Genomic DNA, 72,089 nt, shown 5'->3' with positions numbered 1-72,089 from the left:
ACAATTGATGTAACGATTAAGGAAATACATCAAACAATCCAGAAATAACTATGATAATATAATATCAAGTTATCACAAAATAGGAATGACTTATTATTTATTTAAGCTTGCTATATCATATGTCTCACACAAACTGAATCTTATACATGATGATATTTTATTATATCGTCAAATAAGCATTCTCTGTATCCAGTTCATCCTACACATTTAATCTTAATTGCTAAAACATTTTAAACGATTAAAACCATTTATTTGTTTAAAACATTCAAATAGCAAGCATCATTATGATTGAGTCTATTTAAATTTATTTAAACCCAAACCTAATTCCTATTTAATGTTCAGGAATCCTAGGCATGTTTCTACGTTCCATCATTCCATAAATATGAAAAATACATAATGTAAACATATAAAAATTCACACCGAAAATCAAATCAAAATCATGCATTTATCAATTCATAACACAAGAACAGATATGAACCAATTTCATAAAACCTATGTTCTAATCCAATTAAACATGCATAATTATTTAATTTTATGTATTTAATAAATTCAGGAATTTCCTAGGCATGCATAGAAACACGAATCAAAGGGAAAGAGATAGAAGAAGAACTTGTCTTAAACTTTCGGATCGAAAGTTAAACTTCTTCTTCCTTGATCTTCTCTCTACAGGGTTTTTTTTTCCTCATTCCCTCTCTAACTCTCTCTCTCTCTAAAATATATCACGTGAATATTTCTATCCCTCTTCTACAACCTATAACTATATATTTATAGGCTAAATAAAATAACCCTAACCCTTTTTCCCAATCCAAGTCAACTTAAAAAAAATAAATATTAAAATATTTAAAAGGTAAGTAAAATATGTTACGTATATAATTTATGTATATGTTTATTAAATAAATAAATTATACACATTCCTTTATTTATTAATGGATTATCCAATAATACTTAAGTTACCATAATATTATAAAGTAACTTAAAACATAACATGTATCAAATCTATGAATATTTTTATTATTAAAATATAAAACATATATATCATATTAAATATTATTACCCAAGTTACCATAAAAGTAATTAATAAATTATTTTTCCTTTTATATATATTAAAAAGGTAAGTAAAATATGTTACGTATATAATTTATGTATATGTTTATTAAATAAATAAATTATACACATTTCATTATTTATTAATGGATTATCTAAAAATATTTAAATTACCATAATATTATAAAATAACTTAAAACATAACACGTATCAAATCTATGTATATTTTTATTATTTAAATATAAAACATATACATCAGATTAAATATTACTACCCAAGTTACCATAAAAGTAATTAATATATTACTTTCCTTTTTATATATGTATATAATATATATCTATATATATACATACACAACTATCCATTGGTAATAATCCATACACATCCAACCTCCTATCCAAGTAGTTCATGGGACCCAATTGGTTGGCCCATTACTACTAACCATAACTATAAAAGAAAAATAAAATAAAATAATAAAAGAAAAGAAAATATTTAATTTACAATTAATCAAAATACTATTTAAGCACATAATCTAATTAAACAATTAACATATAGACAAATACAAATAATACATAGACACATAATCAAATAATCAAGTAATACCTAATTTAATTAAACACACAAGCAATTAGTCAAATAATCAATTAAATAATTAAAAATACAATTAAAACAAACAAATAAATACTGAGACTATCATTTTAAAATTAGAGGTATTACAAACTTGCATAATGATATTCATTGTAGGAGGTAACTATTGTCCTTTATAAAAATAAAGATGATCGAAAACAATATATACACTTTTATAATAAAAATAATAATAATGCTACAAAAACAAATTAAGTTACTCCCTCCATCCTAAAATACGTGTCCACATTTCTATTTTTATCATCCTTCATTTGAAAAATCAATGTACGATTTTTTGTAATATTACCAATTTGACCTTCTTACATTAAACCTATACAAAGTAGAACATCACATCTTTGTGGATTCATTAAGGATAATAGAATAAAAAAATAAAATAAAAAATCATTCTTTTAAAAAGTTAGATTTACAAAAAGGGATATTTATTTTGGGACAGAGTGAGTATCTAACAATAAAGCCTGGAAAGATTATGTTTAATGCTTCAACAAAATTTTAAATATTTTTTATTCTTATTAATAATTGTGTCTTGTAAAGGATGATATATACTTTATTTGTGCCCAAATTTTTGGAGAGTCGGTGTATGTGATACCCCTGAATTTCTGAATGTGGGTTGGCTAGGCTCACGCCCGAATACTCGAGAATATCAAAAACAAATTAGTAATAAATGAACACAGAATACAAAAGGATAAATAATAATAAATAAAATGTTGAAAAGAAACTAAAATGATAATCCAATAATTAATCATCAGAATAAATTTTCATTGATTAATAAATCCTTCTGATACAACTAATTCTCTAAAATAATATAACTCGGGAATCCATACTATGTGGACCCCTAGAAAATCCAAACTAAATAAGTAACTGAAATAATGTCTACATCTGAAAATTGAAATATAAACGAATCTCCTAATTAGAAGCGGAAGAATGAAATAGACTGATCCGTGCTCAGCACGAACAACCTCTACTCCTGACGAACACCTGAAAATAATGGTCGGTCAGGCCCACAAACAAGTTCTACTCTACTACAGTCCAAGCAGAGATCTGATACACGTATACATCCTAATCAATCCAGCAATAACTAGTAGTCCGTATATACATATAGATACACACTATAGAAATCTCACTAGACTATAAGATTGTCTCAACCTAAATAGTAGGCAACATGCAAATCGCACATATAATGGGCATGAGTACCTAGACCTACCAGGGTACAGAACTACACTATATCTAGCTACACATCCCTGACGATATACGCACCCTAACTATAATCCAAAGACTCAAGCTCATATCTTGGCACCACAATCATATATATAAAGATTTGTATAAGTATAAAACAAATGTCAACCATCTGATACGGCCTGACACGAATAAGGAGAACTTAACTTTATGGTTAATCAATTCCTTTATAAATGCCCCCGTCCCATATTGGTGCATTAAACCATAAAATCCATAAATAAATAGGTAGGACTTAACTTCTTTGGTTAATTCATCCCTAAAATGCCACCGTCCCATACCAGTGCATTAAACCATACAATCCAATCAATGATGCAATAGATAAAATAGTACGTCAATTAACCCAGAAATAATATGATACACATCATACAGATATCCTTTGCATTTATTTAGGCAAATAAAATAGTTTAAATAGCATGTAGCTAACTTACCTTCTAAGTAATTAATCTACATCTCAGATAAACATTATAAAGGTTCATAAACATTGTTTAAAAATCATTTAAACATTAATTTTAATTGTTAAAGTAATTAAATTAATCCATCCATCCAATTTAAACAACTTCATTTGCATTTATTTAAGCAAATACAACAATTTAAATAACATGTAGTTAACTTACATTCCAAGTAATTAACCTATATCTCAGATTAATTATATAAAGGTTCATAGCCATTATTTAAAACTATTTCGACATTAATTTAAATAGTTAAAACAATTAAATTCATTCATTCATCTAATTAAACAACTTATAGGTTATTTAATTCCCAATTATTCACATCCTTAGCGCATATAGGTATATTATGCATCCTGGGATTTCCCAAGTTCATTTAATCATTTAGTAATTGATTAAAAATAGTTTTAAACAAATCTGGATGCTTAAAATGAAAAATCCAAGGTCGCAGCCCAACTGAGCAGGCTCGGTTACAACTGAGCAGGCTCGGTTATAACCGAGTCGGCTTGATTACCAATCGAGTCGGCTTAATTACCAATCGAGTCGGCTCAGTTCCAACTGAGCCGACTCGGTTGATGCTGAAGGTCGTCTTTTTCGTTGGTTCAGCCTCTGTAAACCCTAAAACTTTATTGTTAAGGCCTCTAAGCTTCAACCTAAGTCCCATAAGTTCATATTAATATATTTTAGATGTTTTCACATGTAAAAATCAAACTTAAACACCTAATTATGCATAAAAAATTCAAAAACATAAAAATCAAGAACATGTAAATTAACACATTAAACCCTCTATTCTAAACCGATTCAAGCATGCATAATTATTCAATTATGTTGTTTAAGTTTCCTGGAATCTCCTAGGCTTGTATAGAAACACAGATCAAAGGGAGAGAGTAAGAGAAAAACTTGCCTTCAAGGATATTGAATTGAAACCCTCAAACCTTCTTCTTCTCTACTTTTTCCGGCGACCTCTTAACTGCCTTCTCAGTCCTCTGTACTCTTGGTTCAACATTCGAGCAAGCTTCCTAACCTCTTCTTGGTTCGGTCATGGACTCCTTGGCCGCACCTTTTCTTTCTCTCTTCTCCTCTCTCCGTTTCTCTCTCAACTCTCTGTTATTCCTCTATTTCTATATTTTCTAATATCACGTAAATACTAGTCTCCTCTACAAAATATATGATGCATATATATAGTAATCTAATATAACCCTAATCCAAATCAAACCCTAAGTCTGCCTTAAGGAAAAATGTCAGGAAAAAGAAAAAGAAAAATAATTATATATATATATATATATATATATATATATATATAAGCCTGTTATAAAATTCACGTGAATAAATATATATATATATATACTATATAACCTTCTAACTATATATATAATATATATATGAGTATAGTTAAATTAATATTAATTATTTATAATACTAATAAATATAAAATCCTTATATACATATATACTCATATATATATGTACATCCATCCATGGGTAAATATTTGTACCCATCCAACTCCTATCTAAGTAGTCCATGCGACCCATTGGATTGGTTCATTACTACTATCTATATTCAACTCTTTTAAAATAAAATATAATATAAAATAATTAAATCATTTAATCCTAACAAATAATTACAATTAAATCACATATCAATTAAGCAAGTAAAACACTCAATTAATTAACTACACAAGCACCTAATTAAATCGAATAAATCACATAAGCAATTAAGACAATAAACATATAATCATGTAGCCACATAAACACTTAGCCACGTAAACACATAATCACATAATTAAATAAAATGTAATAAAATAAATAATTATATTTCCTTTTTATCCTTTTGAAAACTAGGGGTATTACAGTGTAACAACCCCCACTGTACCTGACACAATATTATTCCAAGTAGGTCACCCACACTTAACTACAGAGTTTTGATGGGTTCATGTAATACCCCTAATTTTAAAATGATAGTCTCGGTATTTTTGATTAATCATTTTATTGCATTTTTATTTGTTGTTTTGATTATTTGCCTAATTGTTTAATTGCGTTATTTGTTTTAATTTAATTGTATGCTTGTTTTCATGTTTTTGTGGAATTGCATTATATGTTTAATTTGATTTATTTGTTAATTGAATCTGTATGCTTATGTGGACTTTTAAATTAATTGTTTAAATTATATACATATATATGAAGTTGGGCTTGGATAGGAGATTAATGGGTACAGTTGATACCCATGGATGGTTATACATATATGGATGGATATATATGTATATAAGGTTCGCTTAATTATTCGTTTCTATTAATAATTAAATTATTGTTGTTATTCGTTATTATGTCGTACAGTTTTAGGGTTTTATATGTATTGAGGAGGTCACTTTGTGCCAACTGAAGGATATATATTTATTTTAATTATATTCTTTCTTTTCCTTCTCTCAGTATAATTAGATTTAGGTTTTATTATTGCCTATGTATATGTCATTATAAGTCTGCCTAGGGTTAAGAAAACCCTATTCATGTATACAGAGAGTTCACGCATACAGAGATGTTTGAGAGAAAAATAGAGAGAGGAAAGTTAGGGTTTAGCTAAGACTAAGGCTGAACAAAAGAGAAAACGAAGGGGGTTTGTTCGTGGGTTGAACCAAGAGGTAACAGAGGAGTAGAACAGTGAAGGCTTGCTGGAAAAGCTAGGAAGACGACGCCAAGATTTTATTATGAAATCTCAAAGGCAAGTTCTATTTCTTGCTCCTTCCCTTTGACTTGCATGCATGATAATTAAATGATTAAACTATATTGCGTGTTGTTAAATTGAAATTTATTTATTGCATCAATTATTTCAATATGTATGTTAATTGTTTTGTTAATGCATACTGTAGTTTTTATGAGTTTTTGGGTTGGTTTTGGACATGGATTAGATCCTAGTAACTGTAACAGAGAAGTTCAGAAGAGTTGGAACTTACCGGAAACGAGGTAGAAGGGGTAAAACAGGTTCAGGGCTCTCAGAGAAGGAAGGAGCCGGCTCCCTGGGTTAGGGAGTTGGCTCCCTCATATCTAGAGCCTACTCCAAGGTGTATGGAGTAGGCTCCATGAGTGGTTAAGCCTGCTCTTAATTTTTGAGAGCAGGCTCTCTTGTTTTGATGCATACTAGAGGATGTTTGGGTATTGTTTGGATGTTTTAGGGGTTCCCGAACTGTTTTGGGTTAATAATAAGAATTCTAAATATTGTTTCATGATGTATTAAAACCCCTTATTGCATAAATTATATCTATTTGCTAATGGTTTGAACAGTGTGAAAGTTTAAACAATTTCGCATACTGTTAACGGATATAAAGGATTTAATTGCTTCATTTTATTTTGGCAATATAACGGATTGTGACATATTTTTTAAAATCTTGTTTTGGATGTATAATATGGTTATATACATATCAAATTTTGATTATATTTATTCTGGATTTTAATTGATGAACGATTTAATTGTGTTCTGTCAATTACATAGATTATATGGATTGTATGCACTAGTATGGGACGGTGGCATACTAGGGATGGATTAGTTCAAAATACTAAGTCTTACCTACTTTGGAATAAGGGAATGGATTAACAATAATGTTACATCCTACTTATATATCGTGTCAAAGTAACGAACAGTTGAGCGGCACTACTTTGGTTGTGGATGGATTTTAAATATATATTAATAGTATCGCGATATGAGCTTGAGTCTCAGGATCAATGGTTAGAGAGGGTATATGCATAGCTGGCTATGATGGTATAGGTGTACCCTGTTAGGTCTAGTACTCATGCCCACCTCAGATGCATTTTGTATATTGTCTTCTGTTCAGGTTTAGACCCTCTTTGTAGTCCAGTGAGAGTCCCTTAGTGTGGATATATATATATATAGACTAGGTAGCTATTGTTGAGATATTTAGGGTGTATCTGTGTATCGAGTCTCTGTTTGGATTGTAGTTAGAATAGAACTTGTTCGCGGGCCTGACCCACTATTATTTTTCAGGTATCGGACGGTTCCAGTCTTAGAACTTGTTCGTGCTGAGCAGAGACGGTCATTTATTCTTCTAATTACGTAGGGCCGCTATTTATGTTTAGTTTTGGGTTTCTTTTTTAGTTCAGTTATTTTCAATTGGGATTTTTTTTTTAATTAAGGGTCCACTCGATGGATTCCCGAGTTGTTCTATTATTGGAGGATTTTATGAATTATGTTGGAGGAGTATTTAATTAGCATTATTAAGGATTATTATTTAGAGTTCTTTTCAGCCTTTATTATTTATTTCTTAATTCTTTTTGTATTCTGTGTTCATTTAAATATTAATTGTTTGGTATCCCTCGTATCTGTGCTCAGACTTGATCACTCGTGGCTCTAGAATCGAGGGGTATCATAGTTCACAACCATAACAGCTTTAAAACTTGTTGTGCCATAAAAGGGTGTTGAACTTATATATAGCACTTCACATTCACCTTCTCCTAGCGATGTGGGATCATGACACCCGTAGCCTGCCAGTGTGGTAGCTTACCCAATGTCTCGCACCTGCCCACACATACCCACCCCCATGGGGCTCAACGTTCTCATTGGCCACACCTGCCCACAAAGGTGGTTACAATCACCCCCTCATGTGGCCCAACATCTTCACTAGCCACACTTTTGGTTAGGTTCCAACTCTGATACCATTTGTAACAACCCCTACCCTACCCGACATAATATTGTCCACTTTGGCTCCCGCGGACCAGACCAACACAATATTGTCTGTTTTTTACTCCTCCAAACATCATAGAAAGGTGCTGAACATCCTACATATAGCACTTCACCTTCACCGGCGATGGGGGAATCATGACACCCATAGCCTACCAATGTGGTAGCTTGCCCAATGTCTTGCATCTGCCCACATCACACCCTCTCACAGAGTTCCTCAAAGTCAGAGGGGGTCATGAATGAGAAATTTTTAGATGATCCCGAAACATTATTAGTTCCATTGATCGTAAACAAAAAGTTAAATAAAACTTAATACAATTATTTACTCGGAACCATGTAATAACTTCTCGTCATAGATGATCAGAGGGAGTTGATAGATACTGAGTTTAATACCGAGATTGTGACCTTAAAACCATTTCATTTTCATGGATGATAATTATAGAAGGTCAACCTTCTAAAAACATATGCACGAGTGCTTCGAAATAATATTTTCTCTCTAGACTATACTACGTAAATGTATATAGATTTTTTATTTTTTATGTAAATTATTTTATAAATTTGCTAATCAATAACATGTTTTTATTTTTAAGAAAGATGTTGGATAGTCAATTTTTGAAGGAAAAAATGTAAAAAGCAAAAAGATGTTGTGTAGAAGGAATAAGTATTGGGTGCAACATGCATACCACTTTATTAATATGCCCACTGACGGACCCATAAAATTGTTTTTGAGGAGGGGTGCCATTGAATAATACAAAAAAATAAGAAAAATATTTTTAAAATAAAATAAAAATATAAGAATTGAATTTTTTGTTGCTTGTCCGACATACATTGGCCATGTTTAACATGTGTTGATTTGAGACCCAAATTCTATGACCTTTTTGTCATGTTCGAACTTCCTGGATAACTATGGATGTGGGGCAGTAGAGATTGAAGAAACAAGAGATTGAGCTGATTTTGGACTAAAAATACAAGAATATATAGTGGGTGTTTTCAAAAATTGGGTGGGAATATGATAGTGTGTGAGAGATAATTGATTATGAATGTCGGGGCGATAGAGACCGAAAAAGAGAGACAATTATCTATTGGATCCAAAAAAAAATCAATGGGGAATTTGAGTGGGGTATTTTTACAAATTAATTGGAGGCATTTTTAAAATTTTAACAAAAGATATAAGTAAACATATATATATATATATATATATATATATATATATATATATATATATAAGATTTTTTTTTGGGAGAATCCGCCCCCATTAGGCTTAACTAGGTCCATGCATGGATATGCCCAATAAATAAAAATGCAATATTTACTAAAGTTTGTCCCATTCACTTGTAAAAAATGCACTTTTAGTGTGAATGGTTTATTATATATGTCATCATTCAGTGTACGAATAGGCTCGGTGTTACAAAAGGAAACTTGTCTTGCATCAGATTCGGATAGAAAAATGTATAGGTATAAAAGGGTGGGTATGCAATACTACCCGATAGCTTAAGCTTTTTAGTAAATGGGCAAGAGCCCACTCATTTCAGTTGGTATTAGAACCAGACCAAGTCCTTGATCCGGTGCTACACGGTTTAGCCACCCAGGTAGGCAGGATGGCCCGAGGTGCAACGAGGGTGTTGCGAGTTCGAATGGGGGATAATGTTACAAGGATAGACTTGTCCCATATTGGATCCGGATAGAAAAATATATGTATATAAATGGTTGGGTATGCAATACTACCCAATAACTTAAGTTTTTGGGTAAATAGACAAGCGCACACCTCCTCGTTTCACTAGGATTTTACTCTTTCAGGTTTCTCTCTAAATGTAAGATTGAATAGGTAATATAAATTAAATTAAATTAAAGCTTAACAAACACAAAAACTAATTACATACCTTTCACATTTTATGGGGACTTGGCAAGAAATAAACTTACACACCTACTTGTTCCTATATGACTTGAACCCTCGGTCTTGTAATTTGAAAATTGAAGTGTTACGAAGACTGTGTAGCCCAACGTTACCTCCTCTACTTTTTAAAGTGCAAGTTCAATGATTCAAGTTTGAGTCAAGATATAATAACAATGAAAAAAAAAGGAATATAAATTAATAAATCCTTGCCTACTTATTTGTGCATTGTTTATGATGTCATTTCAAGTAAGAAACTATGGTATGTTCCTTTCTTCTTCTTTTTTTTCTTTTTTCTTTTTTATTATCTCAACCCATATTAAGTAAGGATTAACCTAGTACACACTCTTGTCATTATGGTAGATGTTCGTTGTACTTTCACATGCACAAAGAAATTTTCCAACACACCATCATCATAAGAAAATATTCAGAAGTTACAGCAATCACCAACCTTTCTTTTTATTTATCTTTTAATTTGTTAAACTTCAATACCTTTATAAAGAAGGGAAAAAATGGTTACCACAAATCTGAGACTTAGATTTATTTATTATTTTAAAAATTTTAAAACTCTCGCGGCATAGTTTTATTATTTATTGATTTACATTATACCATTAGCAAAACAATCATCAATTTTTATAAGATTGATAACCACTTAGGTGCTAACAGGTTTGATTACTTGAACATTGAGATTTAAATGTCTACACATTTATATCAAATTGGACCAATTCTATAAAATTATATCAGGCCAAACACATCATGCAATGCGTATAAACAATTCTATAATATTAACAATGAAATCCTAACTTGTAAAAGACTTACTTGTCAAAGTCTCCAAATACAGTTTACTTGTCAAAGTCTCCAATTCTATAAGTTTCGCGTCTCTCGCCACCACTTGGTTTATATTTTATATTTTTAACATTTTCAAAAGCACTAGCTAAAAAAAACGAAGAAGAAATCAGCACCACTCCGTCACTAAATGCATGTGAGTAAAGAGAGGGAATATATATATATATATATATACTTACAGAAGTTGTCGACCACCACCATTTTGTTTTGAATGAAGCTACTTGTGCTGAGCCGGCAAAATCGACTTGGCACTAGTAGCATAAATTTTGTTTCGGCGCAATGCTATGTTTTGATTTGAAAAGATGAAAAAGTGGAAAAGAAAGACTTCAGAAATAAATATTAAAATAATCAGGTGATCATCTTTGACAATTATTGTGGATACTAAAATTCAAAGTTTTAGAAGAAAAAAAAAAAACAAGAGACCAAAAAACAAAAAACAGAAGGACAATTAATTATAAATAGTATAATTTAGATTTTTAAGGGAGAAAAAAAGTACACCTAGGAAGCACAAACATTTATGCGAAGAAACTGTACTGAACATCCGTACTTCACTAAATTTTTTAAAACACGTGTCCTACAGTGTAAAAGATCATAGAGTATTCCATCAAATCCCTTACACTTCATAATAATAATAAAAAATATTAATTATTGTGAATAATTATATAATCTACATTTTACGGTCACTTTCTAGGCATTTGGCTAATAACTCCGGGACATGTCCAACGCACAAGTCTTAATAGAGATGTTTGATTTTGGAAATAATATAAATATATTTTAAAGTACTTAATTTTTTTCTTTACAAAAATTTAAAATTATGGCTCTGTTTATTTGAATGTAAAATATTTTTTTAGAGAATATTTATTTTATTTTCTGGTGTTTGATTATTGTAAAATATTTACGAAGAAAAAAAATATTAAAATTTAACGAAAATAACTTACTTATTAATTTTCGACAAATTATCTTATACGTTCCCCTCAACCTCGACCTACACAATTGTCAATACCGAAAAAACAAAAAAAAAAAAATTTATTTTACTTGAAAAAAAAAAAAAATCTATTTCTAATAAAATATTTTACATCAAAACATACGAGCCTATGTAAATTGTCATGGGTGAAGTATACAGTGATATCTTTTTATATGGAACCAAATATATCATTAGGGCAAAAGTGTTCTAAACACCCATCAACTATTAACTTGTTGCAAAATGTACACTTCAATTATTAATTGTTACAATTAAGTCCTCTAACTTTCAAAAGTGCTCACATGAGGTTGACGATTTTAAGATTTGACTATTAAATAAGACTTGTTGAACCACACATGACATCGAAAAACTTTTCTAATGACCTAAATATCCTCCATAAGAAGAACAATAATAGTTTGTCACTCTCAAATAAGAAATAAATTCAAATTTATTTCTTATTTATAAAGAGTATTTAGGTTCTTAATAAGTTTTTTGATGTCACGGGTTGTTGTGCACGTCTTATTTAACGGTCAAACCTGAAAATCGCTAGCCTCGGGGATGCAATGTGAGCAATTTTGGAAGTTAGAGGGGTTTAATTGCAACAATTGATAAGATGCATTTTGCAACAATTTAATGGTTGAGAGCTGTTTAGTGCACTTTTGCCTAATTTTAATGACAAAATAGTGGGAAGTAGCATATATGATAGAACAATCAATCTAAGGAAGGAAAATGCTATACTTCACGAATTTTTTATTTTTGATTTTATCTTGAATTAAGTGATTGCTTATTTGTCAATTTATTTGGATGTTTTTGTGTGTTTTAAAAGTAAATTTTTTAATACAGAAAAAGACTTTAATATAGAAAATAAAGTAAAATAACAAAACTTATGATTATGGAATTCAAACTTTTGTGTAACTTAATAACTTCAATTCGTTTGGGAGGCTCTTTCAATTAAATATTCAAATAATTGAAGAAAAATGATAGGTCTTTCGACCTCAATTGTCGATTCTTCTTCGGAATACAACGTGGTTGGGAATGAGTCGAACAGAAAAAGATGTTTGTGGAATTTTTTATTTTTATTTTTATTTTTTTAAAGTTTCAACGTAATCCAACCACATTGTATTTAGAGGAAGAGTCGACAATTGAGGTCAAAAAACCTATCATTTCTCATAATTAAAAGTTACAATTTTTTACCATGGATGAGTAACCTCCTTCTTGTGAATAAAAACTTCCTTCTATTAAATCGTTAAATAATTAAAACTAGAAATTATAATTTTTTACCATGAATGAATTACCTATTTCTGTTGAATAATAATCCTAATTTATATAATTCAATTGAAGTTTTTTATAATTGTATTTTGATTTGGTATTTTTTCTGGTTAAGGTTAAATTTGAAAGAGATAACCAGTACTAATTGAAATATATAGAGAGTACAAAAGAGGATATATATATATACACATAGTAGTATTCAATTACTCCCTAGTGAACAGGGAGTAGTATGCTCACTTTTAATTGTAATTGTTGGATTTAAATCCAACCGCTATAATTAAAAGTGAGCATACTACTCCATGCTCACCAGGGAGAAATTAAACACTACTGTATATATATATATACTTATATATAAAATAAAAAATATTAGTAGAAAAAAGCAAATTAGAAATAGAGAGAGAAACCTAGTGCAATTGTTTATTCTTTCCTTTTTCTTCAATTGACAATTTGTTTAGTTTGATAAAATTAGAAACTCAAATGCATAAAAGAATAAAGTGTAATATGTATTGAAATAGAGGATATTAATGTCTTTTTAATTATCGCCACATCAAATTTAAGATTAAATCTCGAATTTTAATTCGAGATGTGTAACACTACTCTATATTTATATATAATCATGTCTGCTCATGATGAAGAATTAAGTTGCATGGGTTCAAGAATAAGATTAAAAAAAAAAAGTAAAGATAATTTTTTATAACAAAAACGGTAAATATAAGAACTTAATTTAATTATCTTCAAGTTATATTTGAGAGTACCAAATCGTTTCTTAGAATTAGAATTAGGTAACATCAATAAATATTTATATTAAGCAAGATTTCAAACAAATTGAAGTGAAAAACTATTGAAATTTAGGTACTACAATTATACAAAATAAAACAAATTCAAATGTACGTTTGTATTTTAATGTATCTTTCATTCCATATGACAGTGATACAGTGAAAACTCTATTGAATTTTTCAATAAGTCAAATTGGTTTGAAATAAATAGAATTAATTAATGAAACTTATTTTTGTATTAACTATTTTCAGTTAAGATCTCTAAATAGAAAATAATCTAATCATGTATCTATACATTCTATACTGCTTAAAACTACACATATTCGGGAAAATGAATTCTCCCCCCTCCTTCCCCTCTCCTTCTTTCCCTCTGAAAAGTTTCCTCCCTCCACTATCTCACTCTTGTTTCCCCTGAGAGATGGCGGCCCGTGAAAACATGATCCCTTTTCTCTTCTTTCTTTTTATTTTCCACGGCCATTATATCCAAACCAAACACACTATAAATGAATCTGGACATAAACACATCTAGATTCAATTTCTCACAGACTACCCGAGCTGACCGACCTAGTTTGAGGCCACGAGCGAAGTTCTTTGTCCCCCCATGATCTTCCAACCCAACACGTAGAGGATAATTTTTGTAGTGCCGAAAGATGGACCCGTAGTTTTAGTTTGCTTGGGGCCCACCAGAATAAAAAGTCTTAATGGACCCATTCTGCCATTCACGGTTAGGAGTTGTGGAGTTGGAGTTGGGACACGAAAACATAAATTCCTTGGATTTTCTAAAATTTGATTTTCCTTGTGTTTTGCAGATTGTGACAAAAGTAAAAGCCATCACAGTCCACGTGCTTTTCTCTCTTTATGGAAAAGGTTTCATAAATTTTATGGTTCCAAGCATAGCATTGTACGGAGTAGTAAATTTTATGATAAATTTTTTTTTTTTATAAATAGATGTGTTAGCGTTTTTTATATTATTTATTTTGCTAATTGTGATTGTTTGAAATTATGTAATTTTGAATTATATAATTATTTTTTAAAATTTTATAATTATAATAAAGTCTTTAGAGTTTGAAAAACAAAGGGGTGTTTTTCCGTTTGAAAATGTTTTGCAGGTGTTCGTACTCCCTCCAATATAGTTTTTGACCCAATATAAAAAGAGAGTCGATGGGTCAAATTTAGTTAACCTGATCTTAAATTGAAAATAATTCAGCTAAATAAGTTTTTCAAATTGATAAGCATCACAAGTGATATAAAATTAAATAGATAAATATCACAAGTAAAATAGATAGTCACATCATTCAACAAATTACCACCCGCTTGAAAATGAGTAAGCTAAGTTTATAACTTAGTACTTTAGTAATACTTCTTCCCTTTTTGTTAAAAAAAAAAATTTGAATGAATTTAAATTTTCAATGAGTGTGTGGGAATGTAAATGTGTGTGTGTATATATATATATATATATATATGGTTAAAATTAAAAAATTCTAACTTGGTTATTATATCGACAATTGTCATGAGTAAATAAATAAATAAAAAAATTCTAACTTGGTAATTATATCAACAATTGTTACAAGTAAATAATCACAAGCAGCATGTGAGTTTTCATGCAGTTTGTGACCTAAGTTACAAACAACAAGAACAAGAGTAGGAGTGAGAACGAATATCGAAAGCATTGGCGCAAAAGCGACAAATTAAAAAAATTGTAACTTGGTAATTATATATCGACAATTGTTACAAGTAAATAATCACAGGTGGCATATGAACGGGAGTGAGAGTAGGAGGGGAACGAATTCGAAAACACTAGTGCAAAAACGACAAATTTAAGTTACATAGACTTAGAACTGAAGTGAGAGTGTTCGGAACGTGATAACAGAAGTATGCTCGGAATATAAAAGCGGTACATGTTGAGAATGATTGTGTGACTTAGTCTGACACGTTAAAATTACCTCTCTAATTTTGAGTCAATAAATGAAAAGTAGAAAAGTGAAACAAAAGGCTTTACTAAATATTGCCCATTTATGCATTTTCTGTAAAGATTATTAATAGAAAATTGTACTAATTTATCTTACCTTATCAATAAATTTGATAATTTGTGCACTCATCTGATCTTTATGTTTAGGCTTCAATTTTGTGTGTACATAAAGCACGTAGTATGATGAATCCTACCAACCAACTCATGTGCCAATTTGAACATATTAAACGAACTAGCATAAGTTAACCAAGAACAGAGCATAATATTTCCTGTAATCAATTTGGGCCTACTCGATTTACAAAACAATGTGTCTTTTTCTTTCTTTGGCCACCTAATTAATTTGTTTTATGTAATGTGAAATTTACTTCATGATAATTGATGGAGTAATAGTTTAATGAGCTGTGATTCTCAAATTAATTATGCAAGTATGACTAATTTGTGTAATTTATTGTAAATAAATTTTAATACGAAATTTTCTTATTATTATTGTAATTATTTATCAAACATCACCAAAAAAAAAAAAAAAAAAAAAAAAAAATGCCACGACAATTATCATAAGTTGACTTTCATTTTATCATTACCATGCGTATTAGTTAGATATCACAACATAAGATTTACATTTGTGAGAAGAACACCATAAAAGGGCCAAAAGGGCCTAAAATATTTCTGATACATTGAATCTGGACAGGTTTCTTCCATGGAAGTATATAACACAGATTGTTTGCGTGTGCGTGTGTGTATATATATATCATTATTTTATATTCGAAAAAGAAGAGGACCATCCAACGAAAAGGAAAGGTGTTGACAATCAGACCTTTTTCCTCTTCTAGTTTATGATTGAACTTTTTTTAAAAAATTCTCACACAACTCATTGCTTTTGTTTATTCTTTTTTGTTTCATTTTCCACAGTGTGTATGGCCTAAAGTTTGGATCGTGAAAAGAGGGACTTTTTCCTCGTAGTTACCTTCCACTATCAATGGCATTCATGCATTGCGTATGAAGGAGGTGAGATTTGGATTCTGCTTTTTGTTTTTTGTTTTTTTCTTTATTCTATGAAAAAGTTGTTCAAATTGTGAGACACCCACTTATGGAAAAGTTGAATAAATTTCTTGGTGTGGATTTTTCTTGTGAATTCTCAATGTCATGGTACCCTGTCAGTGGTGATTAGATGGAGCAACTGTTTGAATTTTTTTTTTTTTTGGGTACATTTTGATTATTTTACTTCTTTTAGAGTTTAGTTTTTTGGGACTATGTATGTATGTGAAGACAAATACTATACATTATCATAGCGTATACTGATTATGTATTAGTGTTTTTTTTATTGATGAAGTCAACTTGGCTTTTAGGGTTTCTGAAAAACTCACACAGCCCTTGTATATATATATATATATATATATATCGGACTCCAACTCTCGATTTTCTACTTGCAGAGAAAATATTGTCATTTTTGTGTGAAGTTTTTTAGATGCAAATTTATCGACCTCGTGTGCACACTAAATCGTGCATGGGATTTAGAATCGGAAGAAATTTAGTTTGAAGTTTAAATTGAATTTCATCGATGCCAAATCTAGGGCTTCCATTTTATGCTTTCAAACATAACATTAAAACATTTTCTTGTTTTGTGGTCTCTGTAGAATTCAGGTAAAATCGAACCATTACCAATAGTAGAGGTCATTAACAAGACACTAAACATGATTTGGAGTTTCATACACAATCTCCCCGGAAAAACGTGTGTTATGTGGACTCTCCTCTTTCTCCCAATGCATAATGACATGTTAAAGATATTTGAATGGGATATGTGTGACATACACCTGCACCAATGTATGTTCATGAGTCCATAACTCCATATAATATAGCTCAAAACTGAAAATGCTCTTTCTGATGGCCACTTTTGATGGACAAAGTTTCTTTCCACTATTACTTTGTCGATTCAGAACACTTGATCGATAGCACCATTACTAGTTCTAGATTCTCAATCTTGAACATTTTATAATTAGTTATAATAAGGAACACACAACAAAAGAAGTTGAATAGGAAATAGGTTGTTTGGCGGCTTATTTTATAACTCATGCACATACATGTCACCTGTCCTATGAAGTCAACACCGCCTCAAACTCTGTTTTGGTCTTGTGCACAACAATGTTGAAAAGGTAGCTTACACCAATGAATGGTTATTGAATAATCCATGTTTCATTTAGTCATAATTTTTAATCTATGCAATTGTTTGTCAACCGTGTATATGACATCAAAGATATCCAGGTTCATTAGTGAGTGCTGTTGTTAATCATCTCTTCCTGCTTGGACAGTTTGACCTGTAACTTGTCTGGGAATGTATAAAAGCAAGAGCTTCCCAATCTCCTTCAATGTTCAAGACGCCTTTGCGCACTTGAAGCATTAGTCAATTAACCCTCCTTTCACTTCATTCCCTTCACGTTGTAGAGGTTAGATTGTTTTTCATTGACTATGGTTTTCATTATAGTATATTGTTACTTTTGAATTCCAATTATAATCAGCTTTTCGTGATGAATATGATTTTCCTCGGCCACAAGGGCAAAAAAGAAAAAAGAAAAAGAAAAAAAAGAACTACAATCCTTCAAGGATTATGGAGCATTAATGCTTCAAATTTAGGGGGTTTGATTTTTTTTTTTTTTTTTTAAAAGAAACTAACAATGTTTGTATTAATTTCTTAATGTAGGATTATAATCTTTTGCTCTATTACAAAATTACACTTGAAATGAGCATTGTGTTCTTTTCTGATCACAACAATTTCCATTTTTCACATTACAGGTGAATTACTAGTCCTTTTTACAATGGGTGATCCCACTGATAAGGGCCTGCAAATGAAAGAGATGGACATTAGAAGCTTGTCATCCTCTCAACATCGAACACAAAGTTTTCCTGGAATTCACAAGGTGGGAGTCCCCCCTAAGCAAAGCCTCTTGAAGGAGTTCACGGCCACTGTGAAGGAAACATTCTTCGCTGATGATCCTCTACGTGCCTTCAAGGATCAATCACGGTCTCGAAAATTCACCCTAGGCATGCAGACCATTTTCCCCATTCTTGAATGGGGGCGAGGTTATAATTTAACAAAATTTAGAGGGGATCTCATTGCAGGACTCACCATTGCAAGTCTCTGCATTCCTCAGGTAGGTTTCTCTAAGAAATACTTGAATATGTACAAGAAAACACATTAACTTTTCAGTTTTCACATTTAAACATTTCTAACAATTCATTAACTTGTAAAACAGGATATCGGGTATGCAAAGCTTGCGAATTTGGCTCCCCAGTATGGGTTGTGTAAGTTCTCATACTAATCAACAAGTACCGGATTGCCTTATAACACCTCTTTTAGATTTATTAATTACTTTTTTTTTTTTTTTTTTTTTTTTGGCTGAGAATTTTTCTTTTTTTTTCTACAGACTCCAGCTTTGTTCCACCATTGATTTATGCCTTCATGGGTAGTTCACGCGATATAGCCATAGGGCCGGTGGCTGTGGTGTCTCTCTTGTTGGGGACTTTGCTTGAGAATGAGATTGATCCCACTACAAATGCAGCTGAATATCGGCGACTTGCATTTACAGCTACTTTCTTTGCCGGGATCACCCAGGCCACCCTTGGGTTTTTTAGGTAATAAAGGACATGCCTCTACTTTGATCCTCAAAATGTCAGACAGAAGTTATATCATCAACTATTGTTCCTCTTATGTTTTACATTTTTCACCTATCATATTCTGATGGTGGTTTGGGTTTTTGATACCAGATTGGGTTTCTTAATTGACTTCCTATCCCATGCTGCCATTGTTGGATTCATGGGTGGAGCTGCCATTACAATCGCTCTCCAACAGCTCAAAGGTTTTCTTGGAATCACGAATTTCACAAAGAAAACTGATATTGTTTCTGTAATGAAATCAGTGTGGGGTTCTGTGCATCATGGAGTAAGCTCTCTCTCTCTCTCTCACACACGATTAGGGCTACAATATCTTGGTAGACACGTCTACATGCCCATGCCCTTTTCTACCAATGTGTTCAGTTATGTGTTACTAAAGTCAAATATATGTACAATATTTTGCAGTGGAACTGGCAGACTATAGTAATTGGAGTGGTCTTTTTGGCATTTCTTCTATTTGCGAAATTCATTGTAAGACCCTATTTATATTAAATTTCTGTAGAATTGCAAAACATATCTGGATTCCAACTCTCACATGATTTAATAATAAACAGGGAAAGAAGAACAAGAAATTTTTTTGGGTACCTGCAATTGCTCCATTGATCTCTGTTATACTGTCCACCTTTTTTGTATATATCACTCGTGCAGACAAGCAAGGTGTTCAAATTGTAAGTACTAAAATCTTATGACTTACCTTTTCCTATATTCTGAACTCCTGAACTAATATTTTTACTGATGATCACAGGTGAAGCATATAGAGAAAGGAATTAATCCTTCATCAGTGAATGAAATATATTTCTCTGGAAAATATGTTATAAAAGGTTTTAAGATTGGTGTCGTGGCTGGTATGATAGCATTAACGGTGAGTCGGATTTGCACTCCATCTGATGTTATGAAGAGATTTTTGTTTGTTATCTCCTGTATTTAAATCACTTTTTCTTTTCTTTTTTCCCCCTCCTTTTTTGTGGAATGGTAAAATTTTATCAGGAAGCTGTGGCAATTGGAAGAACATTTGCTTCCATGAAGGATTATCAGCTGGACGGAAACAAAGAAATGGTGGCACTAGGAACAATGAATATTGTTGGCTCGATGACATCTTGCTATGTGGCAACAGGTAGGAAGGAAGCATAGAGATATATCAATGTCTACTTCTATAAATTAATAAATTTGAAATTATAAGAAATAATATTTAATCAAACCAATGGGTATTTATCATTTAAACCTTTTTCTGGTAGTCACAAATGAATGGGAGCATGCGTAAGAAATTTCAAACAAAAATTATAATATGTCCTTACGATTATTGATAATATCTGCTCATCACTTGCAGGTTCCTTCTCTCGCTCGGCAGTTAATTACATGGCTGGCTGCCAAACTGCAGTTTCTAACATTGTGATGTCCTTTATTGTATTCCTAACCTTATTATTCATCACACCCCTATTTAAGTATACCCCAAATGCCATTCTTGCTGCCATCATTATATCTGCAGTCCTTGGCCTAATCGACTACGAGGCAACAATTTTGATATGGAAGATAGATAAATTTGATTTTGTTGCCTGCATGGGAGCCTTTCTTGGTGTGATTTTTGTCTCTGTTGAGATAGGTCTCTTGATTGCGGTAAGAATTGGTGTATTTACTGATCTTCATAAATTACTTTTGTCGACTGAAAGCGATTAGCCTAATTGAATTGGATGTGCTTCCCCTGTTTGTTATGATAGGTTGCAATATCCTTTGCTAAAATCCTCCTACAAGTTACAAGGCCAAGGACAGCTCTTCTTGGGAGGATTCCCAGGACAACTGTTTACAGGAACATCCTACAATATCCAGAAGCATCTAAGGTTCCGGGCATTTTGATTGTGAGAGTTGATTCTGCAATCTACTTTTCTAACTCCAACTATATCAAGGAGAGGTAAGGATGTTTTTCTAACTTTTCTTTTTTGCTTTGATTTTCGTACAATTTGTGAAATGATATCTATTGAAAATAGTCTTGCCTCCACCTAGAAAGCTCACTCTTTTGAGAATTGTGGTGGAGATACTAGCTAGGGTCTTTTTGAGTTGGTTAAAGTTCAACTGGCTTTAGTCTAAAAATTAACTATACTGCAGGATATTGAGATGGTTGACTGACGAAGAAGAGCAATTAAAAGCTGCATACAAACCTAATATTCAATTTTTGATTGTTGAGATGTCACGTAAGTACTGTTTACCCAGTTCGCAAACGCCATATTCCTATTTTCAAGCATGCTTTTACTATGCTTGCCTGTACTTAGAAGCATATGCTAATTGCTTTTTGTGTTCCTTCCAGCCGTTACTGATATTGACACCAGTGGCATCCATGCCTTGGAAGAGTTACACAGGAGTCTCCAAAAGAGAGATATTAAGGTTCCTAAATTACTGACCTCTATTTCTTATGTTATCAATTTTTTTATTTTTTATTTAATAAATATGTACATGACAGGACCATATACAGAATTAGAAACGATTTAGAAAAGTTACCTTACAAAAGTCTTTGCGTTGTTGTGCAGCTTGTTCTGGCAAATCCAGGGCCAGTGGTGATTGACAAGCTACACGCATCTGATTTTACCAATGTGATTGGTGAGGACAAGATCTTCCTCACTGTGGCAGACGCCGTGCTAACCTGTTCACCGAAATCGACAGAAGAGGTTTGAGATGCGAAATGGAAAAACAAGTAGCCACTGAGAGAGTGAGGCATATAGTGTTAGTGTGACAGAGAACATATATATAATGTAGGAAAAAAGGAGGGCTTTGGTGTAGTTGAGTAGTAACTGGTGGGATTGTCATAAAGGCTGTCAAGTGGAGTGCGGAGTGCTAATCCACAAGAAAAGGCGCGCACAAGTTCTGATAAGGTTCTTCCTCAAACTAAACTATGGCACTTTTTAGTTTCGATACAACACGAATGTAACCTCACTGTGTAGTCTGTGGTGACTCGGGAAAATTCCTACTCATATGTGTGTATCTTTCAGTAGTCTCATACCCTTGAAGGGGTTTTTGTTTTCCTTGTTCTTGCTTTATACATTTTCCTGTTCACCAGATAAAGGTTTTCCAGAAAGTGTCTGTTCATTAGGTTGAATAGACTGTAATGACTGATAAAACAATATTAATATAAAGCGTTACTGTTTTGTCTCCTTTATTTACTTGTATTTGTTATGTGAATTATTGAAGTTAGTGAAATAAAATGAATTTGGCATCAGAAATCTGTTGTTATCTCTTGTTTAATTTCAGCTTTCCTAGATCAAGACATAATCTCCTCCTACATTATAAACAGCTGAAAACAAAATGGACAAGTCCTGAAAATAATAATAATAATAATCTACTTTAGACTAATTATAAAATTGATCTTGTTAGATAAGATGACTACTCATTTAAAAGATGAAAGTGGCTGAGTCAGCATCAACTTTGCATAGATTGATCAATAAATTAATGATGTGTTTCCCACTATGGGGATGTGTACTGACGGGGTGCAAAATTGTATAATAGAATTGATTGATAGAGAAGGACCAAGGTCTGTATATCGCTCAACCCATCATTGTACTCAAAGCCACTATTACTTGATTTGAAGCTAGCATCAGGTTCTTGACTGTATTGGGATTTGATCAATTTTTCATACATTAGGATGATGAATTTAGAAATATCCATAGAATAAATTACTAATTGCCACAGAGTTCGTGTTGCGTAGTTCAATTGAGAGTGTTGATGGTTAAGGCCAAGAACATGGCAGTAGTATAAAACTGCAATCTTGTTTCATTGCAGCTCTTCTGCTATTGTGGGAGGACATAGGTGTGTATATATATACGTGTATAGAGGGAGAGAGGAGGAGACGAATGACGTTAGATTTGATTCATACTATCGTCAATTTTATGTGTTGGATTGGGTTGGACGATCATTATCAGAGCCGCTTTTTGGATGGATCCATAAGTTGATGATCTGTGGCAAGACATTTCCAAGATTCAAATAACTAATGGGGAGGATAGGGTGAAATGGAAACCTGGCGCTGTGAATTTTTAATCATTCTGGAAGGTTTGCAGAAGGAAAGTCCGGAAATGACTGGTCGGGGCTGGTTTGGATCGAATAGGGGTAGGCCTGCTGCTTGTTTCACTAGTTGCCTTCGGTTGCAGAATAAACTCCCTTTTCTCTGTAATCTTCAAGCTAGGGTTTTTATTTGTGACCCCTGTTTGTCATAACTGTGTGAGAGATTCTAACAAAATGGACCATCTAAAGGGGTTAATCAACAGCAAAGGCCAATCAAAGTGTTGTTCACAGTAGGCGTATGGCGTATTTGGTGGAACTGAATTCAAGTTATGCGTGATGGAACTCCTTGGCCGGCTTCTCAAACTGCTAGATCAGTTTGGTTTTCAGCTTTAGGATATGCCGGTTCACTTCAGGCAAGTCCAATGGAAGATTTGCTTACTCATGTTTTTTTTTTTTTGGGGTGTTCTATTCCTTTCCCTTTAATTTTTCATTTCCTCCTTTTGTTTTCTGGCTTTTGGAAATGGTTGTTTCATGACAATAAATGGTACTGCTCATTGCAACTAAATTATGTGAAGGCAGAACTCAAAAGCAGACTAGGATTACAATATACCTGTAACGCGCCTGTTTGGATCAAAGATGAGCATTTTTTCCAGCAAATCCACCCAGCTTCTCTGCCTTCATGACCTCCATGTCACCATGCTCATCTCCGAGTACTACCACAGTCGCCTCCAACGCCACAGCAAATTCCAATCTCGCTCCCTTCTCCATCCTGCATTTTGCTTCAAGACCATACCGGATGGCCTTCCCGAAGACCATCCGCGTTTTGGTGAACGAGTTGTGGAACTTACGCCTCTGAACATAATAGAACAGAGGGTTGTGGTCTAAACTTCTAACAAGCAAATTGAGACAAAGGGGTGTGGGCTCCATTACTGTTGTCTTGGCTTCTTTGAAGTTGGGACGACAATGTGTTTTTCTTTGCGTTATCACATTAAACATTGTCAAAATTGTGACAAGTAGGTCCATCAATGGAGGAGAATCCCATACCGGAATTAAAAACTAAAACCGGGCTTGTCGACATGGGAAGACAACTGTGAGAGAGGGGGTGTGAGGTTCATGTGTCGCAATGTTGGCAAAAAATATAAATATTCTAAAAACTAAAACTAGTATCAAATGCAAATGCTGCCACTCCATTAGACGGCAAAGGAGTAAGAACAAGAAGCATTGGATTTCAAAGGCGGATTTATCAAACAGAACCAAAAGCTGGACTTTATATTAATAAGCCAAAACAAAGAGAGATGCAGATTTCTGATGCAAAATGTGTTTGAAAATCAAAAGAGAATTGACAAAAGAAGAATTGAAGGAGATAAAGAAGAGGAAGAAAGAGAAGGAAAGGGAGAAGGAGAGGAAGGAAGAAGAGAGGAAGGCGAAAGAGAAAGAGAAAAGGAAAAGAGAAGAAAATGAGAGGAAGGAAAAGGAAGAGAGGATAAGGAAAGAAGAGAAAGAAAAAGAGAAGAAGAAACAAGCACAAGAGAAAGAGAAGAAAAAACAGGAAGAACGGAAACGGAAGGGAAAAGAGAAAGAGAAAGAGAAGATCAAGAAGAAAAACAAATAATCAAGAAATTTGATATTCATATGCTCTTTCCATTTATTTTTCAATTTTTTTCCGGTCCAAATAATGCTATAGCTTATATGTTAAATGTGTTCCTTTTGTAATATCAATAGCATCATGTATGGTACTATTATGCCATCTTCCCTCTATTGTTTTTGGAAAGAAAATTAAGTTTTGTTCTGGAGTTTCGAATGTGACACATTGAATTTAAAATTAAAGAAAATTTGATTCATTATATAAATTTTGAGTTGGATCTTTCATAATCATCTTACTCATTAATTAAAAATTGTATTAATTGAAATCGAGTATGAAATAATTCTCAATCAAACAGCAATACTTAACTAACTGTAGCTAACCAGATGAACATAGTAGGTTTCGTAGATTTTTTTTTTTTAAGTACACAGTGAATAAAAAATGGAATATAAAATGTGAGTAAGAATACTCGATTTAAAATACTTGAGTAATACGAGAGTGGTCGGTTTGGTTTCTAACAAAAACAATCTCTAACGTAACGTAACACAATTATTTAGAAGACCACCAAAATACGGAGTATTAAAATATGTAGCTTGACTATTAGAATGTCGTAGTTATAAGAGTTATGGGCTGACAGAGAATCTCATACTTATATATGTCATAAAATGATATCCATTGGAATTTTTTTGATATACTGTTTCAACTTTGGGCCGTTTTAGAGCTTGAGATAGGTTGTATACCAGCCCACCTAACTCTTGGGCTTGGACTGTCGATTTGGGGTTTTAATGCCCTAAACCTCCAGTTGAAAGGCTGAAGAACTAGGTTTAGGGCACACTGTTTATCATTCAAACACTCTCAGAGAACCAGAGAGAGAGAGAGAGAGTGTGAGACAGAGAGAAAATCGAATCACTGCAAATCTATGAAGCTCCACACTTTACAGGCAAGTACTCATCTCTACACTCTTTGCTTTGATTGATAGCACATTATATGTCTGTGTGTATCTTCAAGAAATGACCATATACATCTGCAGAAGTCTCATCTCACTCTCTCTCAAGAATTTTTCACATCTCAACAAAACCCCAATCTCTCTTTTCTCTCTTCTCTTCTTCTCTTCCTCTCCAAAAAGCCCCAATGCTGTGGCTGATTACTTGATTGAGAGACACAAATTTTCTCCTGAAATTGCTTCGAGAGTCTCTTCCTCTACAAATTTTCCCCTGAAATTGCTTCTGAAAACGCCTGAAAAGACCGATTCGATTCTCTCATTTCTCCAGGAAAGTGGTTTTTCGGATACCCATCTCGAGCTTGTCATCAAACGCATGCCTCAAGTTCTCTCTGCAAATCTTGAGCGCACCATCAAACCCAAATTCAAGTTTTTTCAAGACTTGGGTTTTTCTTCTAGCGACGTTGTGGAAGTTGTTTCGTCTCACCCATGGATTTTAACTACTAGCGTTGATAATCGGCTTCGCCCGTCAGTTTTAGCATTGAAGAATGTTTTGGGTTCGAATATGGACGTGCCTAGGGTTTTAAAGAGATCTGGGTTGTTTTTGAGGTATGATTTGGCGAAAACTATGATACCCAATATTGAATTTTTGAAGAGTTGTGGTATTAGTTCATCGCAAATATCCCAACATGTCTGTTATTACCCAAGATATTTCTTGCATAAACCTACGAGTATTAGAGAATATGTCAAAAGGGTTAATGAGATGGGCATTGACGGGAAGTCTAAGATGTTTCTTCATGCAATTCGGGCTATTAGTTCGATGACTAGAGAGAATTGGGAGTTGAAATTAAAGGTCTTTAAGAGTTTGGGGTTTTCGGAAGATGACATTTTGTCAGTTTTTAGGAGACAACCTCTGGTTTTTGCTAAATCAGAGAGGAAAATTAAGGCGATAACTCAGCTTTTCCTTAGCACGGGCAAATGTGATATCTCATTTGTTGTTAATAACCCAGAATTACTTGGTTGCAGTGTTGAGAATAGGCTTAAGCCACGGTTAAGAGTTCTGGAGGTATTGGAAAGCAGGAATTTACTTCTTAAAAAGCCGAGTTTGGCAAATGTATGCAAGATCACTGATAAGAAGTTCTTTGAGAAATATGTACTACCATATTCAAATGAAGTTGGCCAATTATTTGTGGTTAACAAGCCCTCGATGAAAGCAGAAATATGTGCTTAAGATCATCACATCTTTTGGGACTAAATGATTTAATATTTGGCGGCATAGCATGGCAGGTAAGTAGGTACTATTTTCTACCATCCACTTGGTGTACTACTGAGAAAAAGATAGATTAATTTTCCAGCTGGCTGTATAATTTCAAATGTGTTGAAATATATCCTTAATTTAACTTTCTTCTTTTTTCTTTTTTCAAATTTTCAATTGAGGTATCATGTTGAATAATCCTGATAGGTATTGCAATGATAATGGCCGTGCTATCTTATTCTTCACATATAATTTTGTCATTGTGTAGAATTGTATGCTATTATAAGTTTTGTTTATCATGTACATTGGTACTAACAGTAGTCATGTATGTCTGTAAGGATCTACCATTATAACCATGATTTGGGAAATAAGGTGCTTCTTCTTATTAGTTCAGCAGTAGGATAAATCCGACAAAAGGGAGACTAGAGAACCTCCTCACACAGCAAATGTTACAAAACCCCTTTTTAAGTGAATATTTTGATGTGAAAAATTGGTTGAAATTGAATTTCAAGGTGGTGCCGTGGTGGTGGTAATAAAAAGAATGGGTTAAGTGCAAAAAAAACCTTGTACTATCGATATAGTGCAAAAAAGTCCCTGTGTGGTATAGAACACCCCTCTACTTTTAATTTGGTGCAAATACCCCGTCTACATAAAAGACTATAATACCCTCTTGCCAGTAAAATGAAATAATATTAAAAAAATAAAGTAAGGTAAAATTACCATTTTAGACTAGGACACATGTCTTTTAACCCTGATGGTTAGGTGGCCCAATAGAAAGTAAAAAAAACATGTGTGCAAAAATTTATGTAATATTAAAAAAATAAAAAAAATGGGGAAGACCCATTGTTAAATGAGTGAACCCAATTGATCAAAAAAAAAAAAAAAAAAAAGCATAATTGGAAGAAAAAGGGCAAATTAGGGTTTTTAAATTTCTTTTATGTCAATTTTGATCAAAAATTGGTCAGAGGGGTTTATTTGCATTTTTTTAAAATTTTATGGACCGAAATGCACATTTTCCAAAGGAGGGACTATTTGTGCACAAAACCTAGGGGTTTTTTGCACTTGACCCTAAAAAGAATTGCAAGTTGAACCTAATTTCACAAATAAAGTGTGCAAAATTTTAGCTAATCTTTCATTCAACCAAATATATCAAAACAGAACAAATATAACTTTAAGAAATGAAGCATATGTAATGACACAGCCAAGCATTTAAGTTGCCTAATTTCACGGATTCTAAGTTGTTAATTGGCTTGTCTCGGACCACAAGGGCCTAGTATGCATTTGCAGAACATGAAAGTGACACATGTTTAGAAGAATTATGTGAGTTAGGCAGAACATGAAAGTGACACATCTTTAGAAGAATTTATGTGAGTTAGGGCGTGACCCAAAAGCCTAAACTAGTGAGTAGTGTTGCATACCCATCATTATATATCTCATTCAGTACGAGGCCCTCTTAACACATATCCACAACCATGTTTGTAATTATATATCTATTTACATAACCTTTTCATTATAAATTCCCTTCTATGATACGTGGATTGTCACAGCAAACCTAATCAGAGTATAATAATAAATAAACACAAATAAATTTAGTTGGCATATATTTTTACCGTTCTTGGTAGAAGTAGTGATCTTTTAGTTGGCATAATTGATTCATTTCTATTGCATCCCTTAGCATCAAATGGAGCAAGAACAATCAATGGATGTTATTGGACTAACCCCAGTTATAAGTATTTGGTTTCATAATACTTGCAAGGTTGAGATTTCTTTCTTCTTTCCATTTCGCGTAATACTTGCATTTATTTGCACCATTATAAGTTATTGTAGAACATAGTTTGCATTTATTTGCACCATTGATGCAACCATCTACTCTGAAAGATGTAGTGTGTTTCAATTTTAATTCCTTTAACAATATGTCTACTTGAGCCTACCTTATTTTTTTCAAGAACAATACTTTTATGTAGAAGCAAATTTTCATACTTGTAATGTTGAAAATTGTGTTTCTTTGATCTTTTTCGATGCTTTGTTATGAGTGAAAATTGATGTTAAAATTGCTTAGAACGGAAGGTGTGCCTAATCGAAATGTTGGCAAGGCAATGTACATTGAATGCAACTATGGCATATGCCTGCATTGATCGAGATCTTTGGGAATGATTCTGTACTACAGTTTGGTGGAGGAACTTTACGACGTCCTACAGCACCGAGCTTGCCCTAGTCTTCCCCACCTGAGGTTGTGTCTCGAATTTGGTTTCTTATACGCTGCTTCCTGTCTAAATCTACTATTTTTCTACTACTTTCTTCATTATTAGTAACAGTTAACAGTTCTGCTACTTGATGATCAAGAATTGTATTCTTATTTATTGAGGAGCTCTAGAGAGGGAGGGGCTACCATGAAAAAGAAAACTCTCCCTCCTCCCGTGGATGTAAAAACAAAACCTTAATCAAATTCGACTCATAGCTTATTATATAAAGATACAGAGCAATGAAGCAACCACCGCACTAAAGGAACTAGAAAGGAAATTGATATGGTATATGCTCCAGAGCCAGCAGTAGGGGATTGTGCGGGAACTTGAGACCTGGTGGTGTTGGAGAACTGGCTGTTGGCACCCGTTCTCTTACAATTTTACGATGACAGTTTTTTGTGTTCTGAAATTAATTTACATTAAAATGAGTCGATAAACATGTAAAATATATTAATGTTGGAAAACACACACAAAAAAATTCGGTCTTGGTGCTTTATAAAAAGTACGTTTATATAAAAAAAAAATTAAAAGAAAATATTCAACACAATTTAGTCATAAAAATCAAAATTCATCTTGGCATTTTGAGCTGGAAAATTATCAATTAAAATTTTCCAATCAAGTTTCTCTAACACATCTTTTTTAATAGATGCTATTATAGTCAATTCATTCAGTCTCTTGTCATATCGGAAATATTTGATTAACTTCAACTTTGAAAAGTTTCTCTCAACAGATGCAATTGTAACTGGGATAGTCACCACTGCAATCCAAGCCTTTTGGAAAATAATAACCAAGACTTTTTATAAAATTTAATGTTTCAATTGCCTTTTTTGTTCTTGTAAAATTCTCTTAAAACTTGTAATTCTGAAAATAATTCTATCAAAATCAGAAACCATATCATGTTTTAGGAGATCTTCAAAGTTATTTTGGAGAATGTGACCCTTGATTGCACCCTTGAATTAAAAATTTGGTTGTTTGGACTTAACTTAACAGAGTCTGTCATGCATGCATATGAGCCCAAAAATAATATAATAAACAAATTTGAGTTTAAATATAAAAAATGAAATGGTCATAAATAAATTATTGTTACCATACGAATTATTGTATTATATATTTAAATTGATATTATAAGTATTTATGTTTATTGCCATAATTTTTTTTAAAAAAATATTTATTGCAATAAATTTACATGATATGTAAGCGTGTTATGGAAATTATGACCGGAAATGGACATGTGTTTTTAATTGATGTATGAGTGTACATAACATGTACTTTTCAATGTCATTAAGTTAAGAGGGAGCTTCTTATTGGATTGAATTGAACGACAGCATACCATACAGTTTCGCATCCCTTTATTACTTTTGTGTGGCACCTACTAGGCATAAGCTGTTTGTGCCCAACTCTGGACACAAATATATGTATATTTTTTACAAGTTATTAAAGGTAGAAAATAATTTTAAAAAATTTATAAAATAGAAAACTGGAATATAAAATGTGAGTAAGAATACTCAATTTAAAATACATGAGTAATAGAGAGTGGTTGGTTTGGTTTAGTTTGACAAACAATTTAATTAGATCAAACAATGACCAAGAGCGTATTTAGGGGTAGGCTTTGGTGGGCTTGAGTAACTCACTCCATTGACAATTTTCTGAATCCGCCTTTACAACGGCATTAGTAAATAATAAGCTTTTAATATATCCTAGAGTCCGAGTTTGAACTAAATGTAGCCTATCACAAAACAATTAATATTGCCAAACATGAAAAATGAAAAATCTAACAAAAACAATCTCTAACATAACGTAACACAATTATTTAGAAGAAAAACAAAATATTAAAATATGTAGCTTGACTATTAAAATGTTCATGCAATAAGTTTGTTAGCCATCTCTAATGCAAAATGTCATTTTTGCATGTCAAATTTATATTTTGAGAGGGGTTATAGTGTCAAAATGTTATATTTTAGCAATTCTACTCCAATGATACATTTCATCCAAAATGCTATGTTTTGACACAACAATCATTATTTTTCAATTACCATTTCCAACTACAATTTTCAACAACTATTTTTTTTTTTTTTTTTTTTTGAGTGTTTGTATTTTATTTAGCTTATTTGTCTTATTAAAAATAAATAAATAAAAACACAGACATATATATATACACACAACAGACATATACATATATATATATACATACAACACTGACATATATATACACACAATTACAACACCAAATTGACAGTCCATGCAAGAGAGAAGAGAGAAGGAAAAGAGCAATAGCAGATTTGGCAATAGCTATATGTGTTATATTTGACATAATATTTTGTAAAGTTTTATTTTGACAATTATTTGACATGCTATTGAAGAGTCTATTTTAAACTTACATGTTATATTTTGAAAATAGTTACTCTTAAGCGTAGTTAATAGAGTCATGGGCTGACACAAGATCTCATACTTATATATGCCATAAAAATTAAATGAGATCCATTGGTATTGGAAATTTTTTGCTGTACTGTTCCAGCTTTGTGCCGTTTTAGAGCTTGAGATAGGTTGTGTACCAGCCCACCTAATTCTTGGGCTTGGACCGTCGATTTGGGGTTTTAATGCCCTAAACCTCTAGTTGAAAAGAGGAAGAACTAGGTTTATGGCACACTGTTCATCATTCAAACACTCTCAGAGAACCAGATAAAGAGAGAGCGTGTGTGATAGAGGGAGATAATCGAATCACTGCAAATCTACGAAGCTCCACACTTTACAGGCAAGTACTCATCTCTACACTCTTCGCTTTGATTGATAGCACATTATATGTCTGTGTGTATCTTCAAGAAATGACTATATACATCTGCAAAAGTCTCATCTCACTCTCTCTCAAGAATTCTTCACATCTCAACAAAACCCCAATCTCTCTTTTCTCTCTCCTCTTCTTCTCTTCCTCTCCAAAAACCCCCATTGCGGTGGCCGATTACTTGCTTGCTAGACACAAATTTTCTCCTGAAACTGCTTCGAAAGTGTCTTCCGTCGTTAAGTATCTGAAAAGCCCTGAAAAGACCGATTGGATTCTTTCATTTCTCGAGGAATTTGGTTTTTCGGATACCCATCTCGAGCAAGTCATCAAACGGATGCCTAAAGTTCTCTACGCAAATCTCGAGCGCACCATCAAACCCAAATTCAAGTTTTTTCAAGACATGGGTTTTTCTTCTAGTGACATTGTGGAAATTGTTTCGTCTCACCCATGGATTTTAACCACTAGCGTTGATAATCGGCTTGGCCCGTCAATTCTAGCATTGAAGAATGTTTTGGGTTCGAATATGGACGTGCCTAGGGTTTTAAAGAGATCTGGGTTGTTTTTGAGGTATGATTTGGCGAAAACTATGATACCCAATATTGAATTTTTGAAGAGTTGTGGTATTAGTTCATCGCAAATATCCCAACATGTCTGTTATTGCCCAAGATATTTCTTGCATAAACCTACGAGTATTAGAGAATATGTCAAAAGGGTTAATGAGATGGGCATTGACGGGAAGTCTAAGATGTTTCTTCATGCAATTCGGGCTATTAGTTCGATGACTAGAGAGAATTGGGAGTTGAAATTGGAGGTCTTTAAGAGTTTGGGGTTTTCGGAAGATGACATTTTGTCAGTTTTTAGGAGACAGCCTCTGGTTTTTGCTAAATCAGAGAGGAAAATTAAGGCGATAACCCATCTTTTCCTTAGCATGGGCAAATGTGACATCTCATTTGTTGTTAATAACGCAGAATTACTTGGTTACAGTGTTGAGAATAGGCTTAAGCCACGGTTAAGAGTTCTGGAGGTATTGGAAAGCAGGAATTTGCTTCTTAAAAAGCCGAGTTTGGCAACTGTATGCAGGATGACTGATAAGAAGTTCTTTGAGAAATATTTACTCCCTCATTCAGATGAAGTTGGCGAATTATTTGTGGTTAACAAGGCTTCGTCGAAAGCAAAAGACTTGGGGGCATAGCATGGCTGGTAAGTAGGTACTCTTTTGCACCAGATATTCACTTCTTCTTCCTTTTTTCTTGTATCCATATGGTGTACTACTCTGAAAAACATGGATTAATTTTCCAGCTGGTTGTCTCATTTCAAATGAGTTTAATTGAACATTTCTTTTTGTTTCAAGCTTTATAATTTTGTGCGTCAATGCTAGCAGTATCACGAATGAAGGTGTCTGCCCTCTGCAGGTGCTTCTTGCAATAGCGTGACTTAATCTGCACTGTTATATAGGCATGTAGATATAGGAGCTCCTAGCAAGGCCATCTTGTGAAAATTGGATTAAAATTTTTCAGTTCAACAAGTAATAGAAAGAGCTACAAAACCTTTCTTAGTGTAATACCTGATATGAGAAATCGGTCGAAATTAAATTTCAAGTTGAACAGACCAAATTTTACAAGCAAACTTGTACAAAGTTTTGGCTATTCTATTCATGAAATCTAATGGAGCAATAACAATCAATGGATGTTATCGGGCTAATCCACCAATCAAATCAAATCCGACGGCTCAAAGGATATCACAATTCTTCTACATTTGCTCCAATTGCATTCCCTCCCAAGAACTTTTCTAAACAACCCTGTGCTCCAGAAAATAAGGTTTAGGTTAAGAACTCTGCAAAATATATATCTACTTCATCGGAGTCGGTGGTAATAAACTTGTTTTGAACCAATTAATGCAACAGTGTTTTTTTTTAATTTTTAAATAAACAATGATAATATGACAAGAGGCTAAGATGAATGCTTCTATTCAATCACTTTTATTTTGCATTATTTAGTTGGTCTATCCTGTTTAATGGACGTGAAAAAACAAAATTTCACTTCTGTGGTGGAGAAATCATGTTCAAATTTCCCAAATCCAAGAAAATAAATTAACGTTATTGCCAACAATATAGAAAGCAACTCCCTATTAAATTTAGGGTCGTGATAGAGGGATCGATCATTTCAGCCGATTGCTTTGGCAAAATTTATATGGCAATCCACCTGGCGCAAAAAAAAAAAAAAAAAAAAAAAAAAAAAAAAAAAAAAAAACCTGTCTTGCTTCTTCTCTCCTCAGTTGAGGACCTGACATCGATTTTACCGTCTCTGCAAGATTGCAAACCATTTACCCATCTCTACAGCAAACCCAAACCTTCATCATCACCAAGGGCAACCCACAACCTCCCATCACCACACCACAATCACCTTCTGGACCAAGCCAATTTTCCTCATACAAACCACAACCAACCAAACAAAACCCAAAACCATCACCACAATCAACCCAAAACCTTATCCGAAGAACTGCAAATCCATCACCACCGATTTTTGTTTTCAATTTTTTTTATTTTTACCCATCACTGTTTGAAAAAAAAATTCGTTTTCTCTAGTTTTCAATTTTCTTTATATATATATATAAGTATAGTATTGATGCAAGAGTTCTGAAAAGAACTAAAAAAAAACAGAAAAAAAAAAAAAAAAAAACCATCAAACTACGGTGAACAACCGCCGAAATCCTCTTTGGTCGCCATAATCCGAAGTCGCAGTTCACAGCCATGATATTAGAAATGATATCACCGTTGTGCTTATCCTTGCTCGTCGGCCGCCATCATCTGAAGCTGCAAACTCACGGCCGAGCCATCTACAGCCAAGCACTCCACCGGCCGAGTTCTCCACATCCGAACCCGTCTTCATCCTCGCCATCTATCTCACTGTCATCCCACCCTTCGCCGTCCATCTCTGCATCGCCCTGCTTGACGGTCCGTCACCGCCGCTGCACCACCGTTCCGTGCTCTTTGCACCATCATTACTTACCGGTCCATTCCGTCTTCGTCCTCGCCAACCCAACCGATATGGAAAAAATGGGTTTGTTAGAAAGAGAAAGAAGAGAGAAGAGAGAGGAGAGAGAAATTAAGGGACGTACAATAGGACAATCACGTGAACAGCCACATCTTTCTGCCTAACAAATCTGCCAAAATCATCCATCCAAATATCATTTTCCTTAAATTTATATCCGAAGTAACAAAAAGAACTACTTAACAAGGGAGATGAAAGTAAAAGTAACAAAAAGAACTACTCAACAAGGGAGATGAAAGTAGATAGCCAACCTAGTGTCAATGCCAGATAACAAGTTTGTTGGCAAAAGAAAAGAAAAAAATCTTAATGTCACGTTTGACAGCACCAAAACGGCACCTTAAATTTAGAATTGAAAAAAATATAATACAAATTTTTAACTAATCTTAAATTAATATGCCATAAGATAATTAATAATATGCTAAAAAAATAATTAATTCAATATGTAACTCGATATTAATTAAACATACAAATTAAAATAATAAAATAATAATAATAAATAAAGAACTGGACCGAGGTTAGTATTGAATACTATATTCTTAAGACAATTTACGTCCCATATGGTGCTGACGGACTCTGTGACCTTTATCTCCTAGGATGCAACGGTTTGCATCCATCAATAACAGCACTACAAACTCGTGGATGCGGCGAACCTCCTTTGTGAATACTCTTTTGACTCAAAAATACATTATACTATATAAATATTAAATTTGGTGCAATCCGAACCAAATGGTTCGGACCAATCTTAATATGGCTCAATGAAATTGGATTATGGCCTAAATGGCTCGGACCACTTGACCTATGGTTTGAATCCACTTGGGTTGTGTTCAAGTCTAGAGAGGGAAAGAGAAGAAAATGAATTGAATAATTGAATTGTGGCATTCCAATGGGGCATTTACAGAAGTAGAAGCGCCTTTTCGAATTGGGTGTGTCTCTTTATGTACGCAACCATTTATATGCTTTTCTTTATCACTGGACACAATGTTATTCACCAAACATACTCACTGTAATAGGTTGCAATGGTTCACATTAAATAGGCTATGTCTATTGATTTTTCGTTGCAGCTTTTTGTTCCACAATCAATCAGTGATCATGCATGTTCAGTTGAAGGCATCACTTGATGACTAATGAAACAATTTTCATTCACAAATTCTAACATTAAGTTGATCAAATTTGCTGAGATGATCAAATTATGCCAAACAATACATGGTTTTTTTTTTTTTTTTTAAGTTTAGAAGACAAAACAAAATATGTAACTGACTGTTAAAATAGGTGTGCCTTGGCCTATTTTTTAATAGAGAGAGCTTGGTTAGGGGCTGAGATATATATATATATATAATTTGACTCAAATAACATGAAATCCGCTGTAGCACAATGAAAATTTCAAAGGCATGTGAAATTCCGGGTTCGAATCCCGGCAGCGGAACTAAAATTTTGCTATCCTAATTGTACTCTGCGCAAGCAAATCGTGAAGAAAATGAATTGAATAATTGAATTGTGGCATTCCAATGGGGCATTTACAGAAGTAGAAGCGCCTTTTCGAATTGGGTGTGTCTCTTTATGTACGCAACCATTTATATGCTTTTCTTTATCACTGGACACAATGTTATTCACCAAACATACTCACTGTAATAGGTTGCAATGGTTCACATTAAATAGGCTATGTCTATTGATTTTTCGTTGCAGCTTTTTGTTCCACAATCAATCAGTGATCATGCATGTTCAGTTGAAGGCATCACTTGATGACTAATGAAACAATTTTCATTCACAAATTCTAACATTAAGTTGATCAAATTTGCTGAGTTGATCAAATTATGCCAAACAATACATGGTTTTTTTTTTTTTTTTTTTTTTTTTTTTTTTTTTTTTTTAAGTTTAGAAGACAAAACAAAATATGTAACTGACTGTTAAAATAGGTGTGCCTTGGCCTATTTTTTAATAGAGAGAGCTTGGTTAGGGGCTGAGATATATATATATATAATTTGACTCAAATAACATGAAATCCGCCGTAGCACAATGAAAATTTCAAAGGCATGTGAAATTCCGGGTTCGAATCCCGGCAGCGGAACTAAAATTTTGCTATCCTAATTGTACTCTGCGCAAGCAAATCGTGATGGGGCCTTATTTTTTTTTTCTGGACTTTACTGATCTAAAATTGGATTGAGTTAAATGATCAGACACATCTTCAAGATTGTCTTTGTTACTTACAAATTAAACTAATAGAACAAAAAAAAAAAAAAAAAAAAAAAAAAAAAAAAAGCCTAAATCTGCCTTATTTATTTATTTTTGGACTTTACTGATCTAAAATTGGATTGAGTAAATGATCAGACACATCTTCAAGATTGTCTTTATTACTTACAAATTAAACTAAAAAAAAAAAAAAAAAGCCTAAATCTTCCTTAAGTTTGGTTAACTTTGTCCAAGCATAAAAGTCAACGAATAAAAAAAATATAATACTAAAACTACCCTTCTTTATTAATTGGCTGTTTAAAAAGTTCAAAGTCAACTATTTAAAAAAAAATAATGCCAAAACTACCAATTACAATGTTTGGACTCCACACTAATATATTGTTTTTTCTACAAGTTATTAAAAGTCTGCTTGATTTGTCAGAAAATAATTTTTAAAAATTCATAAAATAGAAAATTGTTTTTAGAAAAATACAATTATTTACTTATTAAAAAAAATACAATTATTTAAAATGGATCTTTTATAACTAAGCTTTTATAAAACAATTTTCACTTTTAATTTTTTTTTGTCTTGGGTCTCAAATTATATTGAGTACAAAATAGAATGTTTTGGGAGATGCATCGTATCATAGTATACAAAATATGTATATATATAACCATACAACATATATAAAAACTCATGCTACACATTTACTTTGAGAATGCAAAACTTATAAAATGCAAAACTCATTTTTTTATTTTTTATTTTTTATTTTTTTTATTTTTATTTTTATTTTTTTTTCCCTAGGCAATATATTACATTGAGCTGTAACAACATAAAATATTTTTCTAGTTAAATCTTTGATTTAATGATTTTCCGTAATACTACATTTTTAATGTAGTAAAAAAAATATGTATAAAATAGGATCAGATTCCTTAATTTTAGAGGAACCACTAAATCAATTATAACTAGTAGAGTAATGATAGTTACACCGAAGTCATGCATCGATTTGTTGGGCAGAATGATGTGTCAGTCCAACTCGCAGAGAATGTGATTTTTTACTAATTTACTTATTCACTTTTATTGTTCACCATCCCATCCTTAATTTCAAAAACATCTTTGCTGCCCCCAATTTCTCAGACGAAGTTTCCTCATCATCATCATCTTCTGTTTTTTCTTTTTTTTTTCTTTTTTTTTTTTTTTTCCTCCTCTTCGACGTGAATTGCAACAACTCCAAATGTTTTGGCAATCTACAACAAACTTTTGACGATTTGTAACTTTTTGACGATTTGAAATTATTGAGTACATCTGGTAAATCAAATATATATGTATATATATTTATATATATATGTATATATATTTATATAGATGGAATTGTTTGATCAATACTAGTCGTTTGAATCAATCTCTATTCAATGGATTGACATTGGTGTTGAACTCTTAAATTTTTTTTTTTTTGCAGCAACATATACATATACAGGGAGATTGATATATATATATATATACTTGATTTATCAGAGGTATTCTGCAAATCATCAAAAGCTTGTTATAGGTCGTCAAAACATTTGGAATTGTTGTAGATCGTGTCGAATAAGAGGAAAAAAAAATGCGATATAGTTGGACTGTCACATCATTCTGCCTAACAATTCAGTGTATGGCTTCAGTGTAACTATCATTACTCTAACTAGTTACTTTAGTTGGCGTTAATTCCAAAATAGTCGTGTCTCCCAAATGGCTTTTGGGCTTGAAAAGCAAAAGCTATTTTTCAAAAGCCAAGTCATAATTTTTATTTTTCTAAAAAAGGGCAAGGTTGACAAGATATGCGATATAGCACACTAAAATTTCGGGTTTGACGGCTCGATCCCTAAGCAAAAATTTTTTAGCCCTATATTTTCAACTTAGTAGGGTTAGGACCAGCCGACCTAATTCTTGGGCTATTATGACTTTAGGTTGAATTCAGTTACACTTCTTGTGGTTTGTCCAATATTTAAGGAGACCCCTCATATTTGCAAAAATTCAGTCAGACCACTTACTTTTTCTGACACACATCAATCTCCCCCCTCGGTCAACGGTCAAAGCTGGTCAGAAACACTTTTTGCCGACATCAGCAAAAAATTACGTTTTAATAACCATATTGCCCCTAAATGGTTCTGTTTGGCTACAAACATTAATGGTTATGTTTGGCTTAGCATATAAACCAATTTTAATGACCAGATTACTCATAAAGTCCATATTAATGCCCAGATTGCCCCTGAAATCTCCAATGGTCATGGTTGGAACCTCTATAAATAGGAAATAGCTGTAGTTTAGTAGAATATCTTCCTCTCTTCCTCTCTTATATTTATATGCAAACTGATGTCTCAATCAAGCATAAATAATTGTAAAGGTAGAGGCAGGTGCAGAAGTTATATACAGTATACGAATAAGATTTGTCGTTGTGGGAATTTTGCTATAGTGAAGGTTACAGAGAATGAAAAAAATCACAACAAAGGAAAGTTGTATTATACTTGTGATCGAAAATCAAACATGTAATTTTTGGGAATGGTGTAATCCTATAGATAGTTCTGTTGCTGGTGTTAGTGCTACTGAGGAGTATTCACCTGTAAAAAAACTTCTGCTTGAGGTTGTTTCTGAACTGAAGTTGCAGAGACAAGCTACAGATTCTAGGTTATAAGTTGTTGAAACAGCTATTTTGTATTTGAAGATAGTTGTATTTGTTGGCTTCTTGTTATCAGTTTTGTTATTTATTTCAAATAAAGTGATGCAAGGAATATTGACCTATATTGAGTACATTTACCACAGAAAGCATCATTAATCTATTATCATTGTAAGGAATATTAACCTATATTGTTTAATATTTTCAAGGCATTTGTGTTTTCACCCTTAAAATAAATTTTAATTCGGCCACGTAGGTGTAATACCCTTAATTCTCAAAAGGATATAATTGGAATTTAATTATTTATTTTATGTGCATTTTAATTGATTATTTGTTTTATATGCATTTAAATGTGATTATTTGGCTATGTGTTTAGTTGTAATTATTTATTTATTTTAAATTACTTGTTTAATTGTTTTTAATTTGATTATTTAATTATTGGTGATTTAATTGATGTGTAATATTTAGTAGTTTATATAATGTATTTGTTAGATTCTGTGTATGCTTAGGTGGATTACATTGGTTGGTAATTTGTATGTGTCATATGTAGTAGGGTTTTATGTTTATGTAATTATGGTTGCTGACTTATAGTTAGGTTGGAATTATGGTTAGGTTTTATAGAAGCCTATATATACATGAGTTATGCGTTGGCCCAGGGTTTTAGAACCCTATTCACGTACTATGAGGCAGAGAGAAATAGAGAGGCAAGAAAATTTATACAGGGAGTTGCTCGTGGGTTGAACCAAGAAATAACACAGGAAGAGAACAGTGGTCAGAGAAGGAGAACAGTCTTGGGGTTGCCAGAACTCATAGACGGTGGTTTAGGTTTTAAACCGAAACCTAAAAGCAAGTTTCATTCTATCTCTTTCCTGTAAAATTTTGTTATGTGCATTCTATATGGTCTCCAGGAATTAATTCAACTTTAAAATGGAAATTTGATGCAAGTTATCAGACTGTAACTGTTTGTATGTTTAATTAACTGATATCGGTTTTCTTGCATAAACTATTTTGTTTTCGATTAAGCTTTTTGTCAATTAATTCATACTGGAATGTGAGGAGTTTCTAGGACTATAAGAACTTAAATTGAACCCTAGGAATGTTAAAAAGATTTGGGACAAGGATGTTGAACTTCGCTGGAAGTGCAGAAGACAAATGGACGAAACAGAGACAAAGCAGAGAGAGGCTCTCAGGGAGAGAGCTGGCTCCCTAATGTAGGGAGCCGGCTCCCATGATGAGAGAGCCAGCTCTCCATGAGGGAGAGCTGGCTCTAGAAGCCTAAGAGCCGGCTCCCATGATGGGGGAGCTAGCTCCCTTGCCAAAATACCCCTACGGGGTGTTTTCTAATGTTTTTCAGATTCCAGGGGCTTAGGGGTAATTTCTGGAAAATGTTGTGGGGTTTTAAATGTTTAAAATTAACTTGTTAAAGCCTTAAAATAGTTAGTATATGCCAGTGTGCTAATATTAAGGGACTCATGAATTTTTAAAGATTAATATGCATGCTGTCTAGGAAGGAGGATGATTTAATTTGTTAGCTTGTTTTAGCAACTTAAACGGACTAATATGAAAGTTATTGTTAGGATTTTATATCAATGATATATATAACATATTTCAATTCCAGGAGTGTTGGTTATGCTGTGGTTATAGACATCATGTAATTTTAACTAGTAAGTTGCATGCTGTCAGGAGTTGTAGAAGTTTTAGTTGCTAGTTTTGTGTTAGCAAACTAAATGGACTAGTATGAAAATACTATTGGGAATTCTTATAATGTACTCTGCCTAGACTTCTATGTTCCAAAATTGATCACAATCTTCCAGCTCGAGATCCAATTTCCAAAAATCAAGCTTCTATCTCACAAATCAATCTTAATCCTCTGAAAGAATGATCAATTTGCTTGCAAAGAACGCGACGATCAACTGGATTCTTCCTTCATTTCCCACAGACGGCGCCATTAAAAATGCAAGAAATAAACTCTCTTAATTTAGAAAAACAAATCCTTACACTTTAGAATATCTCAACCCATTTTCCCTCTTTTTTCACTCTATTTATAGACCTTTACAATTGTTCTAGAAGCTTCCTATTTAGCTCTTCACGCTGGCCGGTCTTTTGGGCTCATCCTAGATATGGGCTCATTTCTTTCGCTCTGGGGTTGGGCTTTTTGATCGCTCTTAATGGATGCTGGGCCTGATCATCAATCATTCGATCGGGTCAAGTGTTCTCCCTGGATCCAATCTTCAGTAATCCGGGTTATGTCCGGCCCAGGTCATTTTTGGTATCCTCCAAGGTTCTAACCTTTCATTCCGATGATCAGAATTGAAATTCCAACCAACTTTTTTTGGGTAACAAATTATGGAATTCTAAACATTCCACGTAACACGTGGGTACATTCAATATTGATATACGTGTTTAAATATAATTTATTAAATTATATTTTATTCTGAACAAATAATTAGACGAAGATGAATACATAAGTTTATAAAGGGTGTCACTCTATAAATATACAGATTGTTGAATCTAGTTTTGTTGAATCCCGAAGATAATGCTACCAATTAATATTCTGATTGTACCTAAGAGATGTTTCAACTGTCTTTAAGAAGCGATTACGCGCCTCTAAATTTTGATTCAAAATTATAATTACTTTTATAATTATATTTTTTATAATATTATTATTTATCAAAGGTGGGAGTGAGAGTGATGAAGGCGGGTGGGGGTGATTGAATAAACGGTGAGAATATATAATTGCCTCCGTCCATTATATGATGGTTGATTGGAGGGTGATTGATGAGTAAAATATTTGATAGAGAGAAACTTAGAAAGAGAGAAGTTGGATGAGAAAGATATTTAGAGAGAGTAACGTGGGTGAGAGAAAATTTAAGAGAGAGAAATGGAGTTAAAACAATATAGAATAATAGTATTTATTATATGATGGGTGGAATATGGATATTTATATTTTTATTTTTAACTCAATTTAAATATGATTCACCCAAAATTATTAAAATATAAACGAATATGAATGAGTTAATGGGTTGTAAATCATTTTCTCACCCCTAGTTGATGATATGAAAACAATTTATCTTATTAGATTTAAAGTTAAATATTAATAAAGAGATTAGATTAGCAAGCTCCATTGGCATCATATCCCACTGGCATTAGAAAGTGAAACTTATCTAATTATTAAAGTTATATATAAAAAAAATAGATAAAAAACTCAACTAGTCAATTTAATTTGAATTGGCCATTGATCAGACGAGTTTGTTCTATAGATGCCAAGGGAATTAAAGGTCAGTGATTAATTGCTCATATGCTGATGTAAATATTAGTTATATGAATTATCATCAAATTTATTGCATTGGGTCATAGTCTCATAGAGATCTGCTGTAGCACATTGGAAATTCCGGGTTCAAATTCCGGGATAACTGCTTTTAATTTTTGCTGTAATTTTTCAACTTTGGGCCGATGTAGAGCCCACCTAATTCTTGGGCTACAACATTTTCATACCAATGTCGATTCGGGTTTGAGGTGAACAACCTTAGATGGGTTAGGGCACACAGTGTTCATCATTCAAACACTTTCAGAGAACCGGAGGCGGAGAGAGACTGATAGAGAGAGAAAATCGAATCAATGAAGATCCCCACTTTTCCGGCAAGTACTGATCTCTACTCTTTGTTGTGATTGAAAGCATATTATGATACATCACTGTGTTTCTTCAAGAAATGAGGACTGTATATATCTGCAAAAGTCTCATCTCTCTTTCTCTCAAGAATTCTTCACATCTCAACAAAACCCCAATCTCTCTTTTCTCCCTCAACTTCTTCTCTTCCTCTCCAAAAAGCCCCATTGCAGTGGCGGATTACTTGATTGATAGACACATATTTTCTCCTGAAACTGCTTCGAAAGTCTCTTCCGTCGTAAAGTATCTGAAAAGGCCTGAAGAGACCGATTCAATTCTTTCATTTCTTCAGGAAAGTGGTTTTGCGGATACCCATCTCGAGCGTGTCATCAAATCCGCGCCTCAACTTCTCGCTGCAAATCTTGAGCTTTCCATCAAACCCAAATTCAAGTTTTTTCAAGACTTGGGTATTTCTTCTAGCGATATTGTGCAAATTGTTTCGTCTGACCCTCGGATTCTAACTCGTAGCGTTGATAGTCAGCTTGGCCCATCGATTTTAGCATTGAAGAGTGTTTTGGTTTCGAATGTGGATATGTCTACGTTTTTAAAGAGATCTGGGCGTATTCTGAGGCTTGATTGGGCGAAAACTATGATTCCCAATATTGAATTTTTGAAGAGCTGTGGCATTAGTTCGTCGCAAATAAGTCGATGTGTCTATAATTGCCCAACATTTTTCTTTTGTAAACCAACGAGAATTAGAGAAAATGTGAAGAGGGTTGATGAGATGGGCTTTGACAGGAATTCTAAGATGTTTCTTGAAGCGATTCGGATTATTAGTTCGATAACTATAGAGAATTGGGAGTTGAAATTGGTGCTTTTTAAGAGTTTGGGGTTTTCGGAAGATGACATTTTGTCAGTTTTTAGGAGAGCGCCTCAGTTATTTGGTCTGTCAGAGAGGAAAATTAAGGAGACAACACAGCTTTTGGTTAGCACGGGTAAATGTGATATCTCATATGTTGTTAATAACCCAGATTTACTTGGTTACAGTATTGAGAATAGACTTAAGCCACGGTTAAGAGTTCTGGATGTTTTGGAAAGCAGGAATTTACTTCTTAAAAAGCTGAGTTTGGGGTATGTATGCAGGATGACTGATAAGAAGTTCTTTGAGAAATATGTACTCCCTCATTCAAATGAGGTTGGCAAATTATTTGTGGCTACAAGGCCTCGTTGAAAGCAGAAATATGTGCATAAAATCATGACATCATTTGTGACTTAATTATTTATTACCTAGAGACTGAATCTTTTTCCCGATAAGCAAATAACTTGGTGGCATAGCATGGCAGGTAAGTAGGTACTTTTTTGCACTAGATTTTCACAAAATTTTCTTGTATCCATATGGTGTATTACTCAAAAAAACATGGATTAATTTTCCAGGTTGCTGTCTCATTTCAAATGTGTTGAAATATATCCTTAATTCAACAATTCTTTTTTCTTTTTTCAAATTTTCAATTGAGGCATCATGTTGAATAATCCTGATAGGTAATATATCTTGCTCAAGCTTTCTCATTTTGTGTGAGGCAATGATTATTAAGTATCTGCACGTATAGCCTTGATCTTATTCTTGACTTATAATTTTCTCATTATTCAGAATTGTATGCTATTATAAGTTTTGTTTCTCATTTATATTGGTGCTTACAGTACTTATGTGTGTCGGTACTGATCTACCAATATAACTATGATTTAGGGAATTAATGTTCTTCTTCCAATGCTAGCAGTATCCCGAACGAAGTTGTCTGCATTCTGCAGGTGCTTCTTGCAATAGTGAATTTTGACTTGGATTCACTGACTACTAAATTGTTCTTCTATAGCATATTTGATGTGGCTTCTTTTTCCATTTCCTTTCCTACAAATTTCACATCTTTAGGAACTTTTGAGATGATTCTGGTTTAGTTTGTGGAACTCTGTTACCACCTTAAGACTGGATTGACAAGATTTTGGTACAAATGTGATTATTATAGAACAATCAATGAATGTTATCGGACTTTGCACAAATCAAATCAGACGGCTCAAATGATAGCACAATTCTACTCCATTTACTCCAATTGCATTCCCTCCTAAGAGCAACTCCAATGGGCTACCAAATGGGTTGCCAATTTCAAAATATAGCAGTTGGGTTAAAATTGGACTCTCCAATGGGCAGTCAAAATATACCTTTGCCATTTCTTGTGCCAAATAGAACACAACATATAGCAATAGCTATTGCTATCTATGCCCAGAATACCGAGAAGAAAAGGGCGACAGAAACCTGCGACGGAGAACATCCACGGCGTTTCCGGTTTAGACGTCTCTCTCCGTCAATCCTCTCTGACCGGGTAAATTCTCTCTTCTCAGATTTGTATTTTCTCTTCCCCTCTCATCCTCATATATGTATATATATATCTCTTCTCAGATCGAATCCGAATTTTGTGGATAAATTCTCTCTTCTTCAGATCTGTATTTCACTATTTTTCATTACTATTTTTTTTTTTTCCTTTTCCTGTCTATATATTGATGTTTACGTTTACAGTTTCGAAAAACAATTGCAAATAGGTGCAATCGTAAAATTATATATGCAAATAGGACACTACCCCGATATTCTCTTGCTATTCGTAAAATTCCTCTCACTTAGCTCTAATTACTATGTTAAGGTTACTTGGGATGAAGTTAGTACCTACCCTGGAAACAAAATTAAAAGGTTTATATATCTATATTCTGTAATTTAGGAGGCCGTGAAGGTTTGTAAAGAAACAAACTTAAGATTGTATTATTTTTCTTTTCTTCTTGTTGATTGATTTTGGCCCCTGCAGTTTACAAAATGAAGCGTACTGTGCTGGAAATTTCAGATTTCTGATTGAAATCAGATTTCATCAAGTTTTGGCCTTGATCAAGCGTGTTAGGTCTACCTCTATGGTTGTAGCCATCCAACTCTTAGGTAGGCTACCTCATCCCGCTTCGTCTTATAGCACCTCTTCATTCAATTAGCTTCTTGAAATGGAAATGTATATATTTTTCAGGGTTGCAAACCTCCACCTGAAAAAAGAAATTTTCATTGATACTTGAACAAAAAAGAGCGGAATGGAAACATAGGATTAATGTAGTCGACCCCAAGTAGTTGGGAAAAAGGCTTGATTGTTGTTGTATTATTACTTAAACATAGGATTACTGATCCATTCCCTGTTTTATTTACTATGTCTCGCAGACACACACTCATGAGAATTGCTTTTGTATAATTTTAAATGACATCTTTTGTTTGACACATTTATATTTAAGGTCATAGTTTCATGTTATTCTATTCTAGATGAAGGTTTAATAGTGTTTTCATTTTGGAATATCTTTTGAAATTTGTATGTGATAGAAGGATATATAAATGTTAGTAGATGTTTATACAATGGCAGAGTTGGATGAGAATATGCATGACGTTGAGAGCTTCAGCATTGTTCCCTTGTCCATTTAATTCCAGAAGTTAACAGGTGTTTTGTCCAGCTGATATGTGTTGTTGGAAGAGCAGACTTGGCTTTTAAATATTTTATTATTATTATTTTTTTATGAACTATTAAGTGAAAATTTATATCCCATGTGCAGGTCTCATCCTCATTATTATTATTTTTTTATAAACTATTAAGTAAAAATAGTATTTTGGATAAAATGCACCATTGGAGCATAATTGTTAAAATATAACATTTTGGCACTGTAGCAACTCTTAGAATATAGTTTTGACATGCAACAATAACTTTTTGCATTGGAGATGGTCTAAGAACTTTGCAAACCAAACCCTATTACGTAGAAAATAGGTTTCGGCTAAGAACTATGCAGTCTATGTAGAATATATATCTACCTCATTTGAGTTAAAAAAAAAAAATTCCCCCAATAAACAATGATAAGATGGCATCATTTGAGGCTCACATGAATGTCTCTATTTGATCACTTTTATTTTATATTATTTAGTCGGCCTATTTAATGAACGTGATAAAACATTGCTCTTGATACAGCCTTGTAAGCAAAATTTCACTTTCGTAGTGGAGACACCGTGTCCAAATTACCCTAATCTAGTAAAATTAACTCATATCATTACCACAAAATTAAAAGCAACTCCCTATTAATTTTGTGAGAGCAGTTCTAAAAATCAGAAAATATACCTATCAAAAAATAAAAATCAAAATAAAAAACTGTGCAAAAACTTATGTAGAACTCAAATATTCTCATTCCATGTGGACGAGCGCTTGCATGTTGCTTGCTCAGGGTAACCTCTTGCAGCGAATAGACTCACAAAGGAAAAAAATTTGCTTACACTTTTTCAACTTTGGGCCGTTGTATAGGTTGCAGGATCCAGCCCTATGGGCCTTACTGTTACGAGTTCATTGGGCTTTACTACTTGCACCGAATTCCTTTTTTATTTGCGATGGCCATAAATGATTAATATTTTAGTGAACAAAAAAGAAAAGAAAAGAAAAGAAAAGAAAAAAAAAAAAAAAAAAAAAAAAAAAAACAGATTACATTCATTCAATTGAAGTTCATGAGTAATGATTAATGAGAATGTGTGTATGGAGTCTTTATGGAGGCATATGTGTGTGGGTATCACTTAGAATATGTTTGAAGTTAGAAAGAGAGTAATTAAGGTCTTTTACATATTGAACCGGTTGCTTTTCAAATTGAACCGGTTACATTTTTTAACCTAAATAAGAGCATTTTCATGCAAAATGCTATTTTTTCATGCCAAAGCTATATTTTGAGAGGAGTTATAGTGCCAAAATACTATAGTTTAATAATTATGCTTCAATGGTGCATTTCATCCAAAATACTATTTGGAGTGTATTATTTTCATCCACTTGCTATATTTTGAAAAACGACACTGTATGAGAAAAGAGAGACCTCTCAAAAAAAATTGAGAGTTGCTATATGGCAATACTTTTGACAATCTCAATATATGAGAGATCCAGTGTATTATTTTCATTCACCTGTTATATTTTCACTACCTTGTACCATCACCATCGCCATGTCCTTCCACCACCTTCCATCACCACCACCGTTACCGCTACCGCCTTCCACCACCACCACCTCCACTGCCTTCCACCACCACCACCTTCACTGCCTTCCACCACCACCACAGTCACCTTCATTGGCTTCCACCACAGCCATTTCCTTTCACCATCTTCCACCACCACCACCGCCACAGCTATCGCCTTCCACCACCACCACTTCCACTGCCTTCCACCTCAACCACAGTCACTTCCATTGGCTTCCACCACCGCCACCTACACCATCTCTTTCCACCACCACCAACACTTTTGTCACCACCTTCCACCATTGCCACCGCCGCCGCCTTTCACCACCACCACCTACACTACTACCGCTTTCCACCTCCACTACCACCATTTATTTTTTAAAAATTATAGAAGAATGTCATTTTGTTAATTTAATTTATTTTTTATTAACAGGGATGTTTTGGAGAATTCAATTTAAAATTTGTTCCATTTTAAATTTAAAATTGGTCCAACCAAACACTAGAATGGTTTTTATCATTCTATTCCAACACATTTCATATTAATGAAGAATGTTTATTCTAACCAACGGGCGGCCTAGCGGTATTAGCCTCATACGTCCTAAAGGGAGGTTAGAGGTTCAAGTCACGAAAGAAACATGTGTGTGTGTGAGTACCAAATAGTTGCATTCCCATTAAGGCTTTTTGGGAAACTAATTTAAGAATGAGCCATAAAAAAATTTTTGTGAAAAAAACAAAATTTAAATAAAAGAAGGTTGTATTGATATTCATCTGCAGATGTCTCGATAGATCAATGGGTTAGTGCTTTCGGTAGACTTTGAATAACTCGACTTCGACTCACTGCATTTACTAATTTAACTTCTAACCCTTCTTGTCTTATAATAAATAAATAAAAATTGATATTCATTTCAATATAAATTAGAATGTATATACATGTTTATATTTATAAGACTACTTGTCTCCAAAGGCTTTGACGAATAACATTTATGGATTTAAGTGTGTACGGTTATTGTTTATTTATTTATTTTATATCGATACAATCATACGAAACTCACACAAGTGTGTATGGTTATTGTTTATTTATTTATTTTACATTGATATGATCATATGAAACTCACACACAGTCACTCCTGAACCGCAGAGGAATTAGTTTTGCTGATCTTTTTAAACTTTGAGCCGTTGTAGAGATTGAGAGATGATGATTGGCCTGGGTTTTACTTCTTACACCCGGACCCAGTCAGCTAAAGGCCCAATAATTTTTTTTTTTTTTTTTTGAAATGAGCCTAACTTACAGAGCTCGAACTACGTTTAGGGCACGCTGTTCATCATTCAAACACTCCTCGAGAATCACAGAGAGAGAGATCACTGCAAATCTACGAAGCTCCCCACTTTGCAGGCAAGTACTCATCTTTACACTCTTTGCTTTGATTGATAGAATTCTTCACATCTCAACAAAACCCTAATCTCTCTTTTCTCTCTTCTCTTCTTTTCTTCCTTTCCAAAAACCCCCAATGCGGTGGCTGATTACTTGATTGAGAGACACAAAATTTATCCTGAAACTGCTTCGAAAGTCTCGTCCTCTCCAGGAAGCCCCAATCTGAAAAGCACTGAAAAGTTCGATTCGATTCTGTCATTTCTCAAGGAAAGTGGTTTTTCGGATACCAATCTCGAGCATGTCATGAAACACGCGCCCCAACTTCTCTCTACAAAACTTGAAGTTTCCATCAAACCCAAATTCTAGTATTTTCAAGACTTGGGTATTTCTTCTAGCGATATTGTGCAAATTGTTTCGTCTGACCCACGAGCTCTAACTAGTAGCGTTGATAATCGGCTTGGCCCGTCGATTTTAGCATTGAAGAGTGTTTTGGGTTTGAATATGGATGATGTGTCTAGGGTTTTAAAGAGATCTGGGAGGCTTTTAAGGTATGATTTGGGGAAAACTATGATACCCAATATTGAATTTATGAAGAGTTGTGGTATTAGTTCGTCGTAAATTATCCACCATGTCTATAAATCCCCAAGATTATTCTTGCATAAACCAACGATTATTAGAGAATATGTCAAGAGGGTTGATGAGATGGGTTTTGACAGGAACTCTAAGTTGTTTATTGAAGCGATTCGGGTTATTAGTTCTTTGACTAAAGAGAATTGGGAGTTGAAATTGGAGGTGTTTAAGAGTTTGGGGTTTTCGGAAGATGACATTTTGTCAATCTTTAGGACACAGCCTCAGGCTTTTACTAAGTCAGAGAGGAAAATTAGGGCGATAACTCAGCTTTTTCTTAGCACAGGCAAATGTGATATCTCATATGTTGTTAAAAACCCAGACTTGCTTGGTCGCAGTATTGAGAATAGGCTTAAGCCACGGCTAAGAGTTGTGGATGTATTGGCAAGCAGGAATTTGCTTCTTAAAAAGCCAAGTTTGGCAAGTGTATGCAGGATCACTGAAGAGAAGTTCTTTGAGAAATATGTACTCCCTTATACAAATGAAGTTGGCGAATTATTCAAGGCTAACAAGGGGGAGCAATAGTGCGTGTATTTTACCTACTAAAAAGAAGAAGAGTTCTTGTGGTGCATATCAAATGTAGTTGCTATTCTGAATTTTGTTTTGTATCTTTCTTAGCATGGTTATAGAAAGAAAGGGAGGGGGAAAAAGTTTAAAAAATTCTCTTCTTTGGGGTGAGTCTATGATTCTGTTATTGAAATTCTATCTATGTTTTATTTCTATTATGTTAATGAAATTAATTTACATTGTGAAAAGTTGTTTTATTACAACCCAATCCCGGACATCGTAAATATTTATTTATTTATTTTATTATTTCAAAATTGGGACATGTGAGAAATCTATTGAATGATCTACTCAAATGAGAATGAATCCATTGGATTGTAATTGAGTATAATCCATACTCAATTTGTCTTTGAATTAGAAATACTTTTCAATGTCATTGGGTTAAGAGGGAGCTTGTCATAGATTGAATTGAACTACAGCACACCATACAGTGCATTTTAATATATCAAGCCTTGACTAGCCCTTGTCATCATTCTAAAAACAAATCCTAATAGAGGATTACTACTATTTAATTCTACAATTGATATATTACTTTGTTTACCACACAATGATAAAACCTGTCAAACTAGATATATTCTTACTTATGAGTCCCTGTTTAATTAGTGTGTAATATCGTGTATCATCGCATTACCAAGAGAATTTAAGTTATTCTCATATTCTGCATTTTAATGGTTGCAACATATATCATAAATTTTAGTGACAAAAGTATGCATCTAAGTCACATAAAGCGGGAGTGGGAGCGAGAGCGAATTCAAAAGCGTGAGTGACAGAATTAAGTCATAAATAGTGAGAAATTGAGTGAGAGTGCGCGCGGAACGTACGAGCGACACCTATTGAGAAGGATTATGTGACTTAGGTATCAACCCTTTATTACAATAAAATATACATTTTCTTCATATGCCTCTTGATTTGTCATTCAGAAAATAATTTATCAAGAATTCAAAAAATAGAAAATTATTTTTAGAGATTTATAAAAATTTTATAACCAAGTTTTCATAATACTGATCTCAATAAGGGTCAAGCCTTGACTAAAAACAAATCCTAATGTTTGAAAAATTAAAAACATTCTATTAATTGGTAGCCCGAGGAAGGGGTATTTCTAATTTCACTTTTTGTCTAACTAACTAACTTTTTTCTTTGTGAGTTTCGGGAGTATCCCCGTTCATAAGTCCAAGGCCCAAATGATCAATACTGTAATCAGTTGTTATCGTAAAATTCTCCTCTACTACCATTTAATTCTACAATTGTGTATTATGTACTACAACACCTACACATTGATAAAACCCATAAAAATAGTTGTATTCTTACTTATGGGTCCGTGTTTTATAATCTGTGTTTTTCGGATGCTAGTAGGATCATGAATGAAGTTCTCTGCACTCGGCATGTGCTTCTTGCAATGGTTAAAGATTAGGGTAGAGAAAAAGACTTAATGATGAGGGTGGTTTTGTCAATTAACAGGGTTAATATTTTATAAATTAATTGAATTAAATAATCAGAGACAAATTTGACATTTGGAATTATAGAGAGTGTCATTGTTAAAAAGGTCGTTGACTTGCATTTGAGTGACATTGACCGAATCCTCACGGATGTCCATGCAATTTACCCTATTTTATATTATTTAGTCAGCCTATTTAATTAATGAGATAAAACATTGCTCGTGATATGCTAAATCAACGAGTACTTTAGTACTTGACCAATATAAGAACTAAAATGTTGTTTATTAATTAATATTTTCATTAAATATAGTTATATGTCTTTGTATTTTGAAAGCAATTACATCCGTTGACTTCCTCTTATTCCTGTTTCGTCCCCATAATCTCTTTGTTTTTTTTTTTACTTTCCAATTCATAAATTATGGTAATAAATTTAAATAAAACAAGAAAAAAAAATTATATTCTATATATATCATTTGTAAGTCAAACAAGAATTTTAATTAGGAAAACAAAAAAAGAAAAATTAAATAAATTAAGAAAAATTAGACTATGATGTCTGATAGACGAGTAAAATTTAACATTTTTTAAAGGAAATCAAAGATATTTTAAGAGCAAAAGAGAAAAGAAAGAGAACTTTAGGAGATAATTTTAATTAAAAATTTTAGGGGCATTATATAAAAATTTTCTTTAAAATGTACAAATAAAATAAAAATACCTAAATTTTATACTTGGCCGGGCCAGTGGCATGTGCCCCGTGGGTACAAACAATCTCCGTGTACAATTGTGTGGTGTTTTTACCCACATACTAATAAATTCCCTAATTTACATATTAATAATGTCAAAATATTTATTCACTAACAAAGAGTAAATGATCTATTTATTTATTTATTTATTTTTCTTTGCCTTCCATGTTTTATTTATCTTTATTTTTTTCTATTATTTTTTTATAATCATTTTTTTTTTATTCTCTTTTGACATTATTATTATTATTATTATTATTTTTTATAAAATTTTTTACACTTTTATCGAATCGGATACCTATTTATTAACAAATCGGATATTGATTCACTTACAAATAATCTGTTGGATTATCGGATTAGATCGGATTGAGTAAAATGCTCGTTCGATTCGGATCAGATGGAGTAAAATGCTCGTTCGATTTGTTAGGAATTATGTCTCAAATTCTCATTATTATTAGTTTATATTTTAGAGTGTATTTTTTATGGTAATTTCTTATAGAAACTGTATTGGGCTCTAAGAAATTGTAATCCTTGTCCACCAAGGAATTAGGTATGTGACTCTATAAATCAACACTTAGGCTATTGTTGAGAGTTATGAGTTGAGAGAGATGTAGCCTCATGAGGGAGTACGTTGATGGTAGGAGTGAGTTACGGGTTTGGTAGAGTGAGCATTGATGGTAAGAAGGAGTCTCGTGGAGTACACGGAGAACTCGGTCAAGAGTTTGTATGCATGGTCTGGTATTGAAATTCTCTACTATTGTAATATCTCTACAAATATAGTGAATCTCTTCTCATCCGTGATGTAACCCTAATTTTGGGTGAATAACGTATATATCTTGTGTTATGGTTTGAAATGTTGTTTTCTTTCTTTCTTTTGCTTCCGCTGTGCCCCAACAACTGGTATCATAGCTAAAGGTGAAAGAGATCTAGGAAACACAAGAAGTCTCAATATGTGTTATAATGAGCTTCAGTTGTAGGTGGAGTCAATCAGCTTGGTTACATGGCATGGAGCTTGAGTAGTCAAGGTGGAGCCTTGGGGTTTTGACTGATTGAGCAACGTATAGTGGGGATAATCCGAGTTCTGCAATAAGATCGAGAAGATTGAAGTGGCAAGGAATTGTCCAGATTCAATTGCCATGGGAAGCGATGATTGAGGTAATGGAATTTGAGTTAAGGTGGAGATTGTTAGGAATTATGTCTCAAATTCCCATTATTATTAATTTCTATTTTAGAGTGTATTTTTTATGGTAATTTCTTATAGAGACTGTATTGGGCTCTAAGAAATTGTAGTCATTATTCACTAAGGAATTAGGTATGTGACTCTATAAATAGACACTTAAGTTATTGTTGAGAGTTATGAGTTGAAAGAGATGTGGCCTTATGAGGGAGTACGAGTGAGTTACGGGTTTGGTAAAATGAACACTGATGGCGAAAAGGAGTCTCATGGAGTACACGTAGAACTCGGTCAAGAGTTTGTGTGCATGGTCCGGTGTTGAAATTCTCTACTATTGTAATATCTCTACATATATAGTGAATTTCTTCTCATCCGTGGATGTAACCCTGATTTTGGGTGAACCACGTATATATCTTGTATTATGGTTTGAAGTGTTGTTTTCTTTCTTTCTTTTGTTTTCGCTGTGTCCCAACACGATTCGGATCGGATTAAGCCATATCCGATCCAAATCCGACCCGTTGACAAGTCTAGGTGGAATACCATAAGAAGGGAGTGTTAAATTGTATGTGTCATTTGAAATTTCAAGTTTCCAAAGCCAGAAGAAACACACTGTGGAACAAGAAGTTTATCAGAAACTTCAAGCTGAAAAGAATGTTTTAGCTAATAATGTGAATTATGAGCTTAACAGTGAAGAAAATGACGAGATAAAACAGAGAGAACTTAAAAGATGAAAAAAGCAAATTGAAAATAATGAGACTAAAATGGACAGGATAAAGCACAATATAGTTAGAAACATTGATAATGGTTGGAAGAGAAGTAAAACGGGCATTGAAATACTCTGATTCGTCCAGTAAAGGCTTTCATTTACGGTGAGTCATTCACTCTTATTCTATCGGCTTTTTGGGAAGCTTATCTGAGAATGAGCTATAAAATATTTTTGTGAAAAAAACAAAATTTAAAAGAAAAGAAGACTATTGATATTCATTTTAATATAAATAAAAAGTTGTATACATGTTTCTATTTACGTATTTATATGACTACTTGTTGTCTCCAAAGGCTTTGGGGAATACCATTACATGTATGTATGGGTTTTACTGTGTACTATTTTTATTTTATATTGATACAAAACTCACACACTCGCTCTTGAACCCCAGCGGAGGAATTAGTTTTGCTGGTCTTTTTAAACTTTGAGCCGTTGTAGAACATTGAGAGATGTTGATGGGCCTTTTTAAAACTTTTACATTGGGCTTTACTTCTTACACCCAGACCCAGTCAGCTAAAGGCCCAATAATTTCTTTTTTATTTGGAAACGAACTAACTTACAGAGCTCGAACTAGGTTTAGGGCACACTGTTCATCATTCAAACATTCTTTGAGAATCAGAGAGAGATCGCTGCAAATCTACTAAGCTCCCCACTTTACAGGCAAGTACTCATCTCTACACTTTTCGCTTTGATTGATAGCATATTATATGTGTGAAAGAAATGAGGACTATTTATATCTGCAAAAGTCTCATCTCACTCTCTCTTAACAACACTTCACAACTCAACAAAACCCCAATCTCTCTTTTCTCTCCCCTCTTCTTCTCTTCCTCTCCAGAAAGCCCCATTCTGGTGGCCGATTACTTGATTGATAGACACAAATTTTCTGCTGAAACTGCTTCGAAAGTCTCTTCCGTCGTAAAGTATCTGAAAAGGCCTGAAGAGACCGATTCGATTCTTTCATTTCTCCAGGAAAGTGGTTTTGCGGATACCCATCTCGAGCTTCTCATCAAACGCATGCCTGAAGTTCTCTCTGCAAATCTTGAGCGGTCCGTCAAACCCAAATTCAAGTTTTTAGAAGACTTGGGTATTTCTTCTAGCGATGTTGTGGAAATTGTTTCGTCTCACCCACGGATTCTAGCTACTAGCGTTGATCGGCTTGGTCCGTCAATTTTAGCATTGAAGAGTGTTTTGGGTTCAAATATGGATGTGCCTATGGTTTTAAAGAAATCTGGGAGGCTTTTGGGGCATGATTTGGCGAAAACTATGGTACCCAATAGTGAATTTATGAAAAGTTGTGGTATTAGTTCGTCGCAAATAACCAGCCATGTCTGTAATTTCCCAAGATTATTCTTGCATAAACCGACGAGTATTAGAGAATATGTGAAGAGGGTTGATGAGATGGGTTTTGACAGGAACTCTAAGTCGTTTATTGTAGCGATTCGGGTTATTAGTTCCATGACTAAAGAGAATTGGGAGTTGAAATTGGAGGTGTTTAAGAGTTTGGGGTTTTCGGAAGATGACATTTTGTCAGTTTTTAGGAGACTACCTCAGGCTTTTGCTAAGTCAGAGAAGAAAATTAAGGCGATAACTCAGCTTTTTCTTAGCACGGGCAAATGTGACATCTCATTTCTTGTTAAAAACCCAGACTTGCTTGGTCGCAGTATTGAGAATAGGCTTAAGCCACGGCTAAGACTTCTGGAGGTATTGGAAAGCAGGAATTTGCTTCTTGAAAAGCCGAGTTTGGCAAGTGTATGCAGGATCACTGAAGAGAAGTTCTTTGAGAAATATGTACTCCCTTATACAAAAGTTGGCGAATTATTCAAGGCTAACAAGGGGGAGCAATAGTGCGTGTATTTTACCTACTAAAAAGAAGGAGAGTTGTTGTGGTGCATATCAAATGTAGTTGCTATTCTGAATTTTGTTTTGTATCTTTCTTAGCATGGTTATAGAAAGAAAGGGGAAGGGAAAAAAAATTTAAATTTTAAATTTTTTTTCTTGTTTGGGAGAGTCTATGATTCTGTTAATGAAATTCTATCTATGTTTCATTTCTATTATGTTAATGAAATTAATTTACATTGTGGAAAGTTGTTTTTCTGCAACCCAGGTCCCCGACTATCATAAAAATTTATTTATTTATTTTATTATTTCAAATTTTTGGTACAAGTATGATTGACGTTTACATTGTCATGTTTTGTTGTCATAGAACCGACATGTAACCCAGTCTCATAATGTGAATTAGTTGTCTATTAGGTTACAAATGTCAAAAAAAATTTGAGACATGTGCGAAATCTATTGAACGGTCTACTCAAATGAGACTGAATCCATTGGATTGTAATTCAATATAATCAATACTCAATATGTCTATGAATTAGAAATACTTTTCAATGTCATTGGGTTAAGAGGGATGTAGTCATAGGTTGAATTGAACTACAGCACACCATACAACAGTGCATCAACCATTTATTACAATAAAATATTCCTTTTCGTCGTATTCCTCTAGATTTGTTATTCAGAAAATAATTTATTAAGAATTCAAAAAATAAAAAAAATTACTTTTAGAGGTTCATAAAAATTTTAAGGCAAAATACAAAAAACCGACATTTACTTGTAACCCTTTCCAATAAATCTCCCTTGTCTAATTTTTTTACCAAAGAACCCGTCTCAATTATCTAGGGGGTAAAAGAATTGATATTTGGACCAAAATGTCTTTTTATTTAAATTTTAGTTTTTCCGAATATTAAAAATTTATATCTCACAAACCATACATCCAAATATTGCAAATAATATATGCACGAAAAACTTATAAAATAAAAATTCTAGAAATATAAGATTTGTACAACAAACTATTATAACCAGAGAGAAATAAGCAATCTAAAAATCTACTCCAACAATCTTATTTTATTTTTTAAAACTAGAGATATTTGTAAGAAAATTTTCAGAATTATTCATTTACATATGGAGCTGAATATATAAAAAAATTAGCTCCAACAAAGATCTATTTCATGAGATACCATATTTTGTGTCAAAGTATTTTCATTATTTTATAAACTCACCATTTATAAAAAATAAAAATGAATATCCTGTCTTTATTGGGGCTAATTTTTTTTTTGGATGTTATGCTCCTTAAGAAAATGAATAACTCTGAAATTTTTTCTGTAAATAACCTGAGTATTTTATAAAAAATAAAATAAAATTGCTGCAATAGATTTTTAGATTGTCTATTTTTCTCTGGTTATTAAGTTTTGTTAAACAAATCTAACAAACTTCAATTTTTCTTTGTGAGTTTTGGGAATATTCCCATTCATAGGTCCGAGATCTACGTCTATGAATTGAAAGGTCCAAATGATCAACAGTGCAATCAGTTGTTATTATAAAATTGTCCTCTACTACCATTTAATTCTACAATTGTGTATTATGTACTACTTAAACACCAACGCATTGATAAAACCCATAAAAATAGTTGTATTCTTACTTATGGGTCTGAGTTTTATAATCTTTGTGTTTTTCGGATGCTAGCAGTATCATGAATGAAGTTGTTTGCACTGTGTAGGTGCTTCTTGCAATGGTTAAAGATTATGGTAGAGAAAAGGGCTTAATGATGAGGGTAATTTTGTCAATTAACAGGGTTGATATTTTGTCAATTAAATAATCAGATATAAATATGACAATTCTCCAGGAAAGTGGTTTTGCGGATACCCATCTTGAGCTTCTCATTAAACGCATGCCTCAAGTTCTTTCTGCAAATCTTGAGCGCTCCTTCAAACCCAAATTCAAGTTTTTTCAAGACTTGGGTTTTTCTTCTAGCGACGTTGTGAAAATTGTTTTGAATAACCCATCGATTATACTTTGTAGCGTTGTGAATCGGCTTGCCCATCAATTTTAGGATTGAAGGGTGTTTTGGGTTCAAATATGGATGATGTGTCTAGGGTTTTAAAGAAAAATGGGAGGATTTTGAGGTTTGATTTTACGAAAACTATGATACCTAATATTGAATTGATGAAGAGTTATGGCATTATTTCGTCGCAAATAACTTAATACGTCTGTAATCAACTTTTTTCATTCTTAAACTAATGAGAATTAGAGAATTTGTCAAGATGGTTGATGAGATGGGCACTGACAGGAAGTGTAAGATGTTTTTTCACGCAGTTCAGGTTATTAGTTTTATGAGTAAAAAGAATTGGGAGTTGAAATTGGGAGAAATTATTAGATGGTCCTGGTTTATTTGACACTTAGTGGACTAATTCAATAAAGGCCCTCGAATCATGAAACATAGTAATTTATTAATACACTCTTGTGGGGCCATTTTCTCAATCTAAGAGTCTGTATTTAATTGGTCCACCAAGGAATGGAATATTATCAAGCACCCTCCACTATTTTGGATCGTATTTTTGTTTCTACCTTTTCCTTAGCAACCGGCTTTCATGGTTTTCATGTGATTATAAGTACTCTTTTCTCGATTGTATGTGGTATTCGCCCCTGATAATTGTGTCCTTGTGCTGGGCTGTGAGGATCTCGAAGTCCTGATATAGCAAATGTTAATGGTCCAAGACCACCTAATAATTTATCTAGAGGTGTTTAAGAGTTTGGGATTTTCCGAAGATGACATTTTGTCAGTTTTTAGGAGAGCGCCTATTGTTTTTCTGGCATCAAAGAGGAAAATTAAGGCTATAACACGGCTTTGCCTTAGCACGGGCAAATATGATATATCATTTATTATTAGTAACCCAGATTTACTTTCAGTGTTGAAAATAGGCTTAAACCGCAGCTAAAAGTTATGGAAGTTTTGGAAAAGAAGAATTTGCTTCTTAAAAAGCGGAGTTTGTCGTATGTATGCAAGATGACTGATAAGAATTTCTTTGAGAACTATGTACTCCCTTATTCATTTGAAGTTGGCGAATTATTCAAGGTTAACAAGGGGGAGCAATAATATGTGTATTTTAGCTACCAAAAAGAAGAACATTTGTTATGGTGAAGCGTTGCGTATCAAATCTAGTTGCTATTCTGAATTTTGTTTTGTACCTTTCTTATCATGTTTATAGAAAGAAAGGGAGAGCGGAATTATTTTTTTAAAAAAATTCTCTTGTTTGGGGGAGTCTATGATTCTGTAAATGAAATTCTATCTATGTTTTATTTCTATTATGTTAATGAAATTAATTTACATTATGGAGAGTTGTTTTTGCAACCCAGGTCCCGAACATCATAAAAAAATTGTTATTTCAAAATTTTGGTAGAAGTATGATTCACGTTTACATTGTCATGTTTTGTTGTCATAGAACATACATGCTGAGCTCGCAGGGAAGGTATAGGAGACTTTGGTCCTCCTTTCGTGATGTATGATGCTGCGGAAGAACTGGCTGTTGATGGCACTTGTGCGGGTGGATTTTCAGAGTCGCGAGGTGGAGGATTTTGGGCCTCCGGTGGTGGAACACTAGATGGTGGACTCTCAGCTTCCGGAGGTAGAGGTGGAGGTGGAGGATTCTATGCTTCCGGAGGTGGAGGATTTTGAGATTCCGGTGGGGGAGCAATATTTTTTGGTGGAGGATTAACTGCAGGAAGATGACAAAATAATAATGAATTATATGCGACAATTAAATAGACTTCTATCAATTTCAAAAATCAAAATGTGACCACACAAAAAAGCACACATCCTTTTGATTGTTACAAAGAAGATTTGATATAGGTGTTCAATATTTATTCATGCATTAAAATTGGGCTGCCTCTGGGCTTCTGGATTAAATAAATGTTTAATGGTCTACCTTTGGGCTTTTGGATTAAATACATATTTAAACCACCTATAAATTACAGACTTATAAAAGGGCTAGAGGAGAGCCCATTCCAAGTGTGCCAGACTTGAAAACAAGTCCAATTCTCTTAGAGATAATTCCGGTGAGAGGATGAGAAATCCGGTGAAATACCGATGAAGTTTCCGGCCGACGAACCCAAGTTCCGATTAAGTTTCAAGCGATGAACTCGGATTCTGGTGAAGCTCCAAAGAAGGTTGAAAATGCAAGAAATAAACTCTCTCAATTTAGAAAGACAAATCCTTACACTTTAAAATATCTCAACCCCTTTTCCCTCTTTTTTCACTCTATTTATTGACCTTTACAATTGTTCTAGAAGCTTCTTATTTAGCTCTTCACGTTGGGCCGGTCCTTTGGGCTCATCCTGGCTATGGGCTCATTTTCTTCGTTTTGGGGTTGGGCTTTTGGATCGCTCTTAATGGATACTGGCTGGATCATCAGTCATTCGACCGGGTCAAGTGTTCTCCCTCGATCCAATCTTCAGTCATTCGATCGGGTCAAGTGTTCTCCCTCGATCCAATCTTCAGTAATCCGAGTTGTGTCTGGCCCAAGTCATTTTTCGTATCCTCATCTGCCCCCATAATCTCACCCTAATTCAATTAGGGAGAGATTATCGAGGAGACCTAATCATGACAAGACTGCTTGAGACGGTGACATGGGTAAGCGAATGGTTGGCTCGGAGAACCATGTTTTGAAATTTAAAGCTCCATCATTGCCATGATTCTTTGGATATTAAGCTGTTTTCTCTTTAAAACCCCACACTCCCATCTTTTGTCCTTACTTTATCTTTCTCATCTTTGTCTTCAGGCATCGTTTGTTCTAATTGCTTCTACTAGCAATCAGTCTTCTCCGATGAGTTCCCCTTATCTTCTCCAGTGAGTTCCCCTTGTCTTCTCCGATAAGTTCACCCTTTGCGATTTTTCGTCTTTCACTTTATTACGGTATACAATCCCTTATTATTTTTCAAAGATTTTTGTGATACACTCGGATTTTCGAATGCGGGTTGGCCAAGCCCACGCCCGAATACTCAGGAATATCAAAAACAAATCAGCAATAAATGAACACAGAGTACAAAAAGAATAAAATAGGAATAAATAATTTGTTAAAAGAAAACTAAAATAATAATCCAAGAACTAAAACTCAAAACAAATTTCCATTAATAATAAAATCATTCTGATACAATTAATCCTCCATTAATACAACTCGGGAATCCATAATGTGTGGACCCCTAAAAAATCAAAGCTACATAAATAATAGTAATGACTATCTACATCTAATAGATGAAACACAAACGAATCCCCTAAGTAGACACGGAAGAGTGAAGTAGACTGATCTCTGCTCAGCACAAACAATCCTCTACACCTGAAGAACACCTGAAAAATAATAGAGGGTCAGGCCCACAAACAAGTTCTACTTTACTACAATCCAAGCAGAGACCCGATACAACGTATACATACTAGTCAATCCAACAATAACTAATAGTCCGTATATATATACTAAAAGACTCTCACTTGACTACAGTCTGGTCTCAACCTGACTAGTAGGCAATATGCAAAACACACCTAAAGTGGGCATGTGTGCCTAGACCTAACAGGGTACACCTCTAACCATCATAGCCAATTATGCATCCCATTACATATATGCTCCCTAACCATCGACTCTAAAACTCAAGCTTATATCATGGTACCATAATTATATATATATAATCCATCCAAAACCAAAGTAGTGTTGCTCAACTGTTCGTTGCCTTGACACGACATATATAAGTATGATTTAACTTTGTAGTTAATCCATTCCATTATTCCAGAATAGGTAGGACTTAACTTCTTTGGTTAATCCGTCCCTAAAATGCCACCGTCCCATACTGGTGCATTAAACCAAACAATCTAATCCATGACGTACAAATACAAAGCGGTACATCAAAATAATCTCAAATATCATGAGTAGTAACATATATTCATTTATTGTATTTAATTTAAATAATAAAATAGTTCTAAGTAGCATGCATTAAATTTACAATATAAAAAATTTACATGCATCTCAACTAGTTTGTACAATCCTACATAACATAATTAAACCATTTAAAATCCAATTTGTTGATTAAAATAGTTTACTACAAATACTCCTCCACAAATTAACCCTTACGTTAATTAAATTCCAAACTTAGCAATCTATTGAACATTAAATATTCCAGTCTTTGTTTAGGGCAATTTATCCCAATTTTACACCACTAAAACAGATCCAAACATGTCCTAGGCATAAACCCAAAATCCCTGCTTTGAGCCCAAACCGGTCGACAGTTTTCTCCTAGGTGTTAACTGGTTTACACAAATTGGTTGATGTAAAATTAGCAAGTGTTAACTGGTTTGCATAAACCGTTTGACATAAAATTCCAGATGTCAATCGGTTTCCCCAAATCGGTTGATATCTAGCTCGTAGATGTCAACGTGAAGCCTCGTTGTTTGTCTTCTTCCACTCTGTTCTCCTCCGTTAAGGTTCCTAATGGTACTGTTTTATGTCCCAATCAACCCTAAACATTATTTAAAGCCTCCACACATAATTTAAACAAGAATCATGCAAGGCAAATTCAAAACCCATCAAGTTATAAAATCAACATACACATAAATATAAGGCATTGTAATTCATCTTTTATTATGCATACATGAATGATTTTACCCATTAATGATCCTGGAATTTTCCTAGGCATGTATAGAACACAGATCAAAGAGAGAGACATAGAAATAGAACTTGCCTTACGGGTTTTGAATAAAACCCAACTCATTCTTCTTAGATTTTTTGGCGACTCTTGCATTGCCGTCAAACCTCACTGCTACTCCGTGCTAGACCCACGAGCAACCTTCTTTCCTTCCTCCTTAGGTTCGGCCTTCTCCTTTGGCCATACCTTCTCTTTACTCTCCTCTGTTTCTCTCTAAAACTCTTTGTATTCTCTATGCGTCCTCATAACGTGAATAGGGGTTTTATAAACCCTTTGGCAGACAAAACAATTATATATATATATACACACTACATACTAACCCTAATCCTTCTTCTAATCCAACTCGTAACTTAATGAAAAAGAAAAGAATTAAGGAAAAAATAAAATAAAATAATAATACATACATATAAATCTGTCAACTAACGTAAGTAGATATATCTATCTATCTATCTATCTTATAACTATATATATATATAACTATTTACATTATAACCATATATATACAAAACATATATATCTAACCATAATTATATTAATATTATTTTTAATAATAATAAATATAAAATCCTTATATACATATATACTGATATATATATATATATATATGTATATATGTACATCTATCCATGGGTAAATATAAACACCCATTAACCTCCTATCTAAGTAGTACAAGTGACTCAATTATTTGGTCCATTACTACTGTCCAAAATCACGTCCTTTAATTTAAATAAAATAAAATAAAACAAATGCACAATTAAAACATTTCACTATACACAATAACAAACCAATTTTCACCAATTTTTAATTAAGTCACATAAATCACGCAATTCAAATTAAACAAGTATTTCAAATTAGCATATAAACAAATAGCCAAATAATCATATAATTTAATAAAAATGCAATTAAATCAATAAAATAAATACCTAGACTATCATTTTAAAATTAGGGGTATTACATTCTTCCCCCTAACAAAAAGAATTCCGTCCTCGGAATTCGCCTTTACTTTCTTCCATTATTTCTGAAAATTGTAAGCGAATGATATCTTCCTGTTCTCAAGTAGACTCAACCTCATTATGATGGCTCTACTTAACTCCAATGTATCAAATAGTATACACGGCTCCTATATTTAAGGAAAACAATAACCGGACGACAAATATGTTGTATCTAACAACAACTAAATCTTACCCAATATTTTGTTAAGAGTAATTAACGATCCCTATTTCTCTAAGTTCCATAACATATATGCACATCACTCCTATGCACCTAGTGCTAATGATCTGGTAACGCTAATTTATAGGCTATTGCCTCAATGGATACACACAATCCGTGAGAAGTCAATTTATTAAGTAAACTGACCTTCTTCCAAAAATTGCATTGCTGCTTATATGGAAAACTTCCCAAGCAACTGTTTCCTGATAGAAAACTCTAATATACAAGTTTGACTATTTACAACACAAAAATCCGTTGTCGCCTCCGAACTGCATGCAATCCATTACAAACGAGAATATTTCTCTCTCGATGTGTCTTTTAAATGAAGTCAAGGTCTGATTATACACCCTTGCCTCCATTTTAAATCAACAATTGAGAGGTTTGCACTATTTAGTATACAAAACCTCAAACATTGTCACACAATCCCCATGTGCCAACATTATCATAGACCAACTTCTGGCAAGCAAAGTGATTATTTCCAATTATCTATGAAAAACCTAAGATATATGCCTCAAGCATATCTTTCACGATCGAATTTAAATTCCTTGATCAAATCCTCCATCTAGAGATATGAAACAAAGTTATTGCTCTATAATCTTTAGAGAGTTCCTTCCAAATAGCACTTTTTATCCACTATAATGGATATCCATATGTCATAACCCCACTATCAGTGCAACGTAGAACTGCTATGAAGTTCTAACTTGAACATAACTTCAATTAATGTTCACAAGTGAACTTTCTCAATCCATCACTCTAAATCCATATCGAATTAAAATTCCAATTCCATGTCGAGAATTCCTACATACCATCCACTCCTGATTAGTCCTACTCCCATGTTAGATAGGAAATGGCAAAAATCCCTGATGATATCCGATTATCCACTTTTCACCTTTCTAACAGGTGTTCCACTTAGAGACAGTTATGTACACGTCTCTATCCGTACCACTTCATCAAAAATTGACGTTAGATGTCTTGATGTACCATATAACCATCTGAGTACACTGAGAAAAATGTACAAATTTTACATCTCAGTCACTCAGACATAATTTACAGAACCTACCAATCCTCCGCCTGTACCTTAAGCTTTATCAGAGTAAAGGTAATACCGCCTCTAGAGTCAACTCTGATATTGTAAATTGACCTCCTTAATTACCTTGATAATAACAAGTGTCATTATTACACATGCTCTACAAATTCAATTGATAACTCAATAACTAACCAAAAGATTTTAAATATCCCATCTTTTGTTGAGAGTATCCACTTCCATAATTACTTCCACCAAACGAAAATTGATACAAAGTGTGAATCACCACTTCTATCCATTTAAGTCGTCTCGTGATCCGTTCCATTTGTATGAACTGATATCCTACCAATTCAAACTAGACAAGAATTAAACTGATTTAATTTATCCATCAACCAATATCCCAACCAGAATCGTGATCCTTGTGCAAAGATAGAAATCCCTCAACTAAATCCGTAGAAATGTTCTCTCCTTTCCACTTCGGTAGAGGAAATAGCTGTAAAAGATCTAACGATCTATGATGGTCAATCTCGACTATCTAATAAATATTAGACTTGGAGACTATATCACTATATCCCTCCTCTTACCTGTTTCCAAACATCTGCTTCATACTGTGAAACATCATGTTTCCACCAGAATGAATAAAGAACTAAGAGTTGTGAATCTCAGTCCTTGCATCCTCCCTTTAATTTCTCTGCAGAAAGTACCATTAGTCTGGCACCACCAGCTTTTGTCTGCACCCATTATTTAAATTAGAGCATCTTCAAAAGCTAATTCTGCAACTAAAACCATTCACCACTGATCCATGATAACCTTACCAATATTGGAAGTCAATCGGTAATTCAATTCATCAAAAGTCAACTAATTACAACTTTTCCATACACACCGTGTACCTCTCTTGTTATATAGGTGATCGGACTCATCATCATGTCTTTGACACACCCAGTTTCTTTAACAAAATATGTATCAATCAGACTTCGTGTCTAACTTCAAAAGAATATGGAACATTTTCCATCCTCCAACCAAGTCATCAATTTTCCTAGCAACAACTAATTGTTGCGCATTGTGACCCTTAAAAAAAAAATTCATATTATTTATGCAAGTGAAAAGACTTAGTTTCCTCCTCCATGTGCAATACCAGCAACTCCTCCTAATGACACGAGGAGGTTCTATAATCTGATTACTTTGAGGAGGTTCTATAATCTGATTTGTGGCTTGTGAACCATGTGGCTTGTGAACAAATCATTTGAGCCTTGTGAACAAATCTCTGAGGTGTTATATCTGTGGATTATTACTTCTGCAGCATATTATTATATTTATTCTGTTATTGTGATTTTTATTTTTCTTACTTTAGTTTTATTTTTTTATTTTTTTTATAGATGGATTCAAATGATGTTCCAGAAAATTTAGAAACTCTTGTTGGAATCGATGGTGATGATGATGTGGTGGAAGTAGATACTGCAGACGTGAAATCAAAGAAAGGAAAAGGAAAAAAAAAAACGCAACCGGAGACTCACTTCTTCGGTTTGGTTGTTTTTGGTTTCCTTCCTTTAGGTGCAGACAAGATACTAAAGTGCAAGTGCAAAAAGTGTGGAGTAGTTTATGTTGTTGAAAGCAAGTATGGAACTGGTAATATGAAGAGACACATTAATTCATGTGTTAGGAGGGACACGCGCGACGTAGGTCAGCTTCTTTTTTCTCAATCATCTGGTGCTATTACCATGCAATCAACTAAATTTGATCCTGCAAAATTTCGTGACATCTTAGCTGCTGCTCTAATAATGCATGATTTGCCTTTTCAATTTGTTGAGTATGAGGGCATTAGAGTAGCATTTCGTTACTTAAATGAGAATTATCAACCTATCAGTAGGAATACTGCTAAGGCTGATATCTTGAAAATGTATAAAAATGAAAAGGGTAGAATTCGACAGTTGTTAGAATCAGTGCAAGGTATATTTTGCCTAACATCTGATATGTGGTCATCTATTACCATAGATGGGTATTTATGTCTCACGACACATTTTATTGATGAAAATTGGAACTTACAAAAAAGAATTGTGAACTTTTCATACATGCCAGCTCCACACAATGGTGTATCCATAACTGAAAAGATTTATTCTTTGTTGAATGAGTAGGGGATTGAAAAAAGGCTGTTTTCAATTACTTTAGATAATGCTTCTTCAAATCTTGCATTTGTTGACATGTTGAGGTCCCAATTGAATTTGAGTGGTGCATTGCTAAGTGGTGGTATGTTTTTTCACATTCGTTGTTGTGCTCATATTTTTAATTTAATCATGCAAGATGGGTTAAAAGAAATTGATGAATCTGTTCAAAAAATTTGTGAGAGTGTCAAATATGTTAAAGGATCTCCAGCAAGAAAACAGAAGTTTGTAGAAAGTATTACTCAGGTTTCTTTAGATGTTAAGAAAGGTTTGAGGCAAGATGTTCCTACAAGGTGGAATGCTACCTTTCTTATGCTTGAGAATACCATCTATTTTCGTCGTGCTTTTTGTCACTTGGACTTGAGTGATTCAAACTACAAATGTTGCCCAACCCAAGAGGAGTGGACCAAAGCGGGAAAAATTTGTAGTTTTTTGGAAGAATTTTACACTGCTACAAAAATATTTTCTGAAACAAAGTATCCCACAGCAAATCTATACTTTCCGCTTGTGTTTTAGTTCAAAGAAAATTGGTAATGGAATTGAAAAGCAATGATGCATTTATGCGCAAAATGGCAGGTCAAATGTATTTAAAGTTTGAAAAGTATTGGTCGGAATTTAGCACAATCCTTGCTTTTGCTATCATTTTAGATCCTCGCTACAAGTTTGCATTTGTGCCTTTTTGCTACAAGAAGATTCATGGTAGTGATTCTAATGAGGGAGAGGAAGTCCGTGAGAAGTTGTTTTATCTTTTTAATGAATACATGGTTGATTCTCCTATATCTGCTAACACATCAACTTTTTCACAACAAGTTGGAAGTAGCTCTCATGAAATGGTTGAGGAACAATTTTCAGAAGCAAGTAGGGATGTTATGGAGGTAATTTGCTGCTACTTTATTCATATTTTTATGTTGTTTTACTTTGTAGAATTACAAAACATTCTTTAACTAATTACTTGCTTTCATTTATATATATATATTTTTTAATATTTAGGAATATGATACTTTTCAAAGTGGTGGGATCCTTAATACTGCCCAAAAAACAGAATTGGAATTGTATTTGGATGAACCAAATATTGATAGGAAGGCAGACCTTGATATACTTTCATATTGGAAAGGTAACCAATTTAGGTATCCAATACTTGCTCGCATGGCTCGTGATATCTTGAGTATTCCAGTGTCTACAGTTGCTTCTGAAGCTGCATTTAGTGTTGGTGGTCGAGTTCTTGACCAATATCGTACTTCTCTTTTGCCCGAGAATGTGGAAGCTTTGGTATGCACTAGAGATGGGGTGTTTAATTTGAAATGTAAATAATTCATACTTACAATTACTGAAATGAATTTGGTTATAAATTATTTTATTTTGTTCTTATTAACCTTTTTTTTTTTTTTGGTCTAAATGAAGAGAGTTCGGAACTTGAATTGGAAAAGCTTATTGTGGATCTTGAAAATGTTAATATCAGCAAAGGGGATCCTACTTCAACTGAATGTTCCAACGCTGTTGTTATGGTAGAGTAGTGTCCAGTAAGGTATCATTATATTTAGTCTCATGGCATATTTGATTCCTTTAATTAAGCTTTTATATTTTCTTCCATAAATTTTGCTGATTTACATTGTGGCTGAATGGGTATTGTTTTCTAGGTGTTTGATTGTTTGTGCTTTTGTTTTTTTTTTTTTTTTTTTGCTTTGATTTTTATTTTACAAGTTTGTTGCCTTTCTCTATTATGTATAACCATATTTTTTTTATTTCCTTTTTTTAAGCTTAATCTTTATTTAAGTATTTCTGTGGTTGGGTTCATTGCAGACAACAAATACTTTTGGGTAATGTTGCAACTTAAGGAATGCTAATTTTTGGTAATGTTGCAGCTTAAGGAGTGATAATTTTTGGGTAATGTTACAGCTTGAAAAATGTTATAATTATATTTGGTTCAAAGCACAACACACAATTTGATTATCTTGGGTCATTTTTTTTTTTAGTACATTTCAATTTAATTTACTATCAGATTATTTAATCTTTTCTGGTTTTTCTTTTCCAGTTTATCCAATGGTGAAAGGTTGACATTTGACAATAGTAGATGATGATGCTGATGGTGCTAGGATGTTCATAACTATCCCCAGATGTTCTTTAGTTTCTGTAGTGACTTTAATGCTATGTTTGGTTGGAGGGATGGATTGGGGAGGGATGGATGGGAGGAGGGATGGATCAATGTTTTTATGTTTGGTTAGAGGGAAGGGAAGAGAGGGAGGAAGCAAGGAGGGATGCTTTATCCCTCATTGCTATACATTTTCCTATCCGCCCAAATTTGGGGGGAAGAGTGGAGAGAAAAAAAGGATAACTACCAATTTTGGTTGTAATTTCCAATTTTGTCCCTCCTAAAAATTGTTAAAACCCTACTGCGTTACACAACTATACTGATTATTTTGCCGGCAACTTCATTGAAGCTGATAAACTTTGTTGAACATAGATTCATGAAAAGCACAACTCAGGTACCTTTTCTGTTTTCTACGCTTTTAATTTTGTGTATATATATATTTTCTGTAACAACCAACCCCAAGCACAAGATTTATTAATTACCCAATAGATTTCATCAATATAGAAACTTCATACAGTTATTTCTTTTGCAGATAGAGTATACTCAGTAGAGTTTCATCAATATAGAAACTTTATTAAAATAAATTTCTCCATAAATAAATCATTTTTTACTAAAATTTTTCTCTACACACGTTTTCTGATGTTCATCTTGATCATTTTGGTCTGTTCTACCTTCTCTTCCTTACTATAACAATACCCCCATATTTTACGCCCCAATATCATTATACCAGCAACCAAAATGCTTTCTGTAGCAACCATTAATATTGCAACACCCACTGCCAATCGAGCTGCTTGAGGTCGCCCTGTACCCAATTCATTTGATACTCTTATGCTAAAGTTTATTCATTTGTATTACTTTCCTACCATGTTTATTCATTTGTATTAAGCCTAAGAATATGTACATTAATCGATTAGTACACTGATATTGTGTTACAAACATTTTTTTTGTTTTAATTTCCTACCATGCAATATATATATATACCTGATAGACATGCCATTATTATAAATTTAATCTCACAAGCCCGAGGAAATGTATTTGCAACTATATGTGATATATATACACACTTAATACTTTTATTTCACTGCATACATACATTTATATTTGTTGCTTTGTTTGATCATCTTTGTTGTTTATATTTTATCTTCTATGATGATTAACTAATTAGAAAAATTTTCTCATGACTAGTTAATGGTTTTATTTGTTTATTAATGATAAAATTTCTCTCATGCTGCACTTTTATCATTTTGTCAATAAATGGTTTAGTGTTAATATATAATTATATATATATATATCAACGATAATTGACTAAAAAAATTAGGCGACTCATTAGTGACTAATTATTTTAAATTTTAATTCATTTGTCTTACTAATTATCTATTGATTACATACACTTGCTAGATGGAAATAGAAGGAGATTTATATGACAGTGGGGATAAGAATGAGACACATGAACTGCAAGACTGTGAAGAAGAAACTTTTGGTGATAATGTTGTAGAATATTTAAATAGCTAGGAATGGAGACGAAAGATACAGGTGGTTCAACTTATTTGTTATGTTGTTCGCATCCTTTACATGATGGGAATGACATTCCATTCACACCATGTGAATAGGGCAATAAATGATATTGATGGGGAAAAACTTAGTATGCGTGAACAACTAATGAAAAAACTTGCTTCTAATGAGAA

General features: G+C 33.3%; 6 protein-coding genes across 10 annotated transcripts; all 6 read left to right on the top strand.

The window, feature by feature from the left end:
* Positions 1–16,497: 16,497 nt before the first annotated feature.
* On the top strand, positions 16,498–22,577 carry LOC132274216 (sulfate transporter 1.3-like). 5 transcript variants are annotated; one of them, XM_059775443.1, is made up of 16 exons: positions 16,498–16,564; positions 16,676–16,771; positions 18,073–18,207; positions 18,554–18,912; positions 19,015–19,063; positions 19,186–19,393; positions 19,526–19,700; positions 19,838–19,903; positions 19,987–20,100; positions 20,178–20,294; positions 20,420–20,546; positions 20,760–21,046; positions 21,148–21,338; positions 21,533–21,618; positions 21,732–21,808; positions 21,952–22,577. In XM_059775443.1, the coding sequence occupies exons 4-16, from the start codon at positions 18,577–18,579 to the stop codon at positions 22,093–22,095; spliced, it is 1,977 nt and encodes a 658-aa protein (XP_059631426.1). In that variant the 5' UTR covers positions 16,498–16,564; positions 16,676–16,771; positions 18,073–18,207; positions 18,554–18,576; the 3' UTR covers positions 22,096–22,577. The 5 variants fall into 5 exon arrangements, with proteins under 5 accessions (XP_059631426.1, XP_059631427.1, XP_059631423.1 ...); XM_059775444.1 differs by lacking the exon at positions 18,073–18,207; XM_059775440.1 differs by lacking the exon at positions 16,498–16,564 and having other exon boundaries at positions 16,623–16,771.
* Positions 22,578–26,008: 3,431 nt separating this feature from the next.
* LOC132272764 (transcription termination factor MTERF6, chloroplastic/mitochondrial-like) lies at positions 26,009–27,169 on the top strand. The gene has a single exon (XM_059773857.1). It carries the CDS (start codon positions 26,009–26,011, stop codon positions 27,167–27,169), a length of 1,161 nt encoding a protein of 386 aa, XP_059629840.1.
* Positions 27,170–32,258: 5,089 nt separating this feature from the next.
* LOC132272763 (transcription termination factor MTERF5, chloroplastic-like) lies at positions 32,259–33,407 on the top strand. The gene has a single exon (XM_059773856.1). The coding sequence runs from the start codon at positions 32,259–32,261 to the stop codon at positions 33,405–33,407; it is 1,149 nt and encodes a 382-aa protein (XP_059629839.1).
* Positions 33,408–43,604: 10,197 nt separating this feature from the next.
* Positions 43,605–45,258, top strand: LOC132274215 (transcription termination factor MTERF6, chloroplastic/mitochondrial-like). Its single transcript, XM_059775439.1, has 2 exons — positions 43,605–44,687; positions 44,836–45,258. The coding sequence occupies exons 1-2, from the start codon at positions 43,796–43,798 to the stop codon at positions 44,838–44,840; spliced, it is 897 nt and encodes a 298-aa protein (XP_059631422.1). The 5' UTR covers positions 43,605–43,795; the 3' UTR covers positions 44,841–45,258.
* Positions 45,259–50,807: 5,549 nt separating this feature from the next.
* LOC132272762 (uncharacterized) lies at positions 50,808–51,257 on the top strand. Its single transcript, XM_059773855.1, has one exon. It carries the CDS (start codon positions 50,808–50,810, stop codon positions 51,255–51,257), a length of 450 nt encoding a protein of 149 aa, XP_059629838.1.
* A 4,869-nt stretch (positions 51,258–56,126) lies between these two features.
* LOC132272761 (uncharacterized) lies at positions 56,127–57,251 on the top strand. Its single transcript, XM_059773854.1, has one exon. It carries the CDS (start codon positions 56,127–56,129, stop codon positions 57,249–57,251), a length of 1,125 nt encoding a protein of 374 aa, XP_059629837.1.
* The last annotated feature ends 14,838 nt before the right edge of the window (positions 57,252–72,089 follow it).

Source organism: Cornus florida, unplaced genomic scaffold (genome assembly GCF_030987335.1).
Source record: "Cornus florida cultivar Cherokee Brave unplaced genomic scaffold, ASM3098733v1 CherokeeBrave_3.0.0_Hap2_Chr09, whole genome shotgun sequence".
Lineage (NCBI taxonomy): Eukaryota > Viridiplantae > Streptophyta > Magnoliopsida > Cornales > Cornaceae > Cornus > Cornus florida.
Note: the sequence above shows the minus strand (reverse complement) of the source record. Positions and strands in the feature narration are given on the sequence as shown.

Bases quoted from the DNA above. Each gene is read 5' to 3' on its own strand.
- LOC132274216 (XM_059775444.1), top strand. From the start codon at position 18,577: ATGGGTGATCCCACTGATAAGGGCCTGCAAATGAAAGAGATGGACATT. The intron at 19,904-19,986 runs GTAAGACCCTAT...AATAATAAACAG, and splicing joins TTCTATTTGCGAAATTCATT to GGAAAGAAGAACAAGAAATT. The intron at 21,619-21,731 runs GTAAGTACTGTT...TGTTCCTTCCAG, and splicing joins TTTGATTGTTGAGATGTCAC to CCGTTACTGATATTGACACC.
- LOC132272764 (XM_059773857.1), top strand. From the start codon at position 26,009: ATGACCATATACATCTGCAGAAGTCTCATCTCACTCTCTCTCAAGAAT.
- LOC132272763 (XM_059773856.1), top strand. From the start codon at position 32,259: ATGACTATATACATCTGCAAAAGTCTCATCTCACTCTCTCTCAAGAAT.
- LOC132274215 (XM_059775439.1), top strand. From the start codon at position 43,796: ATGAGGACTGTATATATCTGCAAAAGTCTCATCTCTCTTTCTCTCAAG.
- LOC132272762 (XM_059773855.1), top strand. From the start codon at position 50,808: ATGGGTTTTGACAGGAACTCTAAGTTGTTTATTGAAGCGATTCGGGTT.
- LOC132272761 (XM_059773854.1), top strand. From the start codon at position 56,127: ATGAGGACTATTTATATCTGCAAAAGTCTCATCTCACTCTCTCTTAAC.